The sequence below is a fragment of the Styela clava genome, chromosome 1 (genome assembly GCF_964204865.1).
Source record: "Styela clava chromosome 1, kaStyClav1.hap1.2, whole genome shotgun sequence".
Lineage (NCBI taxonomy): Eukaryota > Metazoa > Chordata > Ascidiacea > Stolidobranchia > Styelidae > Styela > Styela clava.
Genome location: NC_135250.1, coordinates 11636522 through 11708610, shown reverse-complemented (window position 1 = coordinate 11708610; position 72089 = coordinate 11636522). Strand labels below are relative to the sequence as shown.

The following is a 72089-nucleotide window of genomic DNA, read 5'->3' as shown; positions in this document are numbered from 1 at the left end:
TATTCAAGCATTATTCGAATCATACAATTCATATCTAGGAACTGCCTAATTTTCAGTCGAAAGTGTTGAAAATTCCCCCAAAAAACCTTGCCAAATTTCCATATCATACAACTGCGAAAAATAAATATTCTTAAATCATAAATGATACATGACTGCTCAAACTTCAGTATCTAATTTACAATTTCCTCCAAGTCCGAATATTCGCTCGCTTGAAATTAGGAAAAATTGGGCATCCTGATGCCACTACTACCGTTGCGAATAAAATGTATCACACTACTTTTGGAGTGAGACAATAACTGGTACTCCTGTAGTATGCGAACCAAGATGACGGACACCGGAACGTAGTATGTGTACCAAGTTAGGGTTCGGCCATAATTTTATTCCTATCTTCTTGAAAATCCCATTTCTAAACTTGGCAGCGGTGAAATATTTGTTACGTAGTGATATGCCTTATCGGGTTTGCCCAGACTTAGATACTGTAAGTGTATTTCGTTTTTTTCGCATGTACAGCACTGTATTCGTCCTGTTTTAAAACACACAACAGACGCTGCATGAAACTGGTTCAAGGCAATATTTGGAGTATGGTATTAAATTCTCTCAACATCAGACGCGATCGACTCCTCGAGGGGTAGCGATCGACGTGTTGGCAACCCCTGCTATATACCAACGACAAGCCGGTATTATATTGTGTCTCGAAATAAGATTCGATTTTTGCTTTGTCTGGAATGAATGAGTTGATTTTGTAGTCGCAAACACACAAACGCGTTTTTCACTCATTCATTTTGTACAACAATAGTTTATTTATAGAAAATATTATTCAATTATAATTTGCTTGCTATTATTTGGACCTGCTTATATTTACATCTATACTTCAAAAATTTGGACTTATTGAAAATACATTTTAATTAATCAGAACACGGGTTCATTCTTCGTATAAACATGAAGAACTACTGTACATGTGTATTTTGCGGTCACGCGAAGTGTACAGTATTTACGATGTCTCGTTATATATATTGAGTTATCTAAAAAGCATGACGAGGCAGTATTTAATACCTTAATATTTCATTTATTTTAGTTTATTCAAGCATTATATAGGTTTCAGTCTTTCTGATCTATTCCTTTTTATTACCATTAAACTCATCAAAAAGCAAAAGTCTACAAACTTTCACAATGTTTTAGATATTGGTGGCTGAGAACAATAAACGTTTATTATATCAAACAATATACTATTTCCCGTCGTGGGCAGTGAGCAAACAACCCTATAACCGTAGAAAAGCAGAAAGATAATCATTAACTCTACTATAAAAAATATGCAGTACTTTATACTCAATTTGTGACGTATCTCAATCAAGCACAAATAACAGTGGTCAAATCGTTCAAGGCGCTGCCCATCTATGACGAATTTTTGCATGAACAAAATCAATTTTAAGATTTTATATATTTTACACTATAATGTTTAGTAAATTTACGTTCATATCAAATAGGAATTTATAAATATTCCATTTCTTTTTTGGGCCTCTCGTAAAATGTTTTGTCTCGTGTATGCCAGGCCAGATCAGTTATGTCACAAAGAAAGTTTACATGCGGGACACGTATTGCGTATTTTGTGGGTAAGAACATGTTTTTTCGCTTTCGTTTGACACTACCTCTGATACGATTAATAATTTTTCAAACAAAAGCTATCGGAGACGACAGGTTGGTGAGTGACATTTTGTTGTTTTGTTCATGATTAATGGAGCTCGTTTTTTAAGATATTACTTCGTTAATACTTCAAATTAGCTTGATAAATTTAAATTGCAACACTGTAACCTTTCACCCGTTTTTTTGAATAACGTGATTGTTTGCACGTTGAACTACTCATTACAAATACAATGGTAGTAAAAATTTTAGCATGTAAACATTGATAAGTCGAGATTCGGAACCGAAAGAGACATGACGCCAAATATACTGTAACGTTTACAAAATTATTTGCAATATTGTCAGCACAGTTGTCCATCTGCGACACAGATTGTGGTATAAAACTAGCAAACCGTAAATGATAAGCAATAGCATATCACACATGTTGTTGAGGAAGAACACGGCCTGAGGAATCAACATCAGAAAAATGATTCTATTTTGATAAATTTGAATTCAATGCATTACTTCTTACCGGAAACTACCTGATTGTGCTTCACGACACTTGAAATTGTTTATGGATAAATTTCAGCAGAAAAATTGAGAATTTCCCTTCACCACCCACGCTAACTAAATGTTAACAAAAGATTTAGTTAATCTACCGTTATTTATCCATTATCGATGAATAGAAATCAATAGGAATGTAAATATGTAAAACTTGATACTAAGAGTTACTCTTTTGCCTATGTTTCAATCTTTTTAATTTTTATTCTGTCTACAAGAATGGAGAAATAGATCTACCTTCTTCTGTCTTTAAGTTAGCTACGTGTGATATAAGAACACTTCCAGGTCTGCTAGCAAATGAATTTTAGAAATATTTGCAGTGCAACTTCAGATGCGCATATCACTGCTTTGAGTTGATCTAGAACCTCTACGCGCAAAACGAAGTTTAGAATTAGAACAGAATTCGGTGACTATTTAACGAGCAAAAGTTGGATAACGAAAATCTCATTTTTGGTCGTCGAGAGCGTCGTTTTGTATAACCTTGGGAAATTCGTCAGAAAATTGGCTCGCTATGTTGATAATCACTCTAATCGTTGACTGCAGTTGTGAGTAGTGAAAAATAAGGATATTTCTAGAAACATCTACTCCCTTGTTTATTTCCGTAAGAAATGCCTATCAACAAGAAGTCAGCAGCGACGAAACGATGGCGCATGCCCCTCTAGACATCTTTTTCATCTAGACAGATTTTCAAGCATGATTGTTATCGTTTTCGCAGTTTTGAGCGTTACTTTTGAGTTTTTAAATATTTGAAAAAAATATATTTTTTTCCTCGGAGGGTATGTAGTTTGCCTGCAGTAATCAAAATCAGCCATGTTTAGCCAGATAGACGAAGCTTTAAAATAGTCTGCTAGTACTGTTTCATCGCAGCTGTTTGAACAATTTGGACATAATTGTGACATTGAAAATAATATCTAGTTTTCACGCCCCAACTCGCAAAATTACTTTCAAAATAACCATGAAAGTCGAGGGAATCTTCCTGGGGTAAACGCTTGTGGGAAGAAACATCAATTTGCATTAGCATATTAGTAAAACAATTTATGAATCTATGAAAAAAGCCTTACCGTCTCAACAGATCATTCTGTACTCATTTTCTTCAATTACCCTCCAAAGGCTTTGGGTGTCGTAGCATACCTACTGATTCACTATCTATCCTTTTGAAAAAAGTTTCAAGGGATTTTCTGAAAAGCACATGATGCTTCAAAAGTGGTCTCCTCCCACGCCATATATGATTACGGTGAACTTTACAAGTCATACCTCGTTTGACATTTAGCTTTTGGTTCTCGGACGCTTTGACCTTGTTCAGAATCGACTCGTGATGAGAATCATACAAATTTAGAAGGGTAATTTAAGTCATTACTGTTTTTGTAATTTCTCTTACTATGTTATCAAAATTATCAATGTATTTTAAACAATTACTTAGAAGAAATAAAATCACTAGTCACGACGACACCGGTGAATGATTCTTAGTCACTTTGTCATTGTGTTTATAATTTTGATTTGTAATGTGCTCTACACGTGTTATCCGTACCAGTCTCAACATAACAACCCACTTATGTTTACAAAATAGATATACCCACCTAGAACAAGGATCGCGAACCTTTCCTAATATAGATATTAAATCAGTATCTGCATAAATGACAAGAGAGCTATGCTCAAATATATGGACACGTAGAGTCACATAATTTTGATGACGTCATAGCGAAACAAAAAGTAATAGCCTTCTGGAGAAAATTTTTATCTTTAACCACTAAAAATTTCAAAGTAATTGGTCCAGTATTCGAAGGGAAGAGCGACTTTTAAAAACGTGTCAAGCGGTACTGAGTTAGCAGTCAGGCAGCATCTTACCTGTACACTGTAGGCCATATACGGTAATTGATCACAGAACAGTTGTTCCCTTGCAAATTTTATGTTGTTTACACTTTAGGACAGATAATTGATCGCAGAACAATTCTTCCCTTTCAAATTTTATGTTGTTTCCAGTAGACTCTCATCAAAATAAACAAATATAGTAGGCTACAAGTGCTACAACGCTTGCATTACTGCACTGGTAGGACCGTGAAGGAATAAGTTACGGTAATTTCATTGAGGTAAGACACCGGTACCGGCACCAGTACCAGTATCGTACTTACGTACTGAGCTACCAGTACCGGTTAGCAGTCAGCCAGCATCTTACCTGTACACTGTAGGCCATATACGGTAATTGATCACAGAACAGTTGTTCCCTTGCAAATTTTATGTTGTTTACACTTTAGGACAGATAATTGATCACAGAACAATTCTTCCCTTTCAAATTTTATGTTGTTTCCAGTAGACTCTCATCAAAATAAACAAATATAGTGGGCTACAAGTGCTACAACGCTTGCATTACTGCACTGGTAGGACCGTGAAAGAATAAGTTACGGTAATTTCATTGTGGTAAGACACCGGTACCGGCACCAGTACCAGTATCGTACTTACGTACTGAGCTACCAGTACCGGTACCGAACCTGTAGGTCTGATATTCCGTTCCGCATACGATAGGCTATAAAACTTGCATTGCAGCATTAGTAATACCGCGGAAGGAATAAGTCAATTTCACTGCGTTACGGTACCTGTATGGCAACTTACCAGTACCCACCTACAGTAGCTGTAGTACTGAGCAAGACAATCGATCGCGAAACCGCTTGAAATAAGTGTAAAACAGTGTTCCCATGAGTAAAAATAAATACCGCGAAATTTTGTATGAAATATCATATCTCATAGGATTCATATAAAATTTAAGAATAAACAAAAGTAATAGCCTTCTAGCGAAAAAATTAATCTTTAACCACTGAAAATTTCAAAGCAATTGGTCCAGTATTCGAAGAGAAAAGCGACTTTTTAAAAACGTGTCAAAGAACAACAAGAACAAGAACAACAACAACAACATAATATTGAAACGATCGTTATGTCCACTACGTGTCCAACAAGAGAGCATAATATATGGACACGAAAGCCAAAACGAACTGGTATCAAATCTTTTACGCTACCGGTAGTCTGACCACCAGATCCCGGAGTGTGATAACGGAACCACGGCACGCAATTTTTAATTTTGATGACGTATTCACGCAAAACTTCGAGGTGAATAACGAATCCCATGTTTTTGAAATGCATAAAATTAGCAGCCTTCTGGCGAGAACAACAAGCTTTGGCTAAGGAAAATTTTAAAGAATTTGGTCCCAGTAGTTAAAGAAAAGCACAAATCACACAAAACGATTCATAGGTCTGGTCCATTTTGTGTCCAATAAACTTGTTGTTGCTTTTTCCGTAAATCATATAATCCGTGATTGATATAGTGTAGTTTTGAGCTCAGCACACATAGTATTCGTAGTGGGAATGATGCGATTTCTGGTACTCGGGTGCATCTAATTGATGTGCGAAGTTTGGGTTGCAGGGGACCGATGTAACAAGACAAGTTTCGAGAACGAACAGATCAGTTGTACTGTTATGTTATGAACACAACGATGTTGTTACCAGTAGCTGCGCACTGGTATAAGGCAATTTTTCACGTAGGCTACTTTTAGACTTAGTTCAAGCCGTTTTTGTTTTTCATTTTCGTAATGTTAGTATTTTTTGCGTTAATTCCGCTACTAAGTCGTCGAAAAAACGTCGTTCGCCATCACTTATATAGAAGTTCGCAAGTTCGCAATATAAAGGCTTGATTATAATCACAACACCCATTATCTCTGAAGGAAACATTGTTATACCCAAATTCACTACGTTATTCTAACGGCACCTTTCTGCTGCTGCGAAGCATCATAGCCTACTGCGCAATCTAGAAGTAAGAAGTACATTTTCTTAGTGTTCTTTATTGATCATCAATGATGTCACATAACTTCAATAAAACAAGTAGATAGTGAATTAATCTGAAGTATTAAATAAAAACTCAGTTTGATGATGTATAACTTATATTGTGCTGAATGATTTGCAGTAACTTCTTTAGCGAGTGCTAATTAAATTTCTCGCTAAATTTTGATACCAGTTCTTAGAGTGTAATATATTCCCCATGAATTAAAAAATTAAATTTTTTCTATGCAAAATGTGTCATATGGTCTTATCAGACTAAAAGTTACGTTCGACTTTCAGATATTTTCGGAGATGTTATCTAATACATACGGGACTCCTCGATGACAGTGGTATTACACATTTCTAGAAGTTTTCTACGTTTTTTATGAAAAATTGTTTAATGTAGGTGTCGTGAGCAATTAAAGTATTCTGTTGTTTATGACGCTAAAATTATATCCATGGTACGACAATACCCTAATCTACAGTCATTTATTTCTCGCCGTAACGGTACAATTAAATTTTAGATGTATTTTTTAAGATCAAATCCAATCTTTTTTTTGCAGATATATATTTTTCTGATTTTCTCCTATAGCATTATAAACTGTTTTGCGTTTGTACATGTTATTTTTAAAATTAAAATATCTTTTTTGGCACAAAAGATTCATTATCAATTTTCGTGACCTCGTGACAAACTTACCAAAAAGTATCAACATATTTCCGTCAGGCTTTCCGTTAGGTACGAATACTGAAGAGTTGCTTTTCTCTCTATGCACGTTCTTGGGAACGAAAATAATTTTTTACTGTCAGGTTTTTCTATTTTTAAATAGAAATGTTACTATCCTTTCTAATTTGGGTTGGCAAATATAAAAAGGCGTTTCCTTTTTCCAAATGACATGTAAAATGTTCAAAATCGTACACTAAGTAGGATTTTTGATTAATTCTACAGAGCGATATACTTTTGGTAAACCCCGAGTTATAGAAAAATTAATTTTAATTGTTCTACGCTGTTATACAGGTGATATAGTTTCAGAAATTGCCATTTCTGAACAATTTGCTTGTATCTTCCATTTATGCTTAAGAATTATTCAAAACTTGCATCACACAAGAAAGTTACATTATTTTATATCAAACTGAGCTTTGCACTTTTCACAAGCAATTACCCGAAAAAAAAAATCAAATAACACAAACAACTAATATAAATTAAAATCTTATTTTTAAACATGACATCATCAATGTATTTAACTTTCTGTTCAGTAAGCTCGTAAATATATTAGAATTATAATTTATTTTTTACGAGACATGTGATATACCGGCTGATCACATCATCAATTTGAGATGTCTTTTTTGTTTTTAATTTTCCTTTTGTAACAAATATATATCTCAATTTAATTATTAAACTTAATATCAGTGTCGACAATATCATAGATTTTGCGTGACATCTGATATCATAATTTAATAGCTTCCAGTGAAGATTTACAATCGGATTGCGTGGGATTTTTTTTGCTGTGCATTGTCTAATATTTATGAAAATTCTGACGCAATTAAAGCAAGTAATAAAGGTTCACGTGAACTGTTAAATAAATACATTGCCGGTAAAATATCGGGGTAGCTCTTATTTTTATTTTACCTGATATTAAACTAGACTGAGCCAATTGCAATCACAGTATAATCTTTGTATGTATTAGATTTACACGATTTCTTTTTGAAACAAATTTAAATAATAATAAATGGGGAGAGGATATCAAAGATAGAACATAAAGTAAGTGTATATTATATGTGTGTAACAGAAAAAAGATATAAATGCGGACGACAACATAGCGAAGGGCTCCGCATAATTTACAAAATTTAAATCTATTGTTACGCGCGTTTATTGTATTATGAAAAAATTTTAGAGAGCAAACAGAGTTTATAAATATTTTCTAAACATGAAAATATTTCCCAAAAACCCATCATGTTTAGCTCACATGTTTACTCCTCACATGTTAGCTTTGACGTCAAATTCTACATATTTCAGAAGTTTTTGATACACGAGTTTGATTAACGTAGTGAAAGCGAAGATGACATTTTGCACTCAACAAACAGCGTTTCAAGGCATTTTAAGAGGGCCCTAAGGGAAAAACATTTCCGCCTCGTGTTAGATTTGTATGCCTTTAACCACAAAAACCTGTCAGGTATATAAATCGTACTTTTCACACTTTCACCTAATGATTTTTATATTTCACTTTCGCTTACCGGTTAATCAAGAATTTTAGAATCGGCTAAGATGTATGCATTCGGGGTGCCCATGAAAATTGAAATTTCCTTGATTCGTCTTATTTGTAACTATCAGGGTGACTAGTAGAATAAACAGGATGAGTTTCCGATATTTAAAACTTGCGATCAACATATTTACGTCATCACGCAACTAACTCATTTCTACCAATATAGACGGCTTGATCTACTTAGGCGATTGGCTAGAAATCACGAGTACTTATAATGTCGAATTATCATAAAAGAAGAATTGAATTGTAAAAAAATACCGGTAAATGTTACTAATTTTTCAAAATCTTTTTTCAACATGAAGAATGACTTTGCAGATATTGTTTCAAAAAGGAGAATATGGCCTTTCGTTTCATTGTACCCATAGTTAACGAGCTTTGTATGTTCTAGGTTAGTTATTAACGGTTGACAATTGGTAGCGAAAGTCACATGGTCTTCCAATACAGCGTACTGGCATCACCGAGTTGTGAAGCGGTAACATGGTAATTATATATGGATCGACTTACCTTACCGTAATCGAAAGTAATACATGTTAAAAAAAGTCATGGTATATATAATATGCGATTTGTTCTTTCTGTTATTGCAAACTATGTCGTAAATATTAATTACCTAGATCTAGAAGTACCACTTGGTGGCAATATCAGCAACGAACCCAAATCTAATAAATCTACAACTTGTTGGAACGATTACGGAATTTATTTCAGCGGCTAAAGCTTTATTATTGGCGATTGCACGTATTTACAAATATTGTCACGTTACTTGTTTAAAATTTCATCAAATGTTTATTTTCTGATGTCCAATTTTAATTGCTAAATACGAAACCTGAAAATCTTAGCATCTGCTGTGCTTATTATTATGGCCATGCATTTTGGTTTGACCGTGATGGCTTCACTTTTTAAATGCACTACTGATACCAAGGAGACAAAATGGCGAGAGTTTTACGCAAACTGTACAATTATTTAACAAAAATGTTGGCAAAATTATTAGTTGTTGAAACTCGCGTATAAATCAACTTTTCTTTTTCACCACAAATCATGTCCGATCATTATGTACTGTGTAAAATGTTATTGGGGTAACTTTGAAGACGATTTTTCTCGATAAGGGTGATTGAAACGGTTATATACAACGTAGAGCTAATACGCAAGTTTTGTACTGAGAAATAATTTTGTTCTTTTTATTCAAAATACTATGTAAAGATGATAGAGATGAGTAATATTGGTAACTTAAAGTTTGTGATTTCTTACAATAAGGAAATGAGAAATATAGATAATATTTCGATTTGTTTTCAAGGTGAGATTGAAGGGGGCGATGGGGTCACTGCAAAGGGTATTTAGCAATGTTAGAAGAGAAGCAAGTTTTATATATATCTTTAAAACAATTGCTGAATCTACTGTAGAATTTGTTTTTCTCTTCTTTCCAGGGAAAGTCAAACAATATGAAAAAAAAAATAGTTTTTAGTGGCATAAATTTAATGTGGTCGATCTCCAGCAATTGAATTACTGGCAACGGCTTACTTTTTGTGGCGAATGTTAAAATTAGTCACAAATTTTTAGGTAGTCTCAGGTATGGCCACGTATGTCGTCGAGATGCGGTCCATGCATGTTTTTTACTTGAATATATATAATTATATCCATCAATGGCACATGCGTGTCGTAATTTTTTACTAAAATTAAAGAAATTTATTTTATTTTTTTTTTCGTTGTAGTAGAGATAATATTCTCTGAGAAATTCCACTGGAGTTCAAACTTTAACCTGTCTCATCCGGCGTATAACATGGGTATAAATATTACAGATTTTGTATATTGATAAAATTTCCAAGTTTATTTAAGGCTAATCTGCTCTATCTTATCAGATAGTAATGTCAATGACGCGGAACAAAATGTGCGCAACACTTTGGTATGGTTTTGAAAACCTAATTGGTATTGTTTTGACACGGGGCGTTGGTATTGTCAATGATCCTCTTTTGACGTTTAAAGAAAGTTAGAACGAATACAATGAAACCTGTCATATTTGTAATATATGGAAGTAAAGCTGAAAACGCCATCTTCAGGAATATACTTTCTGCGATGAGATACTTTAGTTTATGAGACCGACCGGTGCTCCCGAAGTATGCGAACCAAGATGGCGGACATCGGAACGTAACATGGGTAACAGGTTAGGGTTAGGCGATAATTTTTTTCCAATTTTCCTTATTTTAGTCCTAATATCAGTTCGAAGACTAGCCAAGAGCCTCCCGTAATATTTATACCTAAAATTATGGCCTAACCCTAACCTTGTACACATATTACATTCCGATGTCCACCATCTTGGTTCGCATACTTCGGGAGCCTCGACCGACCAATGTTTGCCGAGGTAGCAACGAACATCCGAATGTGGGAGTAGGCCGTTGCATGCCCAGGGATGAAATCTGATGTCTGGAATCCGCAATGACAGAATAGTTATGCTCTTACTCTAACCGGCGCTTCAGAAGTGTGTGTACCAATATGGAGGTAACTAATTTTGTTCGCCTACTCTACATCAAGTTGTGTAAAGGGATTGAAACCTGTGGGCAGGGGGTATATTCACTTGGCTGGCACAGACAGTCCCCGAACCCGTAATAGAAGTAAAATAAATAAATAAAATGGAATAAAATTATGTCCTAACTCTAACCTGGTACACACACTACGGGAGTACCCTCTAACCATCAAAATATCGTAGATTTGGAAAAAAGACACCCTTTGCCGCCCAATCAATTTTCTATGATTAATTGTATTCTGCTTCGTTCTAGTCACCATATTACAATGTGTCAGATTGGCGCTTTTTAAGAGTCTTGCTCTGATTGTATGTGTTCTAGTGCTGAATTCTAGAGTTTAAAAAACTGCGGCAAAACTACAGACAACATATTTAAGTGATGCGTAAAAATGCGCTCACAAATGTTTCAAATGGATTCATTGTATTATACTCGAAACCTATATTTTATTACATAATCGTCGATAAATCATGCCATATCCAGTAGAAACCAAATCCCCAAGTATCTTTTCAAGTATTATTTGTCTAGGTGTGGGACCATTTACACAAATGGTCAACCTATGTACGTTGAAATCGCGTCGACATCACTGTGTAGTTGATTTACGCTTGAAACAAAGTACAAGTGAATCTTATCTTATCTTTAATCTATTTTTGTTAGGTTAAGAATAGGTTATCTCTTGCAATCTGTAAACACCAAAATGAATGAGGTATCGCGATTAGAAAAATAGGATACTTTTAACCTTATAAATTCTAGATTTTGCGATTTAAAAAGTTATGTGGAACTATAGTATCGCTCAAAGTCTTGGATTTAGAGAGAATGTCTATATTCTGTCATATTAAATATAACTTCAAAAACATATTGGGCTTATTGGACACAAAATGGACATACAGATCGTTTTCATGGACATCGATCGAATTCCTGTTGTTGTTGTGAAAAAATTGCTTTTCTTTTTAACTAGTTGACCAATTGCTTTGAAATTTTCAGTGTATTTTTGACCAGAAGGCTATTATTATTTATGTATTTTAAAATTTCTTTGGGCTGTAATGGGATTCGTTTTTTTTGTGTGTGATGATCAAAATTAAAAAGTGCGCACCTTGTGGTGATTCCGCTTTCGCGATCTGGTGGATAGGCCAAATCGTGAAGGATACGTTACCGGTAGTCTACTGTGACAGATTGCATAACCGTACTACTTCGCTTCGGCATTCGTGTTCATATATTTGAGTATCGCTATCTTGTAATACATTAATTTTACCACAACACAGGTACAGAGGTCCATTCCTCAAATGAAATGTACATTCGCTTACAACTCTCACGAGTCTTATGTTTTGGAGATTTGCACGGTTTTATAGCAATGAATATGATCGGTTTTAAATTCGTCATAAATTAAAATGGTTGTGAATCAAGTTCAAATCATATAGGCCTATAGAAAAATCTTCTAATTGATATTTAAAAGTATTGTGAAGTATTTTTCGTTCAAATTATCGGGCGTGAAACTGTTATAAAACTATTGAACAACTAAATCTCCCAAATCCAATAAATGGGCAATTGCTGAATATATTCTATAGGTTAATTTAATTATATGAAGAATCTGTTTACACTTGAAATATTAAGAACTAACGTTGCTACAACGCACAAACTCATTGGAAGTCAACCTCGACAAACCAATCCATATGAATCTAAAACATTTCTGGCAACCGATGAAGGGGGATTTATAAACGTGCTGCATTTATAACCATTACTTGGCCAATGGTGCTGAACGCATAAAACAACATCAGAATATAAACATATCCCCCTTTCTAGAAATATTGTGGGTGGGTCACAAAATATTGAAATAAAAATTAAGTCCCATTTAATATAGAATTTCGTTTCATATTTTTTGGAGCGTTATGTGATAATAATAAAAAAATAAACAATATTTCTTTGTTGTTTTTATCGGGTCACATTGCCGTATGAAAGCGCAGCTGTTAGTAACCCCTTTCGTCACACTCCGACTGTCCGTCATCACCATTTCCATTAAGGTAGCGTTGAAACTGTTTCGCGGTGTTTAAATATTTACGCAGAAGTTCAGATTGCGGAAAAAGTGTATTGAATGTTATTAAATACTTGATAATAAAGTAGTCCAGTGGACAATATATTCACAAAATTGTTCAAATAAATTTCCAGGGAAATATTTATGGGAAAAATTTTATAATTGATTCACATATTAAAAATATTTGGCAGATTCATTATGGTTTTCCAATACTTTCCAATATTTCAAATGTTCGTAAATGTTTTTTTTCATTAAAATTCAAAAGCCGAAATCGTTTCTATTGAAGTTTCATTTTCAGCACTGTTCTTATCATCATTATTCTCATGTATGGGACATTGATGAATATAATTTTGCTATGTGCCAATTTAAATTTGTCATGTTGCTTCAAATTTCTTTTATGAGTGAACGTTTCATTTGTATATGACCTTCCATGGAACTTGAAATTATTAAAAGAAAAAAAAAACGAAAGAACAATAATCCCACACTAATTATAATTAAATAAAGAAAATACGTTTTCGATTTCGATGAAATACCTATTTATACGTCATTCCGCCTAAAGTGGTTTAAAAACCTCATGATTGAAAGTTTTAAGTAAGTTAAGTTGAGATATATTTAAAACTATAAAAACAAGGTGAATATTAGGATTTCAAGCAAACTTGGGAAAAAGTGTTCGGTGAGACACTTGCGTTTTCCAAAGAAATTTGTAAATTCTGTTCTAAATATACTGATTAGTATTGGTAAATACCCGGCTTTAAAGTTGTATAAATTTGTTTAATTACCTATATTTACGTTCGTACAATATTTTGCTAATTCTTCTATTATAATCCGACGATATTTTAGTATGACACAGGTTTCATACGATGTAATTTTGTCATAATTAAGCCTAATTTCATCTCCATTTATTCATTTTTTTTATATCAATCTTGATGATAGTTTTAAAGTCTCGTTGTTTATTCGATATGACGAATATTCAAGGGAATACCAAATACCATCCATAATGTCAATTCTGCCATAAAGCAATAACTTACAATTAAATGTCATACATGTCATCTTATTTATACTGAGTACAGGGACTTTTTGTTCTGTATCATCCGGAAGCACGCTATTGTCTCCGTGTCTATTGCATAAGTTTTAAGAGGTTAAAGCTTGTTGAAGGCTACTTTTTAATCATTCCAGAAATATCTGTGGGCTCTATGGGATTCGTTTTTGAGTAATGACGTCATCATAATTAGAAATTGCGCACCGTGCCGTGGTTCCGTAATCAAATCTCAGTGATCAGGAGGCCAGACTACCGGTACTATCAAAGATTTGTTCCTTTTTCTGGCTTTCGTGTCAATATATTTGAGCATTGCTCTATTTAATACACTAGACAGAATATGGTATGATAAATAATTACTTTATTAGTCAATAGTATTAGTCAAAATGATTGCTTATTTTTGAATTTGAGAGAAGATAAATTAGTACAGGTGAAAATTCCAATCGGCTAGCGTAAATAATAAATAAGCATAATTTCCATCCTGATCAATCAATATTAACAGAAAGTTGTAATTATTACGTTTAAGGTTATAAAACTAAAAAAATGTCAAAACATCGCACGATACGTGTGACTTGTTTTTATATTGTTGTCAGTGAGGTGTACTTTCGCTTTCGAGTTTATTACTCATCATTAAACGTCGGTCGGAATTTGTTTAATATTTTATTATTATTCATTCGTCGAAATCGAAAGTTCTATATATATATATATAATATTTGTAAACCTTAAGTGGTGGCCAGTCTGGATCATTTTATATTATGGTTCAGTATTATTACAGCCTGAAGAAGGACGTATACGCTGGTTGTAGAGTGCAGATAATTCCTATTGTTTTCTGATTTTGAAGTGAGTTATTTACATATTGATCAACAGTCAAATATACGTTTTTAGCAGAGACATGTTGCTTTTTTAGCAAACTCGTTATGCAGCTTAAGTTCTAAGGATAGAATTAAAACAAGTACAGTTCGCGGCTCATCCTTATTGTTTCCTGATTTTGAAGTGAGTTATATATATATTATCTATCTACAGTCAAGTAAGTAAAACACAACCCCAAGTACTGTTATTAATCGGTAGCAACGACTTCATAGTGTTTAAGGTTGGGAAAGAGTATGCCATTCTTTCTTTTGCCAATCCATGGTCGACGACATCATAAAACTTCATGAAACAGATGTAACTGAACTGAAACCGCCTCAAATACAATTGGGTAAAAACAACCCAAAAGCAAAGTACAATTTACTCTATTTGGAAATAATTTGACACGTTGATTGAATTTAGTTTTCTTTTTTGCTGAATGATTCTGCAAAAATTCGAAACAACAGGTGATTCGAATCTTTCACGATACATAAACGTGATGAACTTGTGCGTTCTTAAACGAGGTCTGGTATCACGATTTGGTCGTTCAGCTCTAAATTAACCGTCGCGCGTGATTGCGTCATGGAATTAAAAATCGAAAATAGTTACACCTTGAGAATTCGCTCATATCGTTAATGACTAGACAAAAATTTCATCACGTCTGGCGGTGATAAGTAGTTATGTTGTATATGTAATGATATTTATAGTAATAATGTTGTTTATGTCAGAATTTTATCATTATTGTGGTATGGTAACCACGTGGTACAACCAGTCTCATTTGCGTACAATACGTTTGTACGCCCATCAGGCATGAATGATCAAAATCTGTAAATCTTCAATTGATAAAAGATGGAGAATGAGTTTGCAAAAAAGTTTTCTTGTTATTTACCACAATTAAATAAAATCGGTGCTAGGTGGTACCAGTAGAAATATTAGACACAACTTTTCACGATAATTCTCTTTTCTATATTTGGCGGATATACATGGACTTAGCACTGTATGTACATATCTTTCATCAGGATGCGAGGATGTGTACATAATTATTGTCGGGTTTCTGATCCAACTTACTGAATTTTCTCCAATTGTGGCTGTTAGTTGTTGAATTTTCTGGACTCAAAAAATATTTAATTATCATGCATATATTTTAATATCGAAATTACATTTAAAAAATAGTTACTTTTTCACAAACCAAATAATGTTTTTGCAGCCTTTTCTTTTAATTTGTATGTTGCAAAAATTTGAAGTTGGGTATTTTTGTAGTTTTATGGTTACAGATAAGTCAATTACGGGACAAATACACGCGTAAAACCAACAGCCAACCAGCAACCAACACCAATTTATAAATATAAATGATACGCCTTAAAATACGTCTCAATGTGGTTTTCAATGTTTTGGGCTTGTGGTGGTATTGACAATAAATCCCTGAGCAATTATACGACTTCAACCTTAAAAATGTTCTAACTAACCAAATTAGAAACGCCATTGCTTAAAAATATATCTCCATTTGTATATGCATGCTTTTAGTTTTGTATTTTGTGACACACCGTCGCCATCAACTTTACAAGGCGACTCATCTAGATTACTGATTCTTTTTTAATTTGAAATATCGAAAGTAGTCGCTGAATTGTGACAACTTTCACTTTGCTAAATGGCTAATAATAATCCAACTTCTATACTTGAAAACAAATTAAAGGAGAATTATTATGTTTAATTGTGGAAGGATTTCTCAGGGTTTGACGTATAATATAAATATTATTTTTAGTGAAATTTGTTTATAAAAATAATTTCAGGGTGACAAATGAGACAAAAAAGGATAAAAATAAACTTCAGATAAACTATCTTTATATAATTAGGATGGTTTGCACACTCTGATCTAAGATAGAGCTGACGTTCTGTATCTTAGAATGTAGAAATTTAATTGTTCAATGTTCTTAACTTTGTCGTATGTGATTGTTATCTTCACTGATTCTGTTTTAGTGGGCTTCTCAAAACTTCCTTTTCGAATTGAAGTTTAATATGGTTTTAAAGTAACAGAGACATATATAATTTAGAACCGCATTAACAGAATGCTGTATATATACCAGCCCCATTTAAATTTATTAACAATCCAACAAAAATCACATAGTTGGAATGACTGGGCAGACAACACACGGCACAAAAAGTCCCGTTCGCTGAAAAAAGATTTACAATACATAATACCGTTTTCCTTTTTATTTAATTCTAAACTACTGAATAATTATTTCACGTATATAACATACAGTGATCAATTCATAACAAAAACGATTTTTTTCTATAATGGTATTTCGCAAGTACCGTTGCAGGACTGAAAACCTGATTGAGAAACCCTGGTTTACATATAAATACTGCATAATTATGATAAAATACGTAAAAAATTAGCATTTTAGTATTTTATTCAGTATAGTATAGGGGTACTTATCGTATGCAGGTACAATAATACCACACGATAGTATCAGTCGTGCTACTTATTTCTACAATTGCAGAAACGCGTGTCACGTACGATTGTTTAAACTTGATGCGTCAAACCGAGAGACATTTTTACGTCTCTATAATCCCAGCATAAAGTACGCGCGATGTTGTACTTTCGAGGGCAATCGTAATTCGACCTGCGAGAGGATCGCTTGTACTCGGGGACGCGTTTACATATAAGTTTCACTTCGTGTAGTGAATATATGCAAAGCGCCCCCTCATAAGTTTGTGTTGTTGTTGTTTGGTTTGGATGGTTTGGTTTTAATCGAAAAACGAAAAGGTGGGGAACTATATATAAATTAGATGCAATTGCAATATAATTTATTTGCGCCAGAGTAGGGTAGTACAATGCAGCAATTTTGCTAGTACGAGTACGTCGCCGCTTTGACAGCATCTATGAAGCGTTGGATATGAGCCTAGCCCTATCTATTTGTTTGTGCGACCTAACGTGTGTGTATTTTTGATAATTCAATTGATATGGTAACCTCATAGAAGTATCCATGTCAAAATCGACTTGGTTCAGTTACCGCACTCATACTTCTTGTATTATCAATGCTTTATATGTCAGTTGCCATCAAGTTTATTAGAGTTTTTATTTTTTAAACGTAAAATAATGCTTAATTCGACCACGTACTGAATTTGAACATGCAGAAGTCTTGACTGGCGCTCTATTATTTCATCTTCATAAGAAAAGCGACGGCAAAACACAGAGGGTACCAAGATATTGCATGCTGAACTGCAAGTCCTTTCTCCTTGTTTACTTCGTACTACTGAAAGCTATTAATGTGTACGAATGTAATGCAATTTATCTGTACGGATTGGGGGTTTTACATTTGTCAATTCTCACTTTCTTGTATTGGATACCTTTTAATTTTTGCGGTATTCATTTTTTTTTTAATATTTCACAGTTATAATACATTTTTGACTAGATACAATCTTCATACTATTTTTTTGGAAACCTACACTGACGTGGGTTTGTTACTGAAACAGTCGATATTTATACGGTAGTCTACAAAGCAGCAACAATGGCGCCACCGAAAGAAGAAAATGGCGACGATGCACAATCAACTACTCCAGAATACCGGGACCGTTTACGAACTTGGCTGATTAAAATGATCGACAGGTGAGGTGAAACCATCGAGGGTATTTGCTTGAAAAAAAAAAAACTTGGGTATTCTTAGCCCAAGTAATTTTTTGTACATTTAAGAACATTTCTTCAGTCGCTGCAGTAACACAACTTACGGAAATAATTTTACTTGAAAATTGTATATAATAATATATTATAAATAATTTGGCATTTCCATTTTTTTTATTTGTTATTGTATTTTTTCACTAAAACTTCTATATATCCGATAATTGCCACATAATTTTTTAACAAAATGACCAATTTTACGCAATAAGAATTTTTGAGAATAATTTTTTAATTTGCAGACTGATTTTATTCACAATCACATGGTAGAATTTTGTATTCAAATATTCTTTGTGTTTAATTGTCATTAAAATAGCGTTTTAAGCCAGCAAATTACTAATAGAAATAACTATATAGAATAATATTCAATTGATTGTCCTCTGCAAATCTCATTTGATGCGTTATGCAAAATGCAGTAACAAATAATACCAGCCATTGCATTTAAATTCGGGTAGAGAATTTATTTGGTTTATTTTATTATTTTGATAAGAAGACTACATGAACATAAATATATGAGATAAAACTCACAAAGGACCGACACATTGAAATATTTCAATTTTCTACGCCACAATAGTGACTTTAACACCAAACGCTAACCCAATGAGTTTTTCTTCGACGTTTCGACGGTTCATTTTACAATTTATCATGTATTTATCCGTGAATTTCATTAGTTGAAGATGACCTAAACATGAAAAAAATACGATTTATGACTGCATTATATTCTATTTTAGAACCTTATGTTGAAAATATTTACGTTAAAATTCCAACTAAAAAGTTGATATAAATCATATTTGACAAAACATTTATTTACATTAAATTTCTGATTGCCCATTGACCTAGCAATTATCATTGTCGCCGTATTTCCGAGTAAATATAGAAAAGCGTGCAATCATACAAATTAATAATCCTTTTCGAATTTTTATTCAATATTTTAAAGAGAGTACAGAAAGCGTGCCAGAGTGACGCTATATTTATTACGCGTGGATAAAAAAGCGCTCGTTTTTAATAGATTTTATTATATCAAAATAGGTGACCGTCAACACTTTGGCAAGGGTTGGTTTTGGTTTAATTAATGAGTCGAAAGGTTAAGCAGATGTCAATTTTCATTTTCGTGTAATTTTGTCTGGTATTGTACGTCACATCCGATATTGTAATTTGTTGATAGATGGACAATACCTTTTGTTTCGTTTGTATTTTCTGGAAGGTGAGGTTAATTGTGACGGCTCATTTTTTTTTTACAAACACGGCCAAGGGTCACCTTCATTGCAGTCATATATTTCAAGTAAAAGCATATGTAGCATATACCAGCTCTTGCAGTTATATCCTTTAAAAAATAGTAACATGCTACAAAGCAATTTCAAAATTATTTCAAAGTCGTGTTTTCCAATAATAACACGAGTTGAACGAAAATAAAAATAAAAATTAGGTTTAAAGTATTAATTTTTATTATAACTAATGTTTACCATGTTCATGTTTGTGTTGCATTACAAAGTGAAAATTTCTGTCAAAACTAATTTTTAACATGTTCATGTTTATATTGTTTTTTTTTGTAGTGGAACCATTCCCGGACTATACTGGGAAAATGAAGAAAAGACCATATTTCGTATGCCATGGAAACACGCAGGTCGACAAGATTACAGCCTTGAAGAAGATTCAAGAATATTCATGGTGATTTTTATTGTCAAGTTTTTTTTACAACTGCTCTGTAGCGCAAATTATATCACGCATAGAAAATAAAATAAATCTAATAAATGTGTTTTTCAATATGAAGAACATTTGGTATACATCTGTAAAATAACAACAATTTCTCCTGACGAATTCAATGAAAAAAAGCACCAACGATTTAAAACAGCAATAAACCTTAGTTTATAAATTACATTATTGTATATTTCTAGGCTTGGGCGATTCATAGCGGCCGGTACCGCGAAGGTATTGATAAACCAGAACCTATCATTTGGAAAACGAGACTACGATGCGCTTTAAACAAAATGCCGGACATCCGGGAGATACCGGAACGAAGCAGACTTGACATCAGTGAACCATATCGAGTGTACCATTTTCTCCCACCAGTGCACAAAGGTAACCTAAATTTGATTTTAATAATTGAGTAAAATAAAGTGGCCGCTTCTAGTAATACATTTTGGTTTGTTCACATTGTGCAATAGCTAAGTTCGCGAATATGGTTACAAACTACTTTTTTTTTCATATTATCAAGTATTTTTAATTCTGACGGCACGATGCCATAGCAATTAAGGCGTTAGACTTAACTGTGGTGGCATCTTAGATTACTCATCCCTGGTTCGAATCTCCACCTCACCCAGGGTGCGATAAATTGGGTAGGCAATGCCGAAGCTTGAAGATTCATGTCTTTCCAAGTAACAATAGCCAAAATTTCACTGGCCGGGAAAGGCGCTGGTATAGCTTGTCATAAAAAAAAGTTCTTTCGCCATTTCCTTGTAATTTTGCCAATTATTCTTTTCTATTAGACAATGACGTTTTATTTTTATTTATTTTATTTTTTTTTTCATTTTCATTTTCTATCATTTTAGCTTGAATAATTCCGATGTCATTGTTATTCGACATTTATTAGAATTATTTTACTTGAGAGATTCATTCACCTCATAATTCTCATCCAGATATAATGATTCTGTTCGATTTTTTCGAACCAATTAGATATATGAACTGTGTCGATATGTACCCAGTTAAATGCGGAATAAATAAATTCAACGACACATTTTCAGACACACAGATAAGGCGTCGTTTACAGAGAAGACATTCTCAAGCTCAAAACTCGGATTCTGCAATTATAACGGCAGCACAAACGTCACCAACTTATGGGAATTGTCAAACAAGAAAGGATTTGAATTCAGCGAGGCATGCGGAATTTCAAGGCTCGCGTTTGGAGGTAAGAAGATACTTAAACGCCAGGAAAACTTGATTTAAATTTTGAGTGTAGATAGATACAAATAAATACCTTGTTTTTTTTTTATAGAATCGAACGAGTGAAAAGATGCATGGAATCAATCACGTTGAATTTAACCACAGGCCGCGTGTTGATGTAAGAAACCCAACACCTTGGTTGCGTACTCCTACTCTCGTTCCAGGGACAGAAAACCCGCTTTTGCAAGGACTAAATCTGAATTGCTTAACGTCTCCACTAGGCACAAGAAACTTTGTTAATCCATATAACTTCCTTTCTGTCGCTCATAGAGATCTTCGTCAGCGACCCGAATTTGATTTCCCGCTTCTTTCCTATCCCCATGGAACTATACTTGACCAGCAAGCATTGCATCCTTTCATCATGCCATCGAGTTCCATTGCCGCCGGTATTCCGTCGGCTTCGGCAAAGGCCATTGGGGTAACCTCCCCCTTTAGCAGGAATTTGTCTCTAGCAGCCATGGCAGCGGGCGATTTCATGAAAAGAAATGCTAAAACAGTGAGTTTATTTTTTTCTATTCGTTGTTAGTTTTCGAGAAAACGTAAAGTGTTTTACTAAGAGTAATAATAATAATGTTCCATATTCGACTGTGCCAAGTGCGGATTACATTGTGCACAGTGCGCATTACATGTAATTTAGTTCGAAGAAAAGTACATTTCAATTATGAATGCTAACCAATGTTAGCTAGACTCCAGAAATCCTCTGGATATGAAAGGAATACGATCCAGTGCCGGTAGCCTACGCGGCTAGTACGGAAATGTGTCTGAGCGCAGAGTTTGCATAATCAACACGGAGGGCAGCCTTGACATAGGCCGTCACATTTGTTGAAATAATGTTCCTATAAATAAAAATAAAACATCGATTTGTTGAACGATATATCAAATCTCATAGGATTTGTTAAACTTTAGGAACAAATAAAAGTAATAACCTTCCAGTGACAGCAACAATTTTAAACAACTGCAAATTTGTTAGTTGAAGAGAAAAGTGATTTTTTACAACAACAACAACAACATACGAACAAAGCAATTCATAGGTCCACTTCGTGTTTACTTTAAAGTTCAAGTGTGCAGTGAATGGTCCGGATGAAAAAATATACCTACATACCCAAAACAGATAAGATATAACGCAATTACTCCCACGTAAGCGGCAATAATCGAATCAAATATCCATGCCTGGTCATATATGAACAAAGAAAGTTTTTTTACTGATAAAAAACCCCACCTACACAATCTGCAACGTGGTTTGCATTTCGTATAAACGTATGAAATTATAGATTGGACAATTCTTATCTCATCGTCTATCATGTGCATTTGTGAGTCATTGACACACGATTGCGATTATTTCTCCTGCAAAAATTGAAAATAAAAGTTCATGCCTCGGGGTAATGAAATAAATAACCGGTTTAAATATTGGTTTCCGATTTGTACGTCATGCAAAATGTTTTTATTCTCAATTATCCTTTTAAAATAAGGGACTTTTTTGTTATACAATTTATTCTTGAGGTTAGAATACGCGGAATGCAGTAGGCGGGGAATATCTATGCGAGATTAACGAATCTAACTTCGTAATGCCAACTTCATTTTTCATTCATTTAGCAAAACTTGCGATAAAACACATTGGTTTTGGAAATCACCAATTTATGCTGTTAGGTTATCGCATACTTTCATTGTGAAGGTCCGTTATACGGAGCTTATAAAATTTTTGACATAAAGTGTGAATGGTTTAAAATTGTATTTACCTGTCTCATGATTATAAAAAACGGAGGCCAATCGGTACTCACGTAGTGTGTGTCGGGTTTGGGTTAGGCCATAATTTTATTCCGATCTCCCTTATTTCAGTTCTATTACGAGTTCGGGGACTGTCTGTGTTAGCCAAGTGAATATACCCATTGCCCATAGATTTCAGTCCCTTTACACAGCTTGATGTAAAGTATGCGAACAAAATTAGTTTTCTTTATATTGGTACACATACTTCTTGAACGCCGGTCAATCTAACACTAACATATTCTGATTAGAGTGTTAAGTTCAATCCAGTCATATATGTTTGTTTTTTCTATGTGTATCACGCTCAAACGTTGCAATTTATTTATAACTCATGCTTGTTAATGTATAGATAAACCAGAAATAAAAAAATTTGAACGAAAAGAAAATTATGACAAAACTTATCGCTTCGTATTTCTAAATGACGGTTTCGGAAACGGGTTGTCCGTTTTTGTCGAATCACCTTTGTGTTGTTATTATTTATTTTGTGGGCGGCTCCCTTCGTTAGCGAAAAGTCTGTATTTACCCACTCGTGACCCATCTCATCACCCCATACACGTCGTCTGGACATACTCCGCGCTGTATTTCAAAACATTATCCGTTTGATATTTCAAAAAATAATATTGAAATAAAATAAAGTGTGTTATGAAGATAATTGTCATTTTTTTAATTCTTTTTTCTTTTCTTATAAATTTATACATAAGCTTTCCTATTCACTCCCTCTTGTCCAACAGCTGTAGTCTACTAGATAAACCTTGAATGAATTTTGTAGCGACGATTTTTTTTCATATTATTTCATTGCAAATATATTTTTGTATTCGGCGAATAAAAGTTATGATAATCAGATATTAATATCTCCAGAACATATTTCATTGGTTTTTTTTACCACGATCGGTATGCTTTTCGGGTATGTCGTACACTATTGTTTGTAAGGGAAATCAGCGTATATCTGAAGGCTAATTATGACGGCATATTCATGGAGCTTTTAGTTCGTAATTTCGATCCATGAATTTGATTTCTAGCGCATTAAAATTCAAATATAGATATTGTGATATTAATCTTAAATTAAGAAACACGTGATCTCACGTGATCTATGTAATTGTAGTTATTTTACCAACATCATTACGATTTTTTGCTATTTTGTATCACGAATATCGACAACGTGCTCACTAAAAAATTTATACGAATCTTGAAACTAAGTTTTGACATTAATTAGAACAATTTGCGGTGTTGATACAACAATTAATTTTTGTGCGAATATCACGAGACCTTGAAAGGGTCATGTCGGATAAGAGACATCGTGGAATGACAAGAAACACAAACAGACTAAAATTGCATGCAAAAATATATTGTGTATATTAAATAATATATATAAATTTATATATATATATAAAGTATATACATAGCATATTCAATATGAGTAAATTTCAAGATGAAGAAACCGAATGTTGATCATAGAGAAATTATTGTAATGGCCATAACAACTAAATTGCATTAGCCTTAAGAAATAAGTTACCTAATTAGTAGAGATAAATTTTAAAACAATTTTTGTGATTGTTGACGGAAGAAATCGTCTTTGGTTCAAATTTCAACTACAGTTCAAATTGCAATGCGGTCAAGCAAACGGACATTCCGCTCATTGCACTGCAATTGCTCAATTTCAAAATTGCCTCGTTTTATTTATTCAAAAAGAAAACGATGCACTGTTCTGAATAGTTAAAACATGTCAATGCTTAGATCTTTTTTGCTTTGCCTAATTGCAGCCGTATTTGAGATACCGCAGATTGTCGGCAATTTTTCACATTACTCATAGCGTGATACGAACCGAATGATAAACATTCCATGTTCCATTGTTTTGCTGTAAAATTAGTCTTGTTTTTCCACGTATCATTAAAAATACAACTTCATCTGATTAGCTAAAATCTATCAAATCAGTGACCGCATCCAGTGTACTACGCACGCGAAATCGCGCCGAGTCGCTTAAATGCTTTCATTAAAGAACTTGATTTTGTACATTAGCACGCGATCTTGGATGATATCACGCGATTTGAACTTATTTCTCGGAAATTACTTCATTTTCTCTTACGAGAAGTTAAGATTTCACTGTCAATATCTCCGCAAAGACGGTTGCAATTCGATTGTAATCTGGTATAAATGTACACAGATTATATCTTAACACATATTTTTAAACATTCGCCAAAAACAGTGCTATTTCATTTTTATCAACTTATATGCCTGTCGAATGTGTTTGTGTAAAAAAGGTCACTGATTATCTAGATTGCGTGATTTTTTTGCCAAAAATTCTTTCAACCAATCAAGAATTGCAGATAAATAGCAACCCATCAAAGTCAATACTAAATTACTGCTAATACTTGAAAATTATCATTTTTTGTGATCGTAATTAAACGAAAGCAAAAAAGTAGAATCGTAATGAAACGTTATCTTACGCTTTTTCGTTTTTGTCTCTGTACAGGGCAAAGCAATAATTGGCGGGTATTCCGCAGATAGCATACGCAACATGGAAGAAAAACGATCAATTCATCAAGAAATCAGCTTAGGTCACCACCAAAGAGGACAGCACTCTCCCGAAAGAGTTATGGTGAGATATGAGATTTGTATTTCACTCATTACTCGAATAAATGAGGAATCCATTTAAATATCGAAGTAAATTGCAGGTGATGCCAAAGCGCAAATAATGTCTTATTCACGCCTCCCACAAATTTCGGCGCTTTAGAAGTATATATGTGTAGTTCTAAAATAGGAGGGAATTAATTATATTCGCCCATTTTACATCAAGTTGTGTAAAGGGACTGAAACCTATGAACATAGGTTATATTTACTTTGCTAACAAAGACAGTTCCCGAACTAGAACTAAATTAAGGAAAAAAAAATTATGCACTAGCCCTAACCTGGTACACGTACCACGGAAGTACCCAAAAAGCACTAGTTGCGACAATAACTTATTATGGAATTACTTATATTGTTTCGATATTTAGAATTATTATTATCAATTCAGTTTGTAAAATTTAGCATACATCAACCTTTGAACTCGACTCAGGGCGCATTTCATTCGCTGTCAAAAATTGCAGACATTCTTCTTTTCTTGTTTTTTTTTTGTCATATAAAAACACGTAGGCGTTTTTATTTTGTGGTAGACTCACCCTAAAGGAATAAGAACAATAATATCTTCGTAAACAAAATATCCAAAAATAAAAGTAACTATATGGAAATATACACAAATAATAATAAAAAAGTGAGATAAACCATATTTCTGTCACGTTTTATTTCTATTCACTTATAATCCGACATACCATCAGCATGTAACATATACAAAACTTAATATCAACAATCATTCCTGTATTTAGCTTGTTGCCAAAACCAAAAAATTCATGTATCTTCAGAACAATTATTTTACCAAAATATCTTGATATAACAAAACATAAACAACGTCACAATGTTGTTTAGGTTAGCATAAATTCTGAGATAAAAGAATCAGCGCTATCGCGAACTTCGCGGAGATAAATTGGATCAAATTCTATTTTTGTAATGTCGCTAATGTTGAAGGAAGCTATAAAGATATGAAGCATAACCGAATTCTAAATGTTAGTATTTTTATATGATTCCAATGAATTTATAATGTATACAGAAAAAAATTAATAGACAACTAAAATCATGAAATATAATTTTATATATAATTTTACTTTAAATTATAAAATAATGTGATCATATTAAGAACACATATTTTACAAATACATATGCCAAAGTAGAAATTCATACTAAATCAGAAGTTACAAATATAGTCTGACGAAATATGAATCGCAAATATAGGTACAGACAATGCGTTACATATAAGCCCTAATTCAATGTCGCAACCAAATAACGCTAAAAATTCTCAACAAACAATGATCTAATAATACAAAATGAAACAGTATGTAAACAATTAGATCGTATCATTAGTGTCATTACATTATCATAAGCAACATAGGACCCACCCTGGAACCGGATTAATAAATAAACTATGGTTTATACAAACAATAACAAAAATGTATCGAGAATCACGACTTTTGAATTAAAGTAAACAAAAACAATGTCAAAGTAGTATCTCTCATTAATGCATAAAATTTGCATATTTGTGATGATGTTATTTATGTTATAATGAGTTCAATGCTGAAAATAAACTCGAGATCCACTTGTTGCGACAGTCTATGTTAAATAGAACCTGGATTCCTCCATTTCAGCAACGGTTCAGATATGTCCAAACATCTATAATTTAGACAGGACTTCCGACATACGAACAAAAAATATAAATATGTAAAATATCTTTTAAAACAATGCGATTAGTAAAAGTTTATATATAATCAGTTAATTTTTAAATGATTTCGAATTTTTAGAAAAAGTTATGGTGATGATTTGTCTATTTTTTTGTCCCAAATTACATTGAAATACCAAATATCGATGCAATATAGATTGCATGCAACTACAATAAAAAAAAAACTACTTTTATCCAGCTGCAAATAAACATTTTTTCATTACGGTTGATTTTTAGAAATTTCGACATTTCCATTTTTTGCTTTGTGAAATTTTTATTAATTAAAAAAAAAACAGATTTGGAATGTTTATATTATGTTTTGTCAGATTTGTTGATTATACAAAAATCCCAACTGTATAAATAAACAGTGCATAAAATACAACGCCTTCATAAACCAAAGAATAACGCAAACTATATGAATAGAACAACAAAAATTACTTCAATTGTTGCCATATTTGGTATTTTATGTAATGTTTAAAGATGTTTGAAATCCGTTGAGTTGACAAAAATTATGTTTGTAATCTTTTTTAAATTCAAGGGAAAAACAACAAATATGCGATTTATCCAAATGCACTGAGAATTCAAAATAATGAGCGACAGGCAAAACAGATTTACACTCCAGTATTCAACCTATCCTCATTTTCGGGAGATATTAATAATTTAAATGTTATGAATATTTATTCTTTTTTATTTCATTTTTCACACACACTGAGGTTTTGTGGGTTATTATAAAACCCACTTTTAAAATTGTCCTATTAAGTACAACGGTTATCTACTCCACCGGTACCAACGCCAGAAAAAGGGGGATTTCAAGACTTATTTCGAAAAATTTGTTTCATAAAAATATATCAGGTGGTAGTTTTTAACCTAATATTTTCTACAGATTAGGATTGGATAACAAAAAAACTTCTTCCTAAAACATGAGTCACCGCGTATTTTGCCAAAATTGTTACTTTAATCGCATAATGATACGTTAGCAATTATCGTCGTCTTCTTATTATTTATGTGAAATTCGATGTCTCTCTTCTCGGAAATTATTTTTCGTAGAGAGAACAAGATATGAATTACGGTTTAAGTGACAGTTACATCAACCACAAACGCCATTTTGTATTCTATAAGGATATTATATTAAAAATGTTGCGTCCATTTTGAGTTGACTGTTCACACCATTCACATGCAAAACGGACATCATGTACAGCTATTTAAATTGTTTTCAATTATTTTGATTTGAAAATAAATTTTGTTTTTCTGTATATTGTCAACGTGTCAAGTTGTATTATTTATAATGATTAATCAATATGACAAATTTATCCTTTTAGACAAAATTAAGATCGGATGAAAACGAAGAAGAAAAATGTAAGATCGAGTTACTTGAACTTGAACTAGCAAAGTGGAAACGTGCTCACGACAGAGAAAAAGATCTCCGCGAATCTTTACAAAGACAACACGAACATTTAAAGCGCGCTTTAGAAAACATGGGAGGTGATTTACTCGCTATGATCATGAGAAATTATTCAATGAATGAGGAAAATGGAAGTAATGATAAAGAGCGGGCTTCAATGTTAAATTCTCGTCGTGATGCCACCTCACCCGCCACATTTAGAAGGAGAAGTGCTGGGGACGCACAAACCTCTTCTACCTCATCGATAGGGGTGCAGTCAAGGGTAGCTCGATATTCTGAAGATGACAAACGATTTAGAAGTCCACTGAATGGATACGAATCTCCTGTCCGGGATAATAAACCAAGTGTCATCAACCAGTTTTCTGAATTAACGAATAGAAAGAGACATTCAAATGAGAAAAACGACAGAACATTTTTGAAACCCTTGGATTTGTCAAGTAAGAAAAATCAGCTATTTATTGCGACTGGGCAGTGTAAACTAAAGATGAATAACTAAATATTCTTGATAAATTAAGTTCTTAAAATCTTCGAACACAGTTGGTCGCATTTATTGGTTATTTAATCTTAAGTGTCTAGAAATATTGCATGGAACTTAATTTTGACTGAATGATAAATAAGTGAAAACGATGCAAATTTGATTTTAAGGTATATGGTAACAATTTAGTACTGATGGAGTAAATTTCTTCAAGTCATTTCATTTTCATTCACTAAGTGCAAATGTGAGATACTTTACTCTTATTTAATATTTTTCATTTCTAGATTCGCCACCTTCTAAGCGATGTAAAGAAGAAGATGAAATTATAGTATCATCTCCATCAAATAAAAATAGTGGAAGCAGTCAAAGTCGTCTTACTGAATATGCCAGCCAAAGACAAAGCACATACCCGCCATTTCTAAACTTTAAATCTGTTGCCAAGGAAGAAAATTTTCGTTCTTCTCGAAACGCCTCAAAAAGTTCAGAATGTGACGATGCGGAAGTACAACTTCCGGGATTAGCGACCTCGTCTGTAGCCCCTACATCTGTGGAAAAATCACCATCAACGTTATCAAGCTGTTCTAGCGCTGAGGAAATAAATCTTGGGTCTTCTACATCACCTAACACGTCACGAGTGTCACCCGTAATGTCATTGTTTAGACCGGAGAGAGACAATTCATACGGATCATTCAAATCTAGTATTAACGGACCAATACAAGTCACTTAGAATGATTATCAGGATTTGGTTGGTGAATTCAAAGATATCTCGTTGATCACGAATACAAGAATTTGTCATCGGCTGATTCAAAAACTCAAACATTGGATGATTGAGTTAGTCACGTGGTTTATTAACGCTGCACTGTACAATTTTACTGTAGATCTTGGATTCCGAGAAACGCACTTATAATTGTACGCCTGGTTGCAACTATAATCGGTTGGAACATTTCAAATATCATCATAACGTTTAGGTTTACATTCGCAACTGATAGAACATTACAACAGTTTCAAGTTTCTTTGAAATATACTACAATGCAATTAAAAATAAACCCAAATTCAAGAATATGGTCCAACTGGCTTACTTATATATTCAGAATCATTAATTAAATCTGATACCGAAACTGTAAAATTTTATCTATAGGTTTCAAGATACCAACTTCAGGATGTGTAACTATTATTATGACGGGTTTCAAAATCGTTACGCAATACAGGTCATATTTATAGTAGTACGAAAGTCAAAGATCAAATTATTTACGAATTATGACATCAGGCCAAGTTTGTGATTATTACTGATTCAATACAATATATTATAAATAAGTGAAAATTCAGTTTCGATTTAAATTGAAATTTTCGATTCGTTTTACCCATATGTAAGCACAAATGTTATAGAAACCTAATATGTCTTGTCGAAAATGTCATTTTGTAGGGATTTCAACGCATTTGAAATGGTATTATATTTTGACTTACAAAAAGGTACAAAATATTTTTTAATATTTTGAAAAATTTTTTATTTGAAATATAATTTTATTTGATTAGAATATTTATAACCTATATGAATAATTATATTACTCGATTTAAAATTGAAGTGAATAAGATAAGTTCAAGTACATTTTAGACAGCCACACATCAGAAGCGGTACTCCCGTAGGTTAGGCTTAGACCATAATTTTATTTCGATTTTCCTTATTTCAGTTCTATCACGAGTTCGGGGACCGTCTGTGTTAGCCAAGTAAATATACCCATTGCCCATAGGTTTCAGTCCATTTAAAAACAACTTGATGTAGAGTAGGCGAAATTAGTTACCTCCATATTGGTACATGCACTTCTGGAGCGCCTCAGAAGCAAATAATTCATTTCGCGGCTGTTTATGATGCACTGATAATATTTTATCCCCCGAAAAGAGTATTTCATCTAAATGTTGGATAATACAATTATCGCTGTATAACTATCAATTTGTGTCATTTATTATTCCTTTTTTAAGAAATGCATAATGAAATTATTTTTCAATGATGTAGTTTAATAGTTCGTGATCGCTGCTTATTTTATTCATTTTATCAAATGTTCCAGCCATATATATATAGAAGTACATCAAATGAAAATTATTTTTAATTAATTATTGGATTTTTATTAAGTTTTGAAATTTAAAAGTTGTAGATTGTTAAAAATGTATAAATTCTCGTTACATATTATAGGAATAAAATTGCGTTTCAGTGGTAACAATCATTAATCAATCATGTTTTGTGCAAAATAACTATTCGTCACCTCAATTCTTGAAATTTGGTTGAATGTAGAATCTTATTTCCGCCGGAGAAAAATATTTTCATTTATTCATTGCAATAATAATTTTTGAAATGTTGAAAATAAACTGAAATTTGAATTAAAAAACATCGAGTATGGAGTATGGACAGGTATTACAAACAGTTTCACAGGTTTAAATATCATTTCTCTGCGTTGATGACTCCCCCACCTGGTAGCTGTGTCGAGATATTCACACAACGACACAAGTCAGGAAAGGCAGGCACTCGAAATCTCAAATGGCGCGAAGGACTATCTGTCTGCGGCGCCACATCGACGTTCCGGTGCTGTCACCGAATTTCGCCATTTTTAAACACTATAGATTTATTTGGAGTCGCTTTATTAATGGCAACCTAAATTTCGACACTCAAAATAGGCGTCCTTCTTAAATTCATTGTATACATAAATAAGCTTATTTCATTCGATTGAAAGGCAAATGCAAAGCAAATATTCGAATCACAAAAGACTTGATTGTAATTGAAAGTTTGATTTTAGGCAGTAGTTCATATTTTATTGATGGGTTTATAACAAGCCATAAAAATAAGGTAAATTTAAAATAGGGTAGTCTTATGTTATGAAGGATATTATTATATTTTGAAAAAAAAATGAGAAAAACTGATAAAAATAAAATAACACAAATTCATATAAATTTGAATTCTACTCATTTTAAAATTTGCTAAACAAATGCAATTTGTGAAAGTAGAATTAAAAAGACAGTAGCGAGTCTAGCGACAGCATTTTTCAAGATTGAGTGGAAATCAGACCCAAATGGTATAAAATACATTTTTTTACCGTTATGCTATATAAAATTCGTCAGCTTTTCCTTTAAATGTGGTCATATTCTATATTTGAAATTATACAACATGCTTCAAAATCGAATTTAGTTGAATCAAAATCCCACCCTTCTAAATTTCCGTTTTCGATACGTACACGCAAACGAAAATTAATATTTTTACAGAAATAAAAATCGGTCGGTTGAGAAACTCCTGTTCTGGTGCTATGAAAATTATTAAAGAAAACAATACAATGTATAGAAACCAGGGCGATAGTGTTAAGGTAATTCTCGAAATTACCTAATATATATTATGTTGATTTTTCACCAGCTACCGAACATAGGCTACCGAATATTGTTGGTTTCGTGTGGCAATAAACTAGTTTTCGACGTATGTATCAATTCTGGGGCTTCGACGAGTTGCTGTGCCAAAATTGTGCAAATGTTATTTTAGCCATTACTTAAAATAAGACACTTGCACAACAGTTATTTGCACAAATCAAGTTGGAGTACATGTAAAATATGGAGCCTATATACACAATATATGTTGCACCCATCATAGTTTTTCAAGCTATTTTGGTGACAAATTTTTGTACTGTATCGATTCGCACGAAAAAAGAACAAAAATTCATCACCGCTGTTGAATATTTTCAAAAAACTCATTTCCTATTAATAAAACCTTAAACGTAACTGCAATATTAGGCCAGCAGTCTTCGTCACGGTAGTGATGAGACCATTTCAAAATAAACACAAAAAGCTGCGATTTGCAACAAATTGCGTTTGGAAACATAATTCCAATATTTTTGTTACTTTTTGAATACTTTGCTTAGAAAAATAAGTATTCTTTATGAAAAATTGAGTAAATATACAGTAAAAACCATACAAAAAGATGTTACGGTTTCTAAAAATGAATGAAAACTTGGGTTAATCTCGTACGTATGGCAAGAAACCAAACCAGTAGGGCCCGAATCGCATTTGAGAGTTATTTCAAGGGGCTTTATATAAGGTATCCGGCTACGCCCATAATTGGGCAAATATTTTCATTTCTAGGTGGCCGATTCGCAATATTGCAGACGAATTGATAATATATTTGTATTATAGAAAATAATCAAAACGTTTTTAAATTTTGTTTTGGCTTTTCTGTTGAGTTGAATGATCGTAATTTGTATGTACGTACATAACATAACTATTTCAAAAGGTACGAATTCGTGTTATTCATTAGAGCAGTGGTTCCCAATCTTCGTCGTCAAATTCCTAAGTTAGAACTCCTTATTTCTCCCTCACTATGCACAAAAACCACGTTATTTATTCAATCTTATGTTCAATCTCTAGTGATATGCACAAGTCGTTCGCCTGCTTTTGTACAGCTCATGTACTTTATAACGTGTGTATAATTAGGTATTATAGTAACAATAAATAACTGAAGAATATTAGTGATACTACACCAAATACAACGCCAAAGCAGAATTTCTTCCCGGCTGGGAAACCTTGGATTAAAGACAAGATAGATCGCCTCGTCAAATATGTTTCATCGCGGAATATTCTGTATTGCATAATGCATAGTATCATGTGAAGCAGCCTATTTTCAATATAATATATAATATTGTAATCTGAATATTTGCACGCGTCTGTTTGTTTGTCAGTCATACTAGAGAGTTTTATAATGATGAATTCTACGAAATTCAGACCAAGAAATATTAAACCTTCCATTCACATCAAGTATAAAATTAGAATTGAAACATAATTCACAATAATAATAGCAAATTTGTATTACAAAGTTTCAAGAAAATCGGAAGCAGGTTGAATCCCCAAACTTTCAAAGAAAAATAGAGCCAGGCGGCCATCTTTATGTTGAAGACAAGTAATCTTTGTCGACTTGTGAAATACAGAATATAGATGGACCGCGCTTTTGTAAAGCGGTCCATCTATGGCTGGTTTTCAAAAAAAATCTTATTGAAAGAACTAATTCTGAAGCAATATAATACTTGTATATAACAGCGACGCTGAAACTTGTTTCCGTTTCGCCTCGTCTGACATTGTCTGTCATAAAATTCGTTGAAAAGTCTCGAAGTTGTTTCAGTTCTCAGCGTGTGAATTGATTCATTTTCAACGTGATGACACGCGACGCGCCGTCAATTATGCCCACAATAGCACAGTTAGGGCGTTTGGCCACGCGTGAATTAACTAGCATCCAAATATGTCACGGACCACTTAAGACAGACGTCCTCTCCGTCATTAATGGTCATAACAAATTGATACATTTATGAAAACATCACCCTCGATTTTCCGTTTTGCTATGGCATTTTCGTAACAATTACATTAAAAGTTAAATATGGAAATATAATCTCAGACCAGATGTATAGAAAAAAATTGTGAACGCCAAAATACAAGAATAATTTGCGGTCGGAACGTGATGTATATTCAAACTTAACCACAGGAAATTAATTCACATTCCTGCTAAATGAATTTAAACCACAACCGGGTAGATAACCATAACTAAGGCGCCATGAACAGAGGGGCTTTACTACCACAGCTTTATGGGTATTAAAAAAAATTGCCGAGAATTGAGCTAACTATACGAAGAGGTTCGCACGAAAAGCCAATTTGAATTGGAATATCAATATCGTGGGGTCCCCGGCTCAATTGTATGACTGAAAATTACGTCACAAAACTTAGATACAGTGTGGAGTAATTTTGTCATGTTTTACAACTTCCCCTTTGTACTGTTTTGTGTAGTATATCCATAAGAGTAAAAGGATAATTCTATTATCGTTATATTCCTGTAACCGTTTCTGCTGTGAGGCACTGTTGGGGTATAGCAACCCATGCATAATGCGCTTGTACGATTCCTACCAATTTGAATAACCCATCTCCACGTCGAGAAATATCAAAGAAGCGAGAATACGACAGGAAGGCAAATAAACATAATTATACTGCATTATCCAAAGATTTTCCGTATGGCATCGTAATTTTGTGACTTACTTATGTGTAAATAAACTTAATAAAATTTAATACTGAAAGCTGCAAATTCAAACTAGAAACCGGAACGTCAAGTTAAAATAACGTCAAGCCGGGACGTCAAGTTAAAGGTTTGAGTTTTCCGGATTTTCCACCCTTTTGTTGGTTTTGGAAATGTAGCGTTTTAAGTGACCACATGTCGATAAAAATCGCAAAATAAACAAGATAACTCGATACTTCTGTTATCTGAAAAATCAAAGACTATGATAATTTTTCTGTTTGAAAACGTCTTCAATTAAATTCAATCATGTATGGGATATACTTAAAACTCACCCAATTGCGTTACAAATAACAATTTCTATGTCGTAACTGTTCAGCTAATACAACGAAACAAAGTGACTTGTGAAAACATATCACACTCCGTTTGCTTTCATTGTTTGCTCTATCCATATGTCGTCACCTTCACAAAAACCACAGTCTAATTTCGCGTGAAGGGGAAAAATCTCACAAAATAGTTTCTATTATTTAAAAACGGACAACAAATGTATCATACGAATATCCTCCCCCCAGGTAGGTCAGGGGGGGGGGGGGGGTCTTTATATGATCTAGCCTGAAGGGAGGGTATTATGTAATATAAATTGTGCAATATATTTTTTATATAAATGTGCAATTCCGTTCATTTATTTCATCATTAACAAATACTATATTGTTTGTCAAAGGAATTCACATTTAATATTTAATCATACTACTTTAAAAAATTAAAAAATCGAATATACAGCATGATGTTTACGTAGGTTGGTTTGGGTAGAACGGAGGAATATCTGTATTATTGGCCTACAAACAAAGAAATAGGCGCTAATGTTGCCTAAAATTCATATTAATATTTGTTAAAAAAGCATAGGCGTCGAGAATGGTAAGCCGATTGCTATAATAAAACGTATACTGGCCATATTTTTGTGTGGACAAAAAAAATTAAAAACATTTCTTTCCAATTCATAGAACGGTGTGTGGCCTGCAAACTAAAAGTGAAAATTAAATTATGAAGGCATATTTATTATGTTTTGACGTGCCCTGTCATCGAAGGTGGACGACATTTTGTCACACTCTTGAAAGCTCACGTAACTTCCCTCTAGATATATTATGACTGCGTTTTGTGCAATGTCTCGCTACAAAACATTATACTCGTCCTCTTATCTCTTACCTCCTCGGGTCATATACTTTCAATTTCCGCTATTTCATTGGAATACATATTTTCATTAAGTATACCATTGTTGTTCTTACATTTTGGATACTGGAATACTGTTCATGCTCAGAACAAAATGGCTAGTTTGAACGATGTCGTCATTCATTCGTCTTCGATACCTGCTATGCAAATTGTGTAGGGTCGATTTTCATAGGATAATATAATTCTAAAATTAATAATTCTCACTTTTATTTTATTTCTATTTTTATGAAGGTCTGGAAATGTGTCATTGCTCAGTATATTAAAGTTTTATTGGCCGACAACAAATTTTATCAAAACGAAACGATTTTTCGAATAAAGGAAACGTGTTGCAGATTTGGTATTTTTTTCGAAACATAAAATATAATCAATAAAACATTGATTTTGGTTACACAAATTTTATTTATCGATGCTGACTCTTTACTGGAAATCATTTTACTTCATGTAACACGAAATATGTATCGTGCTATCAATCACACAATGCGCAGAATACGTAACTATAGCGCACGTTTTGGGCGGGTCAAAGTTCAATAGAATATTACGACACTCTCTTTTCCCAATGCGGAAGACAGAATTTCCCGTCAATGAATGCAGACAAAGGAGTTAGCTCAATTATTATTTCATGAAATAGAGTGTTTAGAGATAGTAAGTAAAGCTTAATGTCTTCTTTGTTTTGTCAGCGATAACCTAGCAGGTAACATACAAGAAGTAGTTTATTCAATACGAAAACTATCTTTAGAGAACTTGTTTGTCTTGGAAGTAAAAATTGGTGTCCAATGACTATCTTCCACAAATAATGTTCTTGACTTACAATAGAAAGTGCGACTAGTACGTCGGCTCATGACATCAAAGCTTTTTTTTTATTTTTCGCACCCACGGCATTAGGTAATTTCGCTTCGCCAGCATTGAAACCGATCGCACATCATTTCAATATCTTTCTCTCATGTCCTGGTACAAAACAACAGTTGCCAGTTTCCGTTTTGACATTTATTCTCACGATATTATATTATGAAAAGATAAAGATCGAAACCTGTAGCTTTGTTGTTTCAGGCAACGCATTGTGCTTCGATTGTCGTCAGTACGGGATTTCATGAAAAGATAATTGGTACAAAATGTGTAAAGGCTGTTTAAGCCATGGGCACTGAATTCATATTCACCTGGCCCTATAACACGCAAATGACACATCAATATTCGGTAATGAATTCTCAGCGCGAATGCTGGAAGGATTTTCAACCTTTTGTTGTTTTTGCACTCATTAAAATGCACCAGATCATCCAATTAAATGGTGGTTATATCCGTCGTTACTGATTTATCTTAGATAATGGCACTGTTGCGTGACGCAATAATAATGTTGGCGTTGCCAGACTACGACGAAAATAAAGTTCCCTAAAAAGTTGAGCGGTTGAATATGTTTCTACAATTCATAAAATTTCCATCACCATAAATCAATATCACATTTGAAAATGCATGCATGCATATCGACGTTGCATTCACAACAGATTATTTAACGCTGTGGTGTTGTAGACCTCCACGATGCCATTCGAATATCGATTGGGAACATATAACCATTCCCATGCTAGGATCAAACCGGAATTTGTCACAAACTTAAATAGAGTCTTATGTACCGTATGTAACTAAATGAAGGTACACGACATACCGATTTCAGGAAGGCGCGAAACAATATTGTCTTCCAAATTGCTGCGTCATCAAAATTCTTTATCTCGTCATTTATACACAACTGAGTGAAGCTAAGAAAAGACACCTAAGATGTATCTTTGTTAGTTTTTGTTTTTATCAATTAGAATATGAATGAGATCGTTAATGAGAATAGAACCCGGAACCTAGATATCGAAATTCGAGTAACTGCTTTTATGCGTGAAATACCGGATCGTCAGCCATTTTGATTCCCGGCAAATACAAAGCCCAGGCAAAAAATTCATCAATCGCTTTCCCTAGTGTGAACTACGTGATCGGAGGTATACTTTCAAAATAGGACCTTAGTTGCCAGCCTTAATTACTATATTTTAAAAGACTCGTGTGTATGTTGTTGAATTTGTCTAATCACAAGATGTCACTTTTTATGTGATGGGCATGCCTTAAATTGAATGAAAATAGCACGGTAAATTTAAAGGTTCAAAATGAAAATATTTCAAGGAATAGAATTCAATAAATAGAATACTTCCTAGAATCAACAACCAAAATTATGCAGATTCACCGAGATAAAATTCGATAAAAAAAACGTTTTCAATAAATGCTAAAAATAAAAAGCAAAAAGGTATTCATAGTCTCACGCTTTTCATGAAATATGATTCAACTATTTCAGTGGGTGTCTCAATTCGTTAAAACTATGACAAGTTCTTTCTACAAAACAAATCCAATCGAAGATATGATAAGGTGATATAAATTCTCAAGAAAAATAGACCCGTGTAATGTTACAAACGGAACTGTATATATAATGTACTTTTTGTTTCGATTTTGATTCTTAGTTTCGCGTTGCTTCGGCATATTAGCCGCTATGTGGATAAGTGAAGAAACACAATTAACACGGAGCAGACGCAAGTAAAAATAACCTGACCAACCAGTTTCCAATGTAATTTTCAAGCTCGACGATTTTCAGGGATTATTTTGCCGAACAGTTTTCATTAAACTTCAATATTAATTTTCAAACTACAACAAGATTAGTTCACTAACATTGTCAACAAGTAATTCTTAACTTCAAACAAGCATGACAGTTCGATTAATTACCGAATACGGGCTGTTTCATAGGACATTTTGTGGTTCAAAACAACATCCGAAAGTGATTACACAAAAAAAATGTCAGAATGTTCAAATTATTTTATTTCTAATTTAAATACCATTACAGAAAATATTGTGATGTAATGTGAAGTACGATATTATTTATAAAATACGACCAGATATAAGTTGGATTCCAGTTTCGAGTGACAGAACGATTATAGAAATGAACATTTCAAAATCAACCACAAATTTCAGTTTATTCGTTACTCTAGGTCGCCACCTAGTCGTAGCGAAGAAGCGAACTATTATGACATTTTATGAATACGTATATACAATATAGTGTTTTTAATCGAATTATAAACAATAGGGATGTCAACTGTTTTAATCGAGACTTACAAACATTTGATCTGTTTTTATAATAGTCGTCTTCTTGTCAATCATCATGGGTGCATGCTATATAACGCTACCATGACGTAACGTTTTTGGATACTATGGCATTATATTTGAGATTATTAAGTTGTTTTTGAATTTAAATATATGCCGTACAAAAGATAATAAACTAAAGTTGACAATCGTTGGCAATTGTCAACTTCATTACTGTTACATCATAAAGCTCAAGGAGTCACAAAGTCAAGATAAAGCACGCTGGTGACATTCACTCATTAGTCTTCCCAGTGCAGTCTTGAAAAAACATTCAAAAACTTTACATTTCTTGTACTTGGCAAAAATTTAGTTGAAGTCTAATTTATTACACAGCAAATTCACTATAGAGATTCCCACCAAGTACTAGAACTACTAGCGATGATTTTCACTTTCTTAATATTTTTAAAAAGCCATGTTTTTTGCATTGGTATTTTGCCTATAACTCCAATGTTATAGTACATGTAAACATATGTTTTTTTTATTTATAAAATGAATACAACAACAAGATATTTAAACGCTATTGAACGTGATATTTTGGCAATTGTTTATTTTCAACTTAATATGGGTGTCAAAAGATAGAAGAAATCAAGTGTTTATTTATAAAATACGACCAGATATAAGTTGGATTCCAGTTTCGAGTGACAGAACGATTATAGAAATGAACATTTCAAAATCAACCACAAATTTCAGTTTATTCGTTACTCTAGGTCGCCACCTAGTCGTAGCGAAGAAGCGAACTATTATGACATTTTATGAATACGTATATACAATATAGTGTTTTTAATCGAATTATAAACAATAGGGATGTCAACTGTTTTAATCGAGACTTACAAACATTTGATCTGTTTTTATAATAGTCGTCTTCTTGTCAATCATCATGGGTGCATGCTATATAACGCTACCATGACGTAACGTTTTTGGATACTATGGCATTATATTTGAGATTATTAAGTTGTTTTTGAATTTAAATATATGCCGTACAAAAGATAATAAACTAAAGTTGACAATCGTTGGCAATTGTCAACTTCATTACTGTTACATCATAAAGCTCAAGGAGTCACAAAGTCAAGATAAAGCACGCTGGTGACATTCACTCATTAGTCTTCCCAGTGCAGTCTTGAAAAAACATTCAAAAACTTTACATTTCTTGTACTTGGCAAAAATTTAGTTGAAGTCTAATTTATTACACAGCAAATTCACTATAGAGATTCCCACCAAGTACTAGAACTACTAGCGATGATTTTCACTTTCTTAATATTTTTAAAAAGCCATGTTTTTTGCATTGGTATTTTGCCTATAACTCCAATGTTATAGTACATGTAAACATATGTTTTTTTTATTTATAAAATGAATACAACAACAAGATATTTAAACGCTATTGAACGTGATATTTTGGCAATTGTTTATTTTCAACTTAATATGGGTGTCAAAAGATAGAAGAAATCAAGTGTGCGCAATCAGATCCATGCTTTTGTGTACATCAATGTTAATAAAAATTGGATCATACATACAGGGTAAATTTTATATGTATGTTTATTATACAGTATACAAAAATAATGTAACGGCCAAATAAAGCTATTATGAACGCACCGGAATTTAATCGTTTGTTGTAATGCGAACAGGAACTGCGTCAATAACTACAATTGGTAATTTTAACATCCTATACAACTTCCTTTAACCAACCAACTGAAAGTTTGTGAAACTCCGCAAATTTAAACATTTTCTACAAAAACTAGATGAGTTGTTGCAAACCATAATTAGTTGTTAGCAAACGTGTTATTTTACTATAGCATAATTTTATATATTTTTCTGGAAAATATTTATATTGACTGGTAGATATAACAACTGAAAAGTCCCTATTTCACCATAACATTATAAAAGAAGCTAAATGTAGGCAATTGAAAAACTTTATTTCCACAATAAATATTTTAATTATTTTTTACCCAAGCAGCAAACGATTAAATATTATTAAAAAAAAAATGGGAACAACTTACATTTTATTGTGCCTTATTCCTTTTTTTTCTGGAATTCACGAAGCGCATGCAATAGTTCCGTCAACCGTACTACCAATATCGTTAGACTTGACCGAATACATATCAACATTTGGTGGAGCATCTGTTGTCGAAGATGCAGATATGATTCTCCAGCAAGAAGTTGAAAACATGGAGAGTGACCTCAGTTTTGGTATGCGACAATTGATGTCCACCCTCATCGGGTTTCGTGCAAAATTTCTCGTCGAAGTCAACGCAACTGCTGTGAACCACAAGAATTTAGGTAAGAAATCTGTGCGTGACAAAGTGGTTTTGAAATCTTGAATGGTACAACAGTAGTACTGTTGCATAATCGAAAGTGAGTATAATAATACGTCAAAACAAAAAAACTAACACTATACACAAATTGCATTGATTGATTGACAAGCAGACAAACTTTTTCGTTTACAAAATGCGTAACATGCACATAAATCGAGGTGTACAAATCTATAAGTTAGTTTGATGTACGATTAAAATGACAAAGAGAGTTCATAAACCCAATCTAACGGCGGTATTTTTTCTATATTAGTCACCATTGTGCTCATAAAATTAGTATCGTTCTGAATGGAACGTTCGCGTTTCACGAGACGGCTCTATTTGTATTTTAGATTTACTTCAGGCTTACCTTGAACTGGACTTCATACTATTTCAATATTTACTAGAAGATACTTTTTGCAATTTGCATAACTGTGAGAATGGTGGAGAATGCCTTCTTAAACCACTGGATGAGCTACTAACGTATGACGAAGTTTTACATCTACAGAGTGAATTGTTTGAAACAATGAGAAAGATTTACAAAAATCCAATTGGATTCTGGCTCTTTCTTGATCAATTTTCTTACGTACCGGGAAAAACACCAAACGATCCACAAGCTTTTCAAGAGATATTGCCATCAGGTGACGTGGCCATTTTTATTGCGTTGTCAATAGGCGTTGGAGCTCCAGACATGCCAGATCCTCTTGAGATGTATCAATACGACTTTTCGTCTATTTTCAATGGGGAGACGTTGGCAATTCTTGGAAAAATAATGGACATTATGGCACATATAGTAAGCGATAAAAACGCGAATCTTGAAGCAATAGCCGCAACTCTTGTGGAGTGCAGTTGTGAAAATTGTTTCTCTGGTTCAAAGTGTGAAAATTTTGTAACGTGCAACAATTCGACAACGACAGAAAATTCACTTCTTGCGCAACAACAACTTTGGGGATGGCAAGGATCTTTTTACCAATTAGGATTAGGTAAATAATTGAGACCGGATTATAACGGAATAGTATTTTTATCCGACTAGAAATATTCATAAAGCCTATTTCAACATCGTAAATTTGTAATGATGATGTTGAAATATTTATCGTAGGCATGAAAATTTCGTTCTCAAAATCATTGCAGATCTGAAAATATGAATTGACAATCTGTTGTCCGCTATGCCAGGAGTACTTAGATATTTACTGTTCATTTATTTACCCCAATTTCTGGTCGCAGTTTTCACTATATATCAAAAATTGTTTGTACTACTTTACTAATTGTACAAACTTTGTCCATTCATTTCTTTTTCCTTGTGTGGTATTTGTTTGCTTAACAATCGTGAATTTTCGACATAAAACTGCATTGTGAAATATGACAATCGTTATTACAAGTTGTAAATTGGGTTACAAAGCTAGTATAACTTAAATTCAACACACCAATACACAACTCAACTCTACTAAAACAAAGTCTTTTCATTCTTACTTTTAATTATTCGCAAAAACATTACATAAGGATGGGATGCTCAGTATGAGCGAGGCTACAGTGTTCAGACCCAGTAGCGTAACTACCCATTGGATCTTGTGGATAAATCCAGGGGCGGCACGTTGCTGGAGGGCGGCAAAATGTGGCAAAACGTGTTGGATTGTATTATGTGTTTACGACCTATTATGGAATGCAAAAGCAAACCACAGACAAGAAAGTAAACGCTCTCCAGTATACAATCAAAGGGAATCTTGCGCTTAGGACTGTTTGATGAGGTTTATCGTATTAGGCGCAGTCTTTTTTATAGCTAGACGAATGTCAACATCAAGACGGTTTATTAATTTTGTTTTAGTGGTAAGAAAAATTGGCTTTTGCTCTGACAGAAACTCGAACTTAGTCAATGTGCGTTCCTGTCAAATCTAACTCGCTTGGCAGCAAAGAAACCGATGCCAACGTCTTTCACCGGGGGTGAATTTTGTCGCGGTATTTTGGAGTTCAGATGGACGTAATGATTAATTGCTCATTGCATACGAGCAATGCCAGCATTAATCACATTCTCTGGCATCTCAATTTACTTTGGTAAGTCAACGGAACTGTTGTTGTTGTTGTTAGTACATCTTTCTGTGCTTTGAAGGCCCAGGAACGCAGCTATTCATGTGTTCAATTTTCGTAATTGCGTCTATAATACGCTAGCGAAGGTTATCTCGCAGTCGAGTGGAACTGCAATTCCGTAGGTTAGACCAGACGGCCTACCGGCGAACTATTTTCATTGGTAGATTTCAAATTCCATCATGATCAAATAATTCACGTACAAGAAAGTGAATACCCCCTGACCCTGTGATCGCAAATAATCCTATTCAGGTAATGAAACTGCCGTGGAAAGTATGCAAACGAAGTCGCTATATAATAAATTATTAGTCTTGTGTCGTGGCCCCCCTCGAACTGCTTCGTGGCCCCTGTTGAGATCGACTATGGGAGAAAGCAGGCTGCCTGTGCCAGCAATACTGCTCATTGAAAGTGATTTAGTCGAGACATTATCTTTTGACGATATTTTTTCTGAATTTGCTTCAATGAAAACTAGACTTCGATAAAACTTTCGATGAAATTTACTATTCACTGCTTTAATTCTTCTGTTGTGTTGAATTTTATTCAGCTTTTACAACACAACAGGAACCATTCTATTATAATGGCTACAAGTAAAAAAATGTTACGTGGTTATCAAGAAATTCCAGTACATGTAATTGCTTTTAGTAGTCAAAATAGTCAATAATGGTTGGTATCCCAGATAGAAAGCATAGCCATAGAGTGAAATACATATAGTGATTTTTAAAATCAAGTACCGGTATAAGTCCATAATTACCGGTAGTTAAGAAATCGCTTGACTCCATATCAGAAGGTTGCGTGTTCAGATCACGTCGGATTCACCAAATATAGTGATTAGTTATCACCACACGTAGATTGTTTGTAGATTTGATCTAATTGTGTGTGCATTGTATTTCTGTATATTTCGTCGGAATTGCAATAAACTCATAGGATGTGGATTACCAATGTAACGCTTGCAGAAAATCAGATTGCATGAACTGATAACGCAGAGCTCAAAATGACCGGAGCGGACAACTTGCAGCAAACTATAGATACGATATATATATTCACCAAATATAGTGATTAGTTATCACCACACGTAGATTGTTTGTAGATTTGATCTAATTGTGTGTGCATTGTATTTCTGTATATTTTGTCGGAATTGCAATAAACTCATAGGATGTGGATTACCAATGTAACGCTTGCAGAAAATCAGATTGCATGAACTGATACCGCAGAGCCTAAATGGCCGGAGCGGACAACTTGCAGCAAACTATAGATACGATATATATCTGTATATAGGCTTTGACTTACAGCAATATTTAGGTGTTGCTCTCACCAGGAGACAGGGGGATGTAAATTTAGCATAGCCTATCTGGTATCATTTTTCTTTCGAACATGTATTTTGGTGTGAAAAAACTAGGCGCAGAAGTCAGGAAGTGGTGCACAACGCAGGTTCGTAAGCAGATACGATAGAAACGCTTTAGGATAGGATTTACATAATATGTATCCCGGGCAAAAGGAAAGCGATAAGACGGCTTAACCGGTTCCATTACATTTGAACCCACGTACATTTGAACCCATGACAATTGCACCTGTATGCTATTGCACCTATGGAATTTTTTTTGTTTCACGGATAGTTAAACCCATACTAACCCTAACCCATGGGTTTTAGCACCCGCATATAGATTGAACCCGTGGATATACGCATGGGTTCAAATGTACGGTCACCGGCTTAACCATATGGCGAACCACGGCCTCTCGCCCGGTTACCATTCCAAGTCGGGTACCCGGTAGGTATGAGATTTGTTAGTTATTTGTTTGGTCTCGTTGGTTATTTGGACTTTATGGTACAGGAAGCCGTAACCGAACAGCGGTTACGTGAACCACCCAACGGCGGCGAGAAGTCCAGCGATCCTCTCGCACATTACCATCCCTGCATGAGATTCGAACCTGCGAACCCACGCAGAGTAATCAGAGGCACGAGGGCAGCGTATTCCTAACGCTTAGCACGATGAGCCACACCGCCTACAGACCACTGTCCACTGTCACACCAGCCAAATATCAAATTTGCCTACAGGGGTGGTGACTCTTCTAAGGCCCATGGGCCGGGGCCACGGTCCATCTAATTGGGCCACATGGACCGTGGCCCATCAAGCGTTGGGCCGCTGCTCCATCAGAAAAAATTCAGATATTTTATCAAAATTTTCAATTTTCACGAAATTGTCAATATTCGAACCAAAAAAAATCGTGGGATGCCACAGGAAAGGATACTTTTGTACCGTAGTATGTGTACCAGGTTGGGGTTAGGACAAAATTTTGTTCAGATTTTCCAGATTATAGTTCTATTATGAGTTCGGGGACTGTCTGTGTTAGCCAAGTGAATAGTCCCTTCACAGAACTTGATGGGCCAATTCGATGGGCCGTAGAGGAGTCACCACTTCTACTCGTTTATCATCTGATTGAGCCTTGTTATCGACTTTCCTCACCCTCTGGATAAATATGAAAATTCTAAATACAGTACCTACTGAACTAGCTTTTATTCTGGTCTGTTATTACTATTCTCCAGAATACATCAAGGAAAATTGTATTAGGCTTTTCAATTTAAATAGACATAACGTGGCACTGATCATGAGCGACAATACATCAATGATTCAGGATATCTTGGATAGCTTAGATGATTTGAGGTACTTGTTGTTTACTCTCTTTCGTCAGTTAATCATCATATGTCAGATTGATGACTGACAGATTAGCATATGCTGATATGGTACAATGCACAGGGGTCAGCATTCAATAAACATGATCTGATGATAGTGTAGATTGGTACAAATTGACAAAGGTGGATTGGTCTTAGCTTTAAATATTAAAATTGGCGATGAGGCATGTCTTATTTCGAGTATTTGTTTTTTTAGGTTATCAGGCAATATCAAGGATGAAGTCTCTTTGTGTGCGGTTGTAAAGAATGGTGCTTCATCACCAAAGTACATCCAACTTGTTGCTACTGCTGCAAACGAACTTGCTCTGCTGCTTCAATTAGAAGAGAGAATAACTCCAGGTTCGCTCTTGAATTGTGAAATAGAGGTCATTCAAGTGTGTCATAATTCCAGAGATCTAGAACAGGGGTGTGCAATCTGCGGCCCTCAAGGAAAAATTGTGCGGCCCACGGAGAAATGCTAATTGTGATAGATGTGCGTCCCGCGAAATGAGTTTTCAATTCAATTTGGTCTGTGCGTTGCGAAGCCTATACCTGAGTCCAATTTATTATCTATGAGTCATGACTATGCCTTAACAACTAGCTCGTGCAAGCAACGCATCACGAGATCAATAACCAAAATTTTTTTGCTTGCATCTAGTAGATAGCCTATGTAAGGCGCGACCCGTGGTTTCCCCCAGTTATTTGAATCTGACCCTCCTGTATTAAATGTTGCACACCCCTGATCTAGAAGTTAGAACATTACTGTGGTACGGTACTTCTAAATTTCGTGGAACTTATTATAATATTATTGGAGAGGTCTAGTTCAAAGTTTTGAAGCAAGTAAAGGTGTGCAAAACGCTTGTGAGTAAACTATAAGTTACGTGAACAAACTTGGTATAACCCTATTGGAAAAGCCTGCCTGTAATGAACAATTCTTGTCAACTGATTCAATTTTGATTGATGAATCTTTTTTTTGCTAGCCCATTGTTATAGTCATAACTCTTATGTCCTTGGTTCTTGTGATAAACTAATGATGCGATGATGTATCAGAAGATCCTAACCTGTAGGCCTAGTTGATTTGAGTTTTCTTTATCACACACATATTTTTACTAAAATAACTAATATTTGCTGGAAGTTACAGTGAAATTTTTCTATTTTCCTAGATTCCTCAAACTCGGAGAATTTTTTATTTGAAGTCAGCAGTTTGTTGAGTGAACTGGGATGTCCATATTCTTTTCTCACTCAAGGAGACTTGAAATCAAGGTTAAAAACTGATCATCATTGTTTAACTTTACTGTGTGAGTTTTCTTATCAATGTTCTATTACTTGTTATTAAGGAGTAATTATTGCTATTTGTTGGAATGGGGTGGCCTAACTAGGTCATTTGGAACCTATTCTTGGCTTGAAAATTCATAACTTTTGTGCAAAGCGGCCCAGATTACTGAAACTTCCGGGTATAATCATACACAAACAGAGGTGTTGAATAATTTTTTCTTTTTCGTGAGAGTAATTGAGAAATTAACGGGTTCGGTTTTTAGGTCATCTTGTATTAGTGTGTAGTCTTACGATGAATTTTTTGTATATACCTCAGTAGTCAAATAGAACCGGTTCACTAACCATCTTCATAAGTATGAGGTGCTTTTACACTCGTTTTGCGAATTGATTTATCATATTATTAATAATATACCATACTGTGCAGTGTGCATTGTGCAACATGTGGTGATGCTGTCAATGCAATTTAATATTTGTTTATAATCTGTAAAATTATCTCTGTTGTATCATTTTATTATATTATTTTAATTGCAATTTGCAAAGCTGTTTATCTACTTTCCAAGGTTTTGAATTTTCTGACATATATTTTATTTTTCTACAGTATTTCTTTTATCTGAACTTCAAGCCGCAAAAATGGATATTTTCAATAGTCCATCTATCACAAGCAATGTAAGTTATTTTTTCTCTAACCATTTTAGCGTTAAGTTCTCCAAAAGATTTCATAGAAAATCTAAATTGAATAATGAAAAAACAATCGACTTCTTTGGAAAAGATGTAATTTTTTAGGCTTCCAATTAAAAAGTGAAAATATGTTCGTTCTACAAGGATTTATATATTTAACCCTGCGAAAAGGAAAGCCGGCTTATTCATATGGCGAACCACGTTCCCTCGTCCAGTTACCAGTCCATGGTGGCCATTGGTGGGTATGGGATTAGTTAGACAGTTATTTTTAATTTCAGACGCATGCATACACTTGATGGTTGAGGAAGCCGTAATCAACCAGCAGTTACATGAAACACCCTACGGTGGCCAGGAGTCCAGCAGTCTTCTCGCACATAATATTCTCATGGAATTCGAACCTGCAAACCGATGCAGGGTAGTCATAGAAACTGTGTCAAGCTTTTTACTAAGCTTGGCACTATCGCCCAGCCATGTAGTACCGGTAATTCAAATTCAAGGGAAAACGCACGCCTGAACAACTCTGCTTAGTATTGTTGCATTCCTATCTGTTTACAAATTTTATTCTGTGGTTTCTTATAAATATATAGGCTCATACGGGCAGCGAAGAATTCAAGCAATTGAAAAATTTATGCCTTGCCCTTGATATGAAGAAACCTCCCGATAATATTGATATTGCAAGATTCATGCAAGGAATTGATAATAAGGTGATTCGATTTTTAATCTGTTAGTCTTTTTTTATTTCTGTTTTATATCAAATTTGTTTCAATATATAGCCTTCAAATAGCATAGTCCTATAGAAATTTAATAACTAACGGTTAGAGGCGAGCGTTACACTTAAAACTGTGTTGGCATTGCAGATTACACATCTCCGGTTCCAAAATTTCCCCAACATCCATCCCCCCCCCCCCCCCCCAACTCGTCCAGGGTGTAATTAATTGGCTATGCAAAGTTGTGTTTACACTAATTATGTGTACATTGATTGTGTTAATTATCATGTGGATTTTATCTCGCTTGGTTCTGACAAAGTAATAATGCAGCACATAGTTTCACTATCAAGCATTATATACACATAATCATTATGTCAATGACGAGTGTGGATCAGATCAGAAATCTGGGGTTATCGACCTTCATCCCAAGGGCAGTCAACTGTCACCCGACTGCTTTCTTGATTCACATCTACTGTTGTTGTCTGCATTTTGTTGATTTCCTGTCATTTACCAGACTGTCTTCAACAGGGCCCGAACTCACATCAAGCTTATCGATTACCATTATTATATGCTTCTGTCGCACCATCTGGCCCATTTGTATTGAGTTTCTTTTGTTAAAATTTTTCTCATACAAGGCCAATGAACATTCTTTCTTATTGTGTTATTTTAGTTGAAAGAACAAATATCTTTATGTCCACAAGACCACCTTTCGACGCCAATCATTAAAAAGAAGCTTGGTCCTGTTCACTGGGAAAAATTAGAAATTTTGAAGATAGCTTTACAAAAAGAATATGAAACAAGGAGATCAATGTTGTTAAAACGATTAGATGTCACCATTAATTCTTTCAACTGGTCCGAAAGAGCCAAGGTAAACTGTTGCAACCAAAAATCAATTTTTTCAATAGCATTTCTCTTGTAACGAGGTCCTAGTCTGTTAATTTTTCAGATTTCAGCAGCATATTCGTTTTGGTACTATGCCGTACATTCTCGAGTCTAGATAAAATATCAATTCCCGTAGCATGGAATATAATGCTCCCAAAACTAACGTGAACATATCAACCTTGTGATTTTACTGGCATATATATGAAGTCTTTTCAGAATTTTCATATATTAAGAAAGTAATACAAAGGCCTAAAGACAGTGGTTCCCAAACTTGCATGGTGCGTGGCCATTTTCCGAATACTCTCAACATGTAGTCCCTTGCTCTTCCGTAAAAATATCATTTTGCGTTCAACACGTTCCCATCAATTTTATTTTATTCAATGAAGAAATAAATAAAAAAGCCAACAATAAATAATGCATTGTAGTCAAAGAATTGAACAAATCTCAATCCATTTGCTTCAAATTAATATAATCACAGTGAAGGTCTTTTCTTTTAGCCACCACAGAACTGCTCTATTAGGATGTAGAGGTTCCAGTTAACGAAACCCTGCCAAAAGAATTGTAGAAAAACAGCGACAAAGACTTGATGAAATCTAATTATTTTAGAGCAAATTCAGACCACCTCTTATTTTTCTAATTTCAGTCCAACCTCGACAACGTTGCTAAAGCTTATCAAGAAAAGCGATTCCAATTGAAAGCGGAGAGTAACATAGCAGTTGCAAATTTATTAGCTGCTAGAGATGGTGTGTAATTTTTAATTTTACGTTATATATAAACTTTAGACGTCAGCAAATTGCTTATTCGAAAATGTTAAATGTATTTTATAACAAGATCATGATTTGAAATATTCCGAAAAATGTTTTTAAAGTATGTGGATATGTATATTCCTTACTCAAAATCGACCATCTCTCGGAGCTAAGTTATAACCAAACAAAAACTCGTGGGTTGTGGGCGTTGTGGCATATATTTATTGGCTCTTATGTTCATTGTCATAAAAATGTACTTATGGATCGTTTTGTTATTATGTTGATCTTGTTAGTATTTTTGTTGTTGTGGAAAAATCGCTTTTCTTATCAGCTACTAGTCCATATGGAATCAATTTTTTTTTTGTGTGCGATTTCCACGTTTGTTGCTATGAGGTGGTTAAGCGAAGTCGTGAAGACTGCGGCACCGCTAGTCTACTGTGACGGATTGCATACTGGTACTACTTCGTTTTGGATTTTGTATCCATATATTTAAGCATGACTCTTTTGTTTATGTTCAGATGCTCAACAAGTGAAACATATAAACCCTTATACTTTCATTCAGACATATCAATCATAAGCAAGACCGTTTCTGGAACAGCTCGGCAAAAATGTGCTATCAATAAAGTTACAATGGGACATGTAAGACTATATTGTGTTTGCTGATAAACTTTGTTTTATAGTTAGAATAGAATTCACATATTAATCCCATGGAGGGGAAAGATGATACGACGACTTAATCCTATGGCGAACCACTGCCTCTCGTGCATCTACCAGTCTATAATGGGTATGAGATTAGTTAGCCAGATATTTGTTTGATATGCATGGAATTAATGGCGGAGGAAGCGCAACCGACCAGTGGTATGTGAACCACCCTACTGCGACGATGAGCATAATATTAAGTTATTTTCTCTTTAGGTTCCCGATCGTGGTGGCAGAACTGATGAAATCAGTGCACCTTTGCCTGAAATGCCATCTTGGCAGAAAAGAAAAGATGGTGGACAAAGTAAGTGATACAAGTTCTGGGTGACATATTCATAATTAATTCTAGACAACGTGATAGCCTAGCACAGTGGTTCCCTTCTGGGCCCCCTTTTTTTTCTCATTGCCCCCCCATGTACGCCATTCCAAAAACTAAATATGTTGGATTGTAATATGTTTTTACGACCTCTTATGGAATGCAAAAACAAATCACAGACAAGAAAAGCCAAGCTTTGTAGTATACAGCTAATGGGAATCTTGCGCTTGGAACTGTCTGACGAGGTTCCTTATATTAGGCACCGTCTTTGATATAGCCTGACAATGTCACTGTCAACATTAAAAGACAGTTTTGATGGTAACTAGATCAAAAAAACAGATTGGCACAAATAGGTTGTGACAAATTGAACTATCGTCTTTCACCTCTGTATAATTTTTGTCACGGTTTTGGAGTTAGGTGGACGTAATGATTCACTGCTCATTATAAGGAATGCAGGCATTGAGCACTTCTCTGTCATCTTGATTTACTTTGGTCATTCATTTTCGTATTTTGGGCATCAGGAATTTACAAATGGTTTTGCGTCTATAATGCGAAAGCGAAGGTTATCTCGCAGTCTTGTGAAACCGTCCATCTGCAGTTAGACGGCCTACCAGCGAACTATTTTGATTGGTAGATTCCAAAATCTATTATGATCAAACAATTTACGCTCAAGGAAGTGAATACATTCAGTGATCGCAAAAAATCTACCGTAGTTATGGTAATGAAACTGCGGTGAACGCCAAAACGGGGAATTTTATTTAAAAGGAAATTATGTAGACGAAGTTGCCTTATGATCAATTATTAGCTTTGTGTTGTGCCCCCCCCCCCCCCTGAACTGCTTCGTGGGGGTCCACCGGCCCCCGGTTGAGAACCACTGCTAGCAGTTAAAGCTTTAAGACTTAACTTCGTTGACATCACAGATTACACTTCTCGGGTACAAATCCCATGCCCCCCATCTAACTATTATAAATTGGGTATGCAATGGCGAACCGGTAAACAATTCTAATTATTCCAAATAATAGTAACTCCTTACATATCAGTGGGTGCTTAAAAGAGCCTTGTTTGGAGCGAAATCTGTTCATAAGTGCCTTGTAGAGAAAAGAAGAAATTTCCAAGACATCATTTTGTTTTCAGTTTAGTGCATTTGATTTAGTGCATTGCTGATTTGATCCAAAGCTTTGTTTTATGTCGCCTTTTGCTGTTAAAAATTGTTGTGTTGTATAGCATACCTAACTTTAATGATTAAATAAAAAAGCACAGTTATTTTTTATCTATTGTTTGGCAGCAAGGTGAGGCAAAACACAATTCAAAATCATATTTAATTATGTGTTGTTACAATGTTTGAAAACTAGGTCATCAAGGAGATCAAAGGCGAGGGGGTCGGGGCGGACGTGGACGTGGTGAGAATAATTTATATATATATATATAATATAGGATGTACGGTACTAGAAAAACAACACTACATAATTAATTTTAACATAGGAGTCTAGATACCACAGGACAATACTTTGTAAATTTAATTGATCTTATGCACAATCCCTAAAAAAAATTTCTGTATCTCACCATTGCAAAAACTTCAATACTTATTTTGAGAGTATTTTCGTTGGTGAATGCAAACTGATTTACATTGTATCCATTAAATATCAACATCGAAATGTTCAGGGAATTTTACTGAGCAGAGACCTTCAAGTGGAAACCAAGGGGGATTTCGCGGCGGTAAGTAATATTTCAATCTTGCTGTAAGAAACTAGATACTAGAAATTCAAGTAGATCTAGCTCCATAATCTTTTAATTATTTTTTCACATTCATAATTTTCTAATAATCCTACAAATTCAATTTATTGCTTCACCTGATCTGAATTGTGAATAAAACTAATCACTTTCCAATATTCTATGCTTTGCATCAGACAAAAATACTTTTATTTTACTCACAGGTAGAGGTGGACACAGAGGGGGCGGCGGTGATAGGCCATCAAGTAAGTATTTTCAGGGATGCTTTGATAGGTCTCAGTGATTTTAGTTAGGAACTGAATTCTATGAGAATGTCTTTATGCAATTGATGTCATGTTAAGCAAGAGAGATCGTATACCAAAGTGGCACCGTATTCTCATCATTAAAAGTGCATAACTAGATAATTTATTTAGAATTTGAGATCTTGGTACTTAGACATGTCTGTCTCAAGGCTTCAGGATTCCAGAATCGCCTGAGATTGACAATAACTGTCATTCATGTTTTTATTACATTAAATTTCCAAAATTAAACCGCTTCACTACATTGTATTATCTGTAGCAGTTATGTTATAAACCTTTTTTTACCACCAAATTATTGTATATTCATACTCTGGTTGGTGCATTGTGCTAAGCATTCTGAACACGTTTGCCATTGCAGCTCTGGTTACCCTGCACAGGTTTGCAGCTTTTAATTCCCTTCTGATAATTATGTGCAAGAGGGTTGCTGGACTCCTCGCTGTTGTATGGTGGTGGTTGGTTTCAGCTTCCTTCACCATTAAGTCTATGTGTCTGAAACGATAACCAAGTATTCCCATACCCAGATGGACAGATAACTGTGGGTTACCATATGATTGAGTCTATTTTTTTTTGGTTAACATCAAAGAATGAACAGAAACAGTTAAAAGCTTGTTGCAATATGAAACAATGGTTTCTTGAACCTGTCAGTGAAATTCGACAGCTATAGACCAGTTCCTTGTGGCAACAGTTATATTGTCAGTCAAAGTAAATTTTTATTTTTCCATTTACCCACTTTTTCAGCTGGTGGGGCCAGAAGAGGAGGAAATTGGGGCCGGGGAAGAAACTATCAACAATCTGGATCATTTGAGCAAATGTTTTCTCACGGCGGCCAAAATGTTTCGCAAGGGGGTTTTGCCTCTGGTAGACAAGATTATCGAAGCTGAATCTAATTGACCTGATAATATTAAATGTTTGGAAGATCCACATTGATGGTTCGAAATTACCTGATCCGATTTCTGTTGCTTTATGAACGAAGTATGGTGTCATTACAGTATCAGTTATAACATAGTGTGTAATAGTACCCAATTAGATGCAAAGAGTAGATCCAATCATGACAACCAACGACTGATTGATCGATTTATATGGATTTTCTGGAATACTTGCCAAATTTACAGTAAATTTGAGATGTCTTGCTTATCTTCCTGTATCCCACGTTCGTGTCTTTCATGCCACTTGTCCCACATTAGTATATGGTGTTGGACACAGGAGATAGATAAATGATACAAGCGTGACAAGTGATACAAATGCGGGCGAAGAACAAGAAAATGTGGTACGAGTGGGAAAATCGGTACAAGTGAGGGGCAGGACATCTCTCATCTTCTATTATCATAACAGGAAGCAGTGCTATTGCCAATATCAATTTTTAATACCTATCCAATCTTCCGTCATTTACAATTTCTTATTTTGCTTTTTTTTCAACAAAGTAGCAGTTGGCTTATCATCATCGCAAAGTTCAAACTGGTTCTCGACGCTGATGGTGTTGATCTGTATCTGTGCCTTTCACTTATCACGGACCATTACTCGTTTTGCCACAACATTTCAAAACAACTTCTTATTTAAATTGTATTTATTACGAATCATTATTTAAATAGAATAAGTTTAGATGGCAATGTGTGTGCAAAGTTGTTTGTAGGTATGTGAAATGGTGTACAGATTTCGTCTAGAACCCGAGCAATCAATATGATTGTGGGTTACATGTTGTGAATGCAATCGTCTGCGATTCAACCGTATCGATCCACGTTTCAACGGTTTGGTTTGCGATAGGCGGTTGTTCAGCTGTCACTTTGAGTGTCACAAAGCACCGTTTCTCTTTCACGCGTGTTCACACGTTAATTTTAGCATTCGTATCGGTGTTTTTACTCACGCGTTTTCATATTTACCAAACATATCTGTTGACAAACGAAAGGACTGCAGTTTAAAGTTGTTCGAATCATCACTCGGATCGTTTTCCCACATTTTTTGCCTGGTTGATGGCTTTTCATACGTGTATACTTCTGTTCTTGGTTTTAATTTATGTTGGGAATTTTTGCGTTCATTTATACACCTGACTTGCGTAACATTCAGTCCTTGTGGTTCTCTACTAAAATTGTCTTCTTGTAGACTGTTATTATTGTTGGCGTTAAAATTAACGTTCCGTTGTTTGGGGTTTCGTGATTGCATGGAAAGCAGATCCAATATTTTAGTTAGATTGTCTTCCATTCGTCCAATTCTATCGTTTATAAGTTCGAATTCACACTGAGTTTCTGTCCGGATGTCATTAACACTTTTGATAATGTTTTCTGTTTCAACAATCATGTAAGCGCTATTGCTTGGTGGCGATGATGACCTTCCTTGCTGAATTGATAACGGGCTGTTGCTCTGGGTTAACGATGTATCATTTTCTTCCGCATCCTCAATCGTGCCGAGTTCGCGCGACACTGGACTGATCGGCGAGCCCTCTGGTGTTACTTTGGCAGATCGCCGTTTTTTCGTTGACTTAGCAGCACTGTTTCTTTTAGTCGCTGAAGTTTTGTCAGTGGAGTCTTCTGTAGTTCGGTTTTGCGTGCTAGCTTTTGATTCATCAGAATTCGGACTAACTTCACGTACTACGTTTTCTTGAGCGGCTTTTCGATCTCTGTACCGACTCTTGAATCTAAAAAGTATGTTGATAATGCCGGGTTAGATTTAATCAAACATTTTTCGTGTAACTTTGGTTATTTGAAGTATTGTTGGAATGGTGCCGGAATAACATTGCAAACTATAACAAGCTATAGAATTCGCTAATTAATAAGTACAGAGAAGCTGAATATGAACTTTGAACTCGGTTGATTTTTATTACCTATTAACTCCAAATGGGCGAGTAAATTGGGAAGTTATAGCACCTGGGTGCAAACTATAACAAGCTATAGAATTTGCTAATAAGTACAGAGACGCTGAATATAAAGGTGAACTCTGTTGATTTTTATTGCTTTTCAACTCCAAATGAGCGAGTAGATTGGTAGTCAGAGTAACCTCATTCATATTAAAAATTTCAAAGGTCAGTATTCGTTGCTATTCGACACCGTTTCACCAAATACCTAGTCTCTATTTTACCTTCGAAAAAGTCGTCGAATGGGATGATCGTCTGGAAAATTTCCTTCCCAATCTGGATCATTAGCTTGACGGAATTCTCGCTCTCTTTCCCGGCGCACATCTGACATTTTTCGGTATATAACCTAAAAAAACAAGTACTCAATGAGAGAAATACTCAAATATATGGACAATAATATATAAGACCAAAACGAAGTAGTATATATCGAATATTCGACAGCAGGGTTGTGCAACATTTTTTTGTCGGTGGGCCATTTACCCAACTTCAGACATATAGCTGGGCCGCAAGTTTTTACGTGCACACAACGACTTACAACGACGATAAAAATAAATTTTTATTTATTTAACATTTTAGTGAGACGCCTGAAATTCTGAGTTCTTGCACAATTTGTTAACATTTGCTTTGAAGATTCTGCAGGTATCACTCAGCCTCAGTAATAAAGACACAGGACAAAACGACGAAAGATTTAACACGGCGACAAGAGCAAAAATTTTTTATGAATTTTTACCCATGTGAGCTCCTTTTCAAACATAAACTGTCGAATTAAAATTTTATGCATGATGAAAAACAATCGGAGTGTTATTAAGGGCCACTGAGGCCCACAAGCCGCAAGTTGCACACCCCTGATTCTACAGTATAGGACAGGTAGTCTTGACTACCAGATCACTGAGATGTGATCACGGCACACAATTTTCAATTTTGATGACTGAAATCGTAAATTTCAAGTTCCAGTACGCGAAAATGACAGGTGATATCTTACCCTTTTTCTTATGTTGAAAGTAAGAACCATTTTTCGAGCGAATGAGGTCGCAAATGATTGATAAAAGTTCAAAACTCGAAGTAGTGGCTCTCTCTTCACCGAATGTAAATCACAGTAAGTAAGCGCACGGACGTGACATTCTGATTGTCCGACCGTTGGATCAAGCCAAAATGTGTCACCAAAAACGTCGCCTTTACCTGAAAAATAGAAATTACAAAATAGCTATATATATTAATATCTGGAGGTTTATAACAACTTAAGCCCTAAATTTCTCCATAATTATTGTTCTAAAATTTTCAAACGCTTAGAGAACTTACGGAATGGTAATAACGTAGGCTACCAATATTACAGAAACAAATTCTGCATACATTTTGATCGTTATGATATGTAAACATATCGCTTGGCAAAATATGCGCATTCTAAACAAGGTTTCCTAAACTTCCGATCAATACTCACTTAGAATGGCGACTACTTCATCATCCTGAATAACTTCCAGCGATCCAGAAACGACAAAGCACAATGTATCAACGCTTTCTCCTCTGTGATAAATGATGTCGCCTGGTGCAGTATGCGTGGTGACAAATTCTATTGCTATAGCACGAAGACAACTGTCACTTGCCAATCTGTAACGTTACGCCAAAATTGAATTTGTTTCATATTTCATATGGTTCGCCATATATATTCGAGGTACAACTATGGTACACTGCAATCAAATATTAGATTTGAAATCGCCGGAAGATGATGGTGTTTATGGCAGAACTACTTTTGTAAGAATATCTATCCTGCGAATGCAATCAAATCTGGCAACGAGGTCGTCTCAGTCATTTCACTTTAAATATACTGTAAGTCTGTAAGGCTAATATTATTTCAAATCAGTACTTAGCCCAATAAATGGGCATTGCATTTGTATGTATTTCCTTCTAATGGCAATATTTCGGTACCGAGTATTAGTGAAGGATTTGAGAATAGAATTGCGAGATATGAAAATATTGGCAAATATATTATAACTTCCAGTTTATTTCCTATCTTTCATTTCATGCCCCTGGGAGCAAATGTACACTTTGGAACCGATAATTTAAATATTTATTTTAAATAATTCATATACTATTTACTAGAGTACTTGGCAAGCACATCCAGCCACTGGTTTAATTGCAATACTAGTCTATTCAATGGTATGTATTCAAGAAGCCAGCCTCAATATTAAGATACATTGTTCCGATTTCAGACAGCCACAGAAATAAGTCCAATATTTTAACACAATCAAAATAATTTCTAGAACGTTGATTCGATATCTTAACCGTTAAAATCCTATTTATTATTATTACATCATCCCACTTGAAGCTTTTCAATATTTTTCAAAAATTTATGTCCCACTGGTGCCACGCGACATCGATAAAAGCATTTGTGCGAGTGTCAAAATTGAAAATACCGAAATGTAATCCTGTTAATGCTCGCTTCCTTTCGGGAAAATTGAACCCAATGACTCTCTTGGGTCGTGTATTGCTAACAAACTACTTTCCAAGCTTGAATATGCGAGAACTCGAATAAATCTATGTCGCTTTCAATTTTAAGACAAATTTAGTAAATGAAATTGTCACCATAACTTTATCATGGCTGAGTCAGAGGGTATTATGCTTTATGCATATTGTTGTTAGAAAAACATGTTTGGTGTAATCTTAAAAACTAAGTGCTTTTTCCAACCGTTTGGTTGAGGTCACGAGAGATACCGGAGGATGATAACAAATTTCCACTCCATTTGCGATTGTTTACACCTCTCGCTGTGGCCTTTTTTAATATTTTATGCTTTGAAAACTAACATTGTGGTTGAGCGACGACAGCCGTTTTGTTTTCAAATAGAGTGCAAGGTTGCGCCTCGCTTATTTTCCACGCAAGAATAGGACAGCAAGTTTATTCGGACAAACTTGATATTTCAAAGCTGACACAAGCGTTTCTAAGACAATTTTTATACATTTCGAAAAAACTTAGAAGTGGGTCTAGTTTCGATGAAATCAGAAGATAATTGCCCTGGATTTATCGCCTGAAAACAACAATTCCAGCCGCACAATATTGACTTTTTGATCGTCATTGATTGCTTTATCGAACGAAATCCATTTACTGAAAAAGTTTTGTATTACATGTGGCTTAACCATAACATGAACTTATTTCATGCGGTTTTCTTTGTATTTACTTGTACGTTTGATAAAGCCTAAAGTTCAACTTACTTCAACAACGTCTAAATGAATTGATAAAAATGAATAACCAACCTGAATGATGAATGCTCATTGAATACCTTCCTATTGAGATGAACACAAATATCCGCTTTCATATCTTTGGGACAATAATTGAGAACCTGTGATATAGAAAATATTAGGATGACTATCATCATCGAGAGTCAGTGTGTCTAATTTGCTGGTTCAGTTTGCTGGACGGCAACAATTTGAAACATATAAACTTATAAAATTAGTTCCAATTTGCATACTCGCCCAACGATGACAAATGCGAAATGAATGTTTATTTACTGTGATGAATTTGAGCAAATTCAGAAACTAAGTGTATTGATTGTTATAAAATATTTAGATCCTTCTTGATCTAGAATTGCATCGTATTTTGCTACATCAGTCGATTCTATAAGGAATTTTATAAGTTATATTGCTTGAGATTGCCTATTAGATTCAAATAAAATTTTTATTTCAATACCAATTTTTTCAGTTCACCGTAGCACAGTCTACAATTATAAAAGTTGGCATTTATTTACACATGAAACATTAGATAAACCATTTAGCAGTATATATATACAGTAGATAATTGGAATTTAATAGAAAAAAGGTAATAGAATTTAATGACACAAAAGTTTTGGCTGATTCATACGTTAGTTTGATGTATACAAATAATACATTTCTTCAACATTCTTGTTAAAAAAATAGATAGAGACATTTAAAATTTTGGTACTCCCGTAGTATATGTACCAGGGCAAATACGGATTAGGGTTAAGCCATAATTTTATCCGATTTTTCTTATTAAGCTTTCCTATTGAACTAAGAATATTTTGGTTCTATTACGAGTTCGGGGACTGTCTGTGTTATCCAGGTGAATATACCCCCTTGGTTTCAGTCCATTTATACAACTTGATGTAAAGTGCTTGATGCTTACAAAATTAGTTACCTCCATATTGGTACATACACTTCTGAAGCGCCAAAATTTTGGCAGCACTCTGTATGAGAGTGTACTTCTCTATTTGACCGTCCCACCCGTATGCATTATGCTTATTGGTTTAGTTCCTAACTATGATAACATCAGTCCATGAACTGTTAACATTCGTGAAATATCATTTTACCGGCTAATACGAACTTACCACGTCCTGTCAACCGTCAGTAATGTCCCAAAAAATAAATTATTGATAAAACCTAGATTTGGCAAAATAACCCTTGACACTGTGAGTAGATAATAAATTATTAAGCACTGTCATGCGCTGTAACATGCAGTAAACTAATCGTCAGCCACCAACGCAAAAAACTAAAAAGTTTCATTGATTTACAAATGGGTTCTACTATCGAAATCCAGGCTCTATTTAAGTCGAAGTGTATTAGTCACGAATGTAGCATGCTTGGTGATTGCATACATTTTGAATTAAAAATTACTCGTTTTGTACGGACTAATCGCGTGGAATAAGGTAATATATCGAATGCCGCCATTTTGTGACCAATTTAGTCCAACTGTTTTCTCTTCTATTTCTGTTGTTAATACAAACCATTAACAGATTAAATAGTCATTACCAACCTTCTGAGTGTCAATACCCTTGCTCATTGACCACGTGGACACAATGTAGTCCATAATTCGATCGCTGAGTCCTTCTGGAATTTGATAAAGTTTCAAAAATTCTCTAACACTGTTGAGCATGTCATGATAACGATTTGTATCGGCATACATCTGCTGAATTATGGTTGTCACATTTCCAAAAATAGTCGCGTACAACAAGGCTGTAAATTTACCACAAGAAAAATATTACTCAAAGATATTAATAGTAGTTATAAAAATTTATTAATTCAAGCAAAATTATATTTAATGCTCTTAACAAAGCAGACAGAACGGGCGCAAACCAAATTCACTAATTTCAGGGGTTCCGTCTTGGCCCTAAGTTGTTTTGAATTTTTTATCATGTGTATAAAAGCAAGCGTTTTGGCAATGAGTCTTGATATATTAATTGTAATGATGATTTTAGCGGTGTATACACAGTCGAAATAATCCTAACTCAAATAAATACTTCTTGAGTCTCGACCTTATGGTGTGGTCGGAGTGATTAGTTGCCATATGTATATCCAAAGTAGTTCGTAAAATTTGAAACAAGAAAATGTACCAAGTTCTACAGCGTATATCTTAGTTTAACAAATCCTTTTTATCATTCTTTTCTTGTAAACTATTACCAATTCGAGCATCTTAATATATATGTGACTAAGCAATCTTACCGCCAAAAATTAACATAATAACGCAAAATATCTGTTCGTTTTCTGTGTTCGCTGATATATTTCCGAACCCAACTGATGTTAAACTTGTCATAGTAAAATATAACGATGCGATATAACATTCTTGTATCGATGGTCCTCCTCCTACCGTACCATTTGCTGCAAACAAAAACAATTTATCAAAATATTGTCAAAGTATTTTGGTTCAGCGTGATATACTTGATCACAGTCCAAAGACGCCTTATATAATAAGTTCACCGTACAGTGGGCTGGAAAATGTGCATGGCATCAATCTTTGAACTTCAAGACAGTTACTCAAGTTGATTAAGTGTCTTGAACATACATAATACATTTAACTCTTCAACATAGTGTAGAACATATTGTCTGCTTTTGTGGGATGTAAGTTCAGACGGGAGTGATCGAACCATCACGTAAAAACGCAACTTAACATTCATATGCATACAGTCTCTTTTAAGCGCCAATTAGCACATATACCTTAGCGCTATGAACACGCCAACGTTGCTCACTCCTTGCAGAGAGTCATAAACGAATTATGTGCAAAACGATTGTTGGAATCCTCGCTGCTGAAGGATGGTACACAAAACCGCGATTACGGCATTTTTTTACTTGTACAAGTCTTCGTACTAAGAACGATTATTTGGACAGTTAATCGTAATAAAGGTCGAGGTTCGCCAAACGATTATTAAATTTAAAAAACGCTTTCATTTAATGCTTGTCTATACATCAATGAATGCGATCATGAATAAAAAAAAAAGTAGTGTGAATATGACAAGATGATACTTACGGTACAAGTAATATTCTTTATCAAGAGTCTTCCCGAGTTGCACAAGCCAATTATAACTGGTCAACGTCATATTTTCTCTTGAAATTTCTTGCCAACCGATTGTATACCACAGGCAAGCAAGCCAATGCCCTGACAATCCGAAGAAGCAAACCTGCCAAATGATTCTTCCCATTAGCTTTAATATTTAATTTTGTTTAAAATCTTTGTCATTTATTACCTTGTGAAATTAAATCAAAATAGAACTCGTAAATTAGATACGAGTGTTCGCTGTTTAGAGCCTATGTTTAAATCCCCAATGTTGTTGAGGCCACTTTGTGTAGTCAAAGACTCTATTTAAATTCCAAATATGGTTTCATCTTGAATATTTTAATATAAATCGGGAAACGAGATAACGTTACTACAACCTAGAGAAGAAGTGCTATATGTATAGTTTTGTTACATTACAATTCGATAGGGGTTAAACTTACCAGAAGTACCAACATTGCCCCTCCATATTCAATATAATGATCAAGTTTCCTGGCCACCCTGCCTAATCGCAGAAGTCGAGAGACTTTTAAACTGCTGAAGAGGCTGCTGATGCCCTGAAAAAAAATATTTTGTTTCATATTTCATAATTTCGCGTCTTTTGGGACTTTAAATTAATATAATTGCGCTCATCAGAAGGCAGATTATATGTCTCCCTCGGGTCTGTCCCCGATGCCAAAAAACATGCTATGAAAGCTAAATATGATTTTCTGGATTAGGAATGGAAAATGGCATTTTTGTATGAGTCCGATTTTTAAAATCATTTGCATATCAACTCGACATTTGTAAATTTCGTGCGATACAGTTCACTTGTCCCAAAATTTCATAGCGAACGTTTATCATTTTTATTAATTTAGGCCAGTGTTTCATAAATGAATGATTTCTTCCAACCTGAGAATGAACTTGAAAATGGATTGCAATCTGTGTGAATGAGAACAATTTCTAATCAACAAAGCTTACGAAGATATAATTTGAATATTCAATTTCATCTTCGACTTTCCCAATTGTTCCCAAAAGTCCAATTATTTAAATCAAATATTTAAAAGGTGTTATCAATATCATTTTAATTATCGACTTTAATCAAAGAAGTTGTATTCTCAATTTTTAATGAAATATAATATCCTATGAATGACCTCGATAAAACGGATTAAAAGTTTGACATCGATATCGCCATTTTTATCGGATAATTTCTTAAAGTTAAATTAAATCTGTTCGATTACGACAGCTTGCTCAGTTATTACAGTTAAAATGAACATCGATTTATGCCTATTATTTTTCGAGCTCATGGAACTTTTCTTCTTGTTCTCAGTAAGTAGAGTCTGCCCAGCACAATAAGTTAAATTGAGACTTTTTACTCACGTAGCACCATGCAATACCCACTGTATGTTTTTACAAAAATGACATTATCATGGCGACTACAACGTGACAAATATTTGTGAATAAAAATCGCATAAATTAGCAAATACTGATACTAATAGTTTCTCGCTACTGGGAAATTTAATTGAATTTGATGCTTTTTTATTATTGTCTACTAAGAAGATGGTGATAACACAAGGAATACCCTTGAATAATTCATGATCTTCTCCTCCATCGAACTTGTTTAATGCATACAGCATAAAGTAATTGAAGAGTTTTCATTAACTGTAGGTCAACTCCATTAATGAATGGCTTTTCAAAGTAGCTTTTTTGTTGAATTTGAATACTTGTCAGAAGAATTTTAGTGTGAAAACTACAATTTGTGACCTCCTGAAGTATGCGCACCAAGATGGCGCACAACCTGAACTCATGTTGTGTACCAGGTTAGGGTTCAGGTTATGCGACATCTTGATGCGCATACTTCAGGAGTACCACAATTTGTTTAGTAGATATAATTAATATATATATGCTGAAATCAGTTCACTGAGAGAAGCTTTATACTCTTTCCAGCGTTCTACTTTTTTCCACTTCACAATTGGTTACCTGTTGCTTTAATCTCTTAGAAATTTCGGCAAACAGTACTGTTAAATTAATTATAATCAGCAGTTGGTATATTTACCTCGTCAGTAAATCCATTATCGTTTGATGTGAAAAAATTAACTAGATCGTAAGGAAGGCACGATAATAAGTCGATTACAAACCAACTCTTTAAATAATTCATTCGAATAACTTTTGGGTCGGATATAACTTCACCTCCTGGTCCGACGAAAGTTGTGTGAAAATTTAAGACAATGTCAATGAGAAATATCAAATCCTGCAAGAAAATAAATCATGTTATTCAACACAAAACTCATAATATATGACAACAAATGCGCTAGAGTAGTGGTGGGCAAGGTTTTGGGACCTAGGGCCAGAAATTTTGCCCGTCTAGACTGGCGGGCCATGTAAGTGTGACGTAAAAGTTACATTCTATGAACAGTATTTACAGTGTTACAAAAGCAAAAGTGGAAAACAATAATCCTCGTGCCGAACTAAATTTAATCGCAATATCAACAAATTCCTTGAGTTATTCCTTTAGCTAAAACATCATAATTTGGTTTTAGTTTGGTTGTGGCTGCATCAGGCGGGCCATATCGAATTATCCAACGGCCGAATTTGGCCCGCGGGCCGTAGTTTGCCCATGTCGGCGCTAGAGAATAATATCAAGTATGGGTTTCCAGATTGTCACTAATAAACAAACAATTATTCTGTGTTTCCCGATAACATTCGTATGAAGTCACGTAGTTTTGAATTTTACTGCTAAAGCTGGTTAAAATTTATCGCTATCTGGGTGTACATAAATTTTTTTCTTAGTCCATAAAAGCTTTCGTTTTTGGAGAATCAGAAAATTTTGCAGCTGCGTGTTAGCCAAAGTGACAAATTTAACAAAATGAAATTTTTAAGTTTGGAAAAAAAACGGCGAATTACACAATTAACCATTAGTTAGGAACTCGAAATAAAAGCAATCCCCCGAGAGTTACTATTCCATTTCAGGAAAAAGGATTCTGTTGCCGGCATAATTACAGAAACATGCATTTTCGGCGAATTTTGGATTTAGGGTCGCGAATCGATTGGAATCTTTAATCGATATTAATGGCAACATTGAATTAAAGGGACTTATGCAAAGGATTAGATATGCGGCGACATGAAGAGACATTCAGACATCCATTGGATTGTCCCCAAGAACCGTGCATAGGAACTAAGATGCCGCTTCGATTTGGAAATTAAATAAATTACATGGTAGACTGAATATCATTCGTTAGTTTTCAATAGATTGCGAACGCTGTATTATTTATGAATTGGAAATTAATTGTGCATTAGTCGCAGCGTAAAATGTTACATAAGGCATTGAAAAAATACATCCACTGTCAAATATTGTTCAGGTATATTCTTTCCAAATTCATCTGGAAACGATGGTATTTTGCAAAATAACTGAATTTTTAGAATGGTCATAACTCTTCATTTCCGAATGATTTATTTTGTAAAATTAAACCATGACAAATCGTGGAGAGACCACATACTCTTAATTAAAGCCACGGAAATTTTCTCCATAAAAATAGCAGTGTTGACCCGCAATGCATGTCGAGTTATGCAAAAATAAAGGGTCCATTATAATGGGGCTGATTTTTAATTCGAATAAATTAGAAAATATTCACAAATTTCTTCATTGAAGTCTATCAACAGCTAACAATATAATATGCTTATATGGAAAGCTGTTCGGAAAATGTTTGTGAAAAATTGTTATTTTTTTATGACGGTCAAACACCACTTACCACCATACTGTCGGAATAAAGCCAAGCTGCTTTACGTTCTTTGATTTGGAAAGAAACATTGTAAGGCACTATCACCGCAGTGTAGAAAGTTAATATGAGTATAAACCAATCCCAACACATTTTAAATGATGAATAATGAAGAATTATTCCCATCGGAGTCTTGGGAGATTCGTGATGATATTTCGGTAACATTTCAGGATTCAAGTTAAAAAGCTGCAAAAAAATGGGTTTTTGTTAATTCTAGAAAGTTTTTGTTAATTCTACATTCATTTACACCCAACCTAACTTTTACACGACCACACAAAAACAGTCTCTTTTTCGCCCGTTTATTTTGAGTCAACACAAAAGCTGAAAGTTTTTCCAAAGCATTTCTATCATTTAATAAAATTCTGCACCTAAGCCTTGATTACGAGCAATGGTTTCAACTGTTCCATACTCAGATTTCATGTAAGATACATTATGATCAATTCCTTAGGATTTGTGGCAATATATCATATGTCTGTGCTTCTGGATAGTTTGGATATTATTCGGAATTATTGCTAATCATTGTGAATACAATATCGAATAACAAATTTCGTCCAACTATATTTTCTGCTTTCATCTACATTCGATTTATGAAGGGCATGTTGAAGTTAGATTTGGATTTATTTTAAAAAAGTATTCTAGGATGTCAATATTCAGATACTACATTTTTAGATTTTACTTTGTGCAACATTATCATTGTCGAACGAACTTTCGAGTATAAAAATGAAAAACAAATTTGCGGTCATTAACGAACCTCTGAAATTTTTTGATTTCGTTCCTGAATATCTTTCGCTGAGATTTCTTTTCCTTCTTCTATTTCAATTTCTTGATTTCTTTTCATCCGACTTACAAAATTGTTAAATTTTGAAAGACCCTCTGTTGCAAAATTAAGTTAAATATGAGAAAATCCAGTGATCAATTGATACCAACAAAAACTCCGACTTTGAAGTATTTCACAATTCAGTCAGTATCTACGAGTTTAGGTTGTTTATGAATGTAATTGCTCAGTCGGAATCGAATAGTAAATTATTCGAATTAGTTCAGACGAAAATTTCAAACTGCCGCCATCTTGTTTTTTTTTGTTCGCCAAAGGTCGAAATGAATCAACCCGGCGGGCTGACAAATATTTTTCAAGTATTCGAAATTCGATTCGACTCTGAAATCATCAGGTATACGTAAATCGAACAGCCGTAGGGAATTGTACACATAATAAAACAGTTTGAAATTTTTATAATTAGTAAATTAAAAAAATCAAATAATATGGAACATTGGATTCAAATTGAATACAATTGAGATTTGTTCATTATGTTGGCAGAATAAAATCTATAAACCTTTTTTATCTTGTGTTATTGGTCTCTTGATGAGAGTTATATCTTTGAATATCAACAGATACATTACTGTTGTGTCTGCGTCGTTCTTGATCGGTGCAACTTGTAAGAGGAACCACATCGGCGTACCTGGAAAAATGTTTACAGCAAATTTAAGTTCTATAATATCTTCAGCATTGTATTTCATCGCTATAGTTTCAAACAGTTCGGTAATAGTAATTTCGTAGATAATGTACGATATCGGGTATGAGATGACAGTTAATAACTCTATCAAAAATATACGATATTTTTATTCTTCAGTTAAGACTTAAGTTAACTTTACAATTCTCATTTGGAAATTTTTTGTTGCAGCTGGCTCGTAATTTATAGCCTTTATATAATAGAAAATACTTTTCGACTTCACGAAGTAGAAATCAATGCATTCGGATGGATTAGAAGGAATTGTACATGATCATTTGCTATTACAATAGTGGTTGAACGAGAATTGGCGCCGCATAATGCGGATAATAACCTGTGATCCAAGTTAAACCATTTGATCATTCACTTCTCCTTGTCGAGGAAATCGTTAAATACTTTATGCCAGACAATCGGATTACCTTGACATATGGTCAGTGAAGGCGTTACTCGTTATACGTTTTACAACGGGTTATCATAGTTTCTACATGAATATAGACCACTGTACTGTACTAATAATGATTCCACATACAGCATAGGTATTTTTGTTAACGACTGACTCTAAATGAGGTCTTCATCGCATTAAAATAAACTTGAAAATGACTTGCCGTATATGTACCACTAGTTCGTCAAGCTTACTGTGGTTGGGGACATTGAGTCTATGAGATGGTTTTATGCGTTTCTTTCTCGGATAAATTTTTATTAATTTATTTTTATTATAATTATAAGAAATACAAAGCACTTCGCAAAGTAGCATTTCGTGCTGAACTTTAGGAAATATGTCACTCAAATGTGATAAAAAAAACACTTCAAACTATTCTATTGTAGTAATATTGCCCACACTAAACCACGTTATTTCACCAATTCGCTACAGCCATTTTTTGTCGTCATGGCATAAACCAGTTTGTCAAAAAATAGAGCGTTGCTGTCAGTTTTGTTTCGATTGGTATTTTAGTCATCAGAATTGGTAAGTATAAAAATAGCTTATCCGCGTAGAAGTAGTTTATCTTTTAATCAAATTCACCCCATATATAAAAAAAAAAATTACGAATTCCCATTCAAGTTTGATAATTTATATTACAATGCCGCCACAAAAGATTTTCCAAGTTTATCGACGCTCAAGTTGATATTGCCACGATAAAAACAAATTAAACAGCAGACAGATGATGTGTCGTAAAAAATCATGTATTCATTTGATGAATTACATTAATTAACAACCAAGTAATGGCATTGCTAACTGTACCCATGGCCACGATTACACAGAATTACTTAGTCATCACAGGAAAAGTTAGCAGTAAAGCGATGGTATTGATTGATCACGTTAAATAACGATTTTCGAGAAATTCAGTTGTCTATGCCAGTTTATGTTTTAATGAGGTATCACAAAGTCATGGTTATTATACTGTTCAATACGTACCTGATTTGTCGTAAAGTAGCAATTCAAATTTTCCAGTTTCATTGTTATCCAGAGTATCTTTCATTTTTTGCAAAACATCCTTGTCCGTTAGATCTCTGTTACATAAAAAATAAAAAATTATAACCATAATTCATTTTTGGTGTTTTTGAATTTACTCTAAATACCAAGCCTTTCAAAACATGAGACTACAAATATGGTAAATTGTAGCGACACGATGATTCAGTTTGAGACAAAAGTCGTTTCGTATAAAAGCAAGTTGTCAACGCCAGTGTACTGGTGAAATACAAGCAAAATAAAGTTCACACAAAAACGAAGTGATCAGTGCTGTATATATATATAAGGTCTTATCCTTGCTAAAAACCGATTTGAAACAGGAAGAATCCTAGAATTCAACAATCAATTTATTGGTACAAAAATTAGTTTACCTGTGCATAAATTCGCAGATGCATGAAGCAGTCATAATTTCGGACCGGTTGTAACCAGTACTTTTGCAAAAACCTTCGTTTGCATAAACAATTGGCCAACCCCATAATTGCGCATTGGCCAGTAAGAAACTGCTATCTATAAAATAGAATAAATAAAAATCATGTGAACACGCAAACAAGAAAAGTAACTTTATAATGTTTCCTAATAATTCAAGAGCATGGAATTAGTGGCCTATCGCTCACTTCGTCACGCCAATCATGTCTTCAAAATGAGATTTTTCCGTATACCGCACTTCAACGATACATGATTTTATTAGTTTCGTCAATTTAAATACCACACAAGGCAGAAATGCATTTTGAAAATCAATTATATACGGGGAATCGGACTATATATATATTTAAAAGTACATTTTTATTAAGCGTCCCATTGGTACTGGTTGTTGTCAATACATATCACTGAATAATGTATGTTACACTAAAAGCTTTCAATATTGGCTAGTTCCTGTTTCGTATTGATACTTACATCTCGATTACTTACATTTCTTTTATCTAGCAAACTGATGGTATGTAGCTACGCCACAATTTATGAATAATTTAAAAAAAAGAAACATGTAAACGTCATTCATAAAAATTCACTGCAAATGCTTGACAAAAAAACTTGTTACAGTTAATGATAAAATTGTAACTTGAATTTAATATTGGCAAGTTGAAACCGAAGACGTGCATTTGGGAATTTGGGTGGAGTTTGGAAAGGGTGAAAAATATCGTGATGCAAATGCAATAAATGTCCAAGAATTTTAATAGTTACATACAAGTCAAATGAAGCAAGTCAAGACAAACCGAATCAATATGCTAATTTAAAAGTCAAGTTCAGTCTGAAAAATGGGCACTCCCGTAGTATGTGTTTGGCGACTGTTAGTGTTGGCCAAGTGAATATACCCCTGCTCATAGGCTTCAGTTTCTTTACATAAATTGATGTAAAGTAGGAGAACAAAGTTAGAGTCCTCCGTATTGATACACATACTTCTGGAGCGCTGAAAAATGTCCGTTGTACTTTTAAGGATCAAGCTGCTTCAACAAAGCCGTAAATCAAAATCAAAGTGATCCAAAATATTCATGACATCGAATAAATGAAAATCGCAACAACTACACAAATTTGCGGGGACAACTGCAAGGGGACAGTCCGTGAATATTTGATATGTATATACAAACATTCTGCGATTTTATGTATTCAAACAATTCCAGTTCTAGCGATCTAAATCAAGTATATGAAGAAGTACACTCACTTGTTTCGTACTGATTAGTTTTTCTTATAACATTTTCCAAGAATGTGTTTTGCGGGGCAACAAGGCCTCGCTTCGATCCGGCAGGCATTTCATGCGTCGATCAACACTCAGAAACGATCCAAAAGAAATTGTGATATTTAATCTATTTAATATCACCGTTGAAATATGTTTCATTTATTTGTTCTATTGTTAGGGAATGTATATATACTATCCGAATAATCCGTGCTTTGATCGCAATTATGTTTTGTGGTTATCGTCATCAATACTTGGAAAAATATTCCACTCAAATCCTGTTTGAAATTTTGATGTCTTTTCCACTTCTGATTCACTTTCATTCCGCGTTGTTGTCACAACAACAATTCATACAATTTCAGGCGATTTTGCAAGTAATATACATTGCTGTGAAAAATTATCCAATTTGATTAGATTGCTTCATCTTTTTCGGAAAACAACTATTTTTGGAGCCACTTTGGTATGCTAAACGTGATATCAATCAAATACCAAAGGGACAGCACTTGTGTCAGACATTCTCATAGAATTCATTTCTTAACCCTAACTAAAATCACACGATAGTTGATAGAGCATACCAAAGTAGCCTATTAA

General features: G+C 34.2%; 4 protein-coding genes across 5 annotated transcripts; 3 read left to right on the top strand and 1 right to left on the bottom strand.

The window, feature by feature from the left end:
- The first annotated feature begins 18060 nt into the window (after window positions 1-18060).
- Window positions 18061-31595, top strand: LOC120345081 (uncharacterized). Its single transcript, XM_039414474.2, has 8 exons — window positions 18061-18271; window positions 19891-20005; window positions 20233-20416; window positions 21079-21242; window positions 21330-21773; window positions 25509-25634; window positions 28664-29183; window positions 29506-31595. Exons 1-8 carry the CDS (start codon window positions 18174-18176, stop codon window positions 29946-29948), a joined length of 2094 nt encoding a protein of 697 aa, XP_039270408.2. The 5' UTR covers window positions 18061-18173; the 3' UTR covers window positions 29949-31595.
- Window positions 31596-41602: 10007 nt separating this feature from the next.
- Window positions 41603-43270, top strand: LOC120340828 (uncharacterized). Its single transcript, XM_039409208.2, has 2 exons — window positions 41603-41897; window positions 42262-43270. Exons 1-2 carry the CDS (start codon window positions 41603-41605, stop codon window positions 42897-42899), a joined length of 933 nt encoding a protein of 310 aa, XP_039265142.2. The 3' UTR covers window positions 42900-43270.
- A 2018-nt stretch (window positions 43271-45288) lies between these two features.
- Window positions 45289-55595, top strand: LOC120343466 (protein FAM98A-like). Of its 2 annotated transcripts, none has more exons than XM_078109742.1 (14): window positions 45289-45415; window positions 46530-46647; window positions 46873-47015; window positions 47819-47953; window positions 48529-48596; window positions 49196-49312; window positions 49986-50183; window positions 50841-50940; window positions 51506-51582; window positions 51859-51946; window positions 53311-53353; window positions 53622-53674; window positions 53893-53934; window positions 54727-55595. In XM_078109742.1, exons 2-14 carry the CDS (start codon window positions 46592-46594, stop codon window positions 54867-54869), a joined length of 1263 nt encoding a protein of 420 aa, XP_077965868.1. In that variant the 5' UTR covers window positions 45289-45415; window positions 46530-46591; the 3' UTR covers window positions 54870-55595. The 2 variants fall into 2 exon arrangements, with proteins under 2 accessions (XP_077965868.1, XP_039268583.2); XM_039412649.2 differs by having other exon boundaries at window positions 45290-45415; window positions 53311-53358; window positions 53621-53674.
- Window positions 55388-71875, bottom strand: LOC120343456 (voltage-gated delayed rectifier potassium channel KCNH1-like). Its single transcript, XM_039412639.2, has 16 exons — window positions 71487-71875; window positions 70201-70336; window positions 69776-69870; window positions 68188-68313; window positions 67611-67732; window positions 66833-67045; window positions 65140-65334; window positions 63548-63661; window positions 63081-63231; window positions 62279-62434; window positions 61593-61792; window positions 60080-60165; window positions 58272-58438; window positions 57816-58012; window positions 57058-57179; window positions 55388-56617 (listed from the first exon to the last, which is right to left on the bottom strand). The coding sequence occupies exons 1-16, from the start codon at window positions 71572-71574 to the stop codon at window positions 55846-55848; spliced, it is 2940 nt and encodes a 979-aa protein (XP_039268573.2). The 5' UTR covers window positions 71575-71875; the 3' UTR covers window positions 55388-55845.
- Between the last annotated feature and the right edge of the window lie 214 nt (window positions 71876-72089).

Bases quoted from the DNA above. Each gene is read 5' to 3' on its own strand.
- LOC120345081 (XM_039414474.2), top strand. From the start codon at position 18,174: ATGGCGCCACCGAAAGAAGAAAATGGCGACGATGCACAATCAACTACT. The intron at 20,006-20,232 runs GTGATTTTTATT...GTATATTTCTAG, and splicing joins AAGATTCAAGAATATTCATG to GCTTGGGCGATTCATAGCGG. The intron at 21,774-25,508 runs GTGAGTTTATTT...GTCTCTGTACAG, and splicing joins TGAAAAGAAATGCTAAAACA to GGCAAAGCAATAATTGGCGG.
- LOC120340828 (XM_039409208.2), top strand. From the start codon at position 41,603: ATGGGAACAACTTACATTTTATTGTGCCTTATTCCTTTTTTTTCTGGA. The intron at 41,898-42,261 runs GTAAGAAATCTG...TTTGTATTTTAG, and splicing joins TGTGAACCACAAGAATTTAG to ATTTACTTCAGGCTTACCTT.
- LOC120343466 (XM_039412649.2), top strand. From the start codon at position 46,592: ATGAGCGACAATACATCAATGATTCAGGATATCTTGGATAGCTTAGAT. The intron at 47,016-47,818 runs GTTCGCTCTTGA...CTATTTTCCTAG, and splicing joins AGAAGAGAGAATAACTCCAG to ATTCCTCAAACTCGGAGAAT. The intron at 51,947-53,310 runs GTAAGTGATACA...TTTGAAAACTAG, and splicing joins AAGAAAAGATGGTGGACAAA to GTCATCAAGGAGATCAAAGG.
- LOC120343456 (XM_039412639.2), bottom strand. From the start codon at position 71,574: ATGCCTGCCGGATCGAAGCGAGGCCTTGTTGCCCCGCAAAACACATTC. The intron at 61,793-62,278 runs GTAAGATTGCTT...GTAAATTTACAG, and splicing joins TATTATGTTAATTTTTGGCG to CCTTGTTGTACGCGACTATT. The intron at 60,166-61,592 runs GTTGGTAATGAC...TCTATATCACAG, and splicing joins AGGGTATTGACACTCAGAAG to GTTCTCAATTATTGTCCCAA.